Raw genomic sequence first — 57,666 nt, forward strand, 5'->3', positions numbered from 1 at the left:
TGGCTCGGCCGGCGACACCCACGGGAAATCAACCACGCCGGCACAGCCAAACTTGGGGAGACTGCTAACCCTTTGAAGCGGGATTCAGGCCTGGCAGCCAGGTGACGTCACAGCGTTTCAGACTTCAAGAGAACCTCGCCGTGTAGATAGCATGCACTACGGATATGGCAACATGGTGTCGTTTGGAAGCACTTACGGCTTCTTGATCTCTGAGAAACAGCATTCACCTTAACCCATATAGGCTTAAATCCATGACGTGCGAAAGGAGCTGCGGCACGAATCGCATTTGGTCCCAATTGTTTGTCAGCTAAAACTCCTAACTCAACCTTCCCTGACCGTTCATTCAGCCCTCAACTCACTTCGTGCCGTCAGAGAATGCCCCAAGGCTGAGCATGGCAGCCACAAACTGAGAGTCGTTGCAAGACGGACTACTCTAATAGTTCATCGGTGCCGACGTCGTCAGACATCAAGGCGCCCGTACGTCAGAAGCGTACCGTTCCATCGCACGTTGCCGTAGAAGGGGATGCCATCCTGTGACGGGTTGCAAAAACAATCCGTGACGCGGGCATTTGTTCACACACTTATCGGACCTACCCGAAGACCGATGTCATCCCCCCCCTCCCCCCCCCAAGCGGCGCACCGGCCTGTCCCGGTGCCGTCCTAGGTCCCAAGAGGTCCCGTGGCGGCCGCTAACCGGACGGCGCCGTGTTTCAGGGTGCTGCCGGAGTCGACGGGCGCGGCGCCGCGCAGTCCCGTGTCGCCGAGGTGCGCGCCCACATGCCCGCCGTCAGTGCTAGTCACGCACCCGTCGTCGGCTCACAGGCCGCGGCGGTGCCGCCCGCGCCCCGTCGCTGCCGCCGCTGGTGACGCCGCGCCAGACGCGCGCCAACGGCAGCGGCCTGTCGTGGCGAAAACTGTAACTCCATGTGGCCGATAACATGAATTAAACACAGGCGGATATACGGGCCTGTGGTGTACAGGAGCGATACCTTGTGGTTTGATCATCACGGCACTAAGTGGTCACCGACATTGGGCCTTGTCGCCATTAGTAATGTTCGTTTTTATTTCTTATCACACGTGTCCATTTCAAATGACGCAGATCAGCTGCGAGAGAATTGCCCACAGCACATGAACACTTCAGCATTCACCCGAATAAAGGGCCGACTCGTGGGCAGGCTTAAGTCGTGCATTGGCTCGTTTTGCATGTGACATACAACTTAGGAATTAACTGGCCCTAGCGTGAGAAGCCAGGGTTACCAACTGACAACAGCATTCATAGCCTACGAATAATGACTTCATCTGAGCGCACGATGCTGCCCAGTGTTTTAACCGGTTTAATCACCGACAGGGTCAAAAGCTGGATCCTCTGGGGAGGTGCAAGCAGGCATCTGGCTCCGGCCTGGGCAAGTAAGCTGACCCGGAGTTCACCGTCACGCGCTGCCAGAGCAAATCAGCGCACGCGGACAAAACGCCGAGAGCTTCACGGAAGCACGGGCCGACGCCCGCGATACGCCGGGGAATCGTGATTGACCAGACGGAGAACATGCGTCGGGCACTCTTGAGAGTGAGCCAACGTGGACCACACGCTGGGCACTCCACGGGCAGTGAGCCGACGTGGACTGGACCTTGGGCACCGCTGGTAGAGTGAGTCAACGTGAACTGCGCGCTGGGCAACTCGCTCAGCAACCTTAGTGAAGTGGATAGTGCGCGAACTATTGATTACCGAGACGGGCCACAGGTGTCGGGACAACGCCCACCAGCAGCGGTCAGAGGACGCGCCATCGCGATCCTGCCGAGTGCGTGGCGTACCTAGCAGGGTATTGAGTGACGGCACCTCTCGCGCCTGGCCAGTTGGATTAGCCGTGTGTGTTGTGGTTACGCCCAGCTGCCGCCGCCGTGGGTGGCGCCAGTCTGTGAGCGACTCTGCCGCCGCCGTGGGCAGCCCAGCTTGTGAGCCGAGTCTGCCGCCGCCGTGGGCAGCCCCAGCTTGTGAGCCGAGTCTGCCGCCGCCGTGGGCAGCCCCAGCTAGTGAGCCGAGTCTGCCGCCGCCGTGGGCAGCCCCAGCTTGTGAGCCGAGTCTGCCGCCGCCGTGGGCAGCCCCAGCTTGTGAGCTGAGTCTGCCGCCGCCGTGGGCAGCCCCAGCTTGTGAGCCGAGTCTGCCGCCGCCGTGGGCAGCCCCAGCTTGTGAGCCGAGTCTGCCGCCGCCGTGGGCAGCCCCAGCTTGTGAGCTGAGTCTGCCGCCGCCGTGGGCAGCCCCAGCTTGTGAGCCGAGTCTGCCCCAGGCTCAGCCCGCCCAACACATGTGACCTCGAATACACTCTCTGACGCTGCGTCGCCGCCAGCCTGCCATGTCTGGTGACCCACGTCCGGGCCCGGCGCGGGTGCCGCGCCACCGCGGCGTGGTGGTGTATGTGGAGCGTCTCCTGATCAGGACCTGACAGCCCAGGTATACGCGCGCTACGATGGCCGCTGCCATGCCTCCCACGAACAAAATAACACAGGAGGCAGGATAGCGATAGGGGAAGACGTGTACGACAGACACCAGCGATGCTCGGCGAGATGTCCGACATTTGGGAGAGCAAAAGGACGCTGACACGGTCGCTGCCGCCTCAGTGAGCTAAAATGGCCAAAGACACGCCGCGGCGCGCACACCATTTGCAACGAAGCAATCCAGGGGAACAGGCGAGACGTTCTGTCCATGTTTGCGCTCTTGAGACTGTACAAATTAATTCCTCAATCCACCGACATTTAGTTTAGGAAGCGAGCACAGCACCTCCGACGCTCGACACGAGGACACCCCAGACAAGCGATGGACTCGCGTCGCTGGACCGGCGGCACGGTACTCACCCCTTGATGAGTATCAGCTCGTCGTCGGAGACGCGCTCCTGGACCACCTCAGCCGCGTCGCCAAGCGCCGACGCGTCGAAGCTCTCCTCGCCTGGCCAGCAGACCGTCTGTCAGGTCTCACTAGAGTCCCCCTCCCCCGCCCCACACCCCAGCACGGCATCCAGCCACGTCTGGCCAGCAGACCGTCCGCCAGGTCTCACTAGTGTCCCCCTCCCCCCGCCCCACACCCCAGCACATTATCCAGCCACGTCTGGCCAGCAGACCGTACGCCAGGTCTCACCGGTGTCTCCACCTTCCTGCAGTGACCCTCACCGAGTGATCAGCGCCGCAGTGATCATCACCAAGACAGGCCGAGGCATCGGACTGAACTGCACACAGGCTGGCCAGTGTTCCCGCACTGCACTGCACGCATCACCTCGTCCCCCGCGCGGCCTCGGCTGAGACGAGTGCTGCCGCCGGCTGCGGACGGCGTCCCCGGCAGCGAGCCTCACGCGGCGGCCGCCCACCCACCTTCCATGTTGGCCAACGACGTGACGAACTGGGCGCCGGTGGCCTTGGCGATCCGCTTCAGGTCCTGCTTCTTGCAGCGACGCACCGCCATCGCGCCCGCCTCCACGAAGTACTGAAACGGCGCGCGTCGGACGTCAGCGTGGCGGCGGGCGGCGGGGCGCGACCCTCTGGCACCCGAGCGGCCGACCGCGAGCACCAGAGGGGGTTGGCAGAGCGCGCGGCACCGGCCGCGACCCTCTGGCACCCGAGTGGCCGACCGCGAGCACCAGAGGGGGTTGGTAGAGCGCGCGGTACCGGCCGCGACCCTCTGGCACCCGAGTGGCCGACCGCGAGCACCAGAGGGGGTTGGTAGAGCGCGCGGTACCGGCCGCGACCCTCTGGCACCCGAGTGGCCGACCGCGAGCGCCAGAGGGGGTTGGCAGAGCGCGCGGTACCGGCCGCGACCCTCTGGCACCCGAGTGGCCGACCGCGAGCGCCAGAGGGGGTTGGTAGAGCGCGCGGTACCGGCCGCGACCCTCTGGCACCCGAGTGGCCGACCGCGCGGCACCGGCCGCGACCCTCTGGCACCCGAGTGGCCGACCGCGAGCACCAGAGGGGGTTGGTAGAGCGCGCGGTACCGACCGCGGCGCTCAGGCACCCGAGTGGCCGACCATGGCAGCCAGACACGGCGCGCGGGAGACAGAACAGCAACCGCTGGTAGCACAAGTCATAGCAGCCATGGACCCCGAACACAGCACATGACTGCCACCACTGCACAACACCTCAAGAGCAGCATGCCGTCACTCGCACACAAACAGCGCAGACCCTAAATCCAACGGACACAACACGGACTCCGTCCGTTCCCTGTCGATCAAGGACTGGCGGCAGATGAGAACTCGGCGCATGCGCCGCTCCAGACTTGGCAGCATTCCTTCTCGTACGCGAGAGTTCTTTTGTCACCCCCTTCCCCCCCCCCCCCCCGATTTATGTTCCGCTGCAGACAGCACGTCCACAAATTGCGCAGTTTTCCCGACACATCCCAATCCCCTCCCCACACACACCCCCACACACACTCTCACCCTCACATCACAACAGCACGAGCTCCGGTAGCGAAACGCCGCCCGGCCCGACGGCCAACACGGCGCGTCACGAGCCGACACCGCGCGTCTGCGAGACGCGTGACCTCCAACATTACGACAGCTCCACACACCGCACACAGCACGTGGGGCCAGCCAGACTTAAAGCAGGCGCTGCGGCGACCGTGACGGCCCCCGACAGCCAGCCGGCCTGCAGACCACCAAGTGTGGCGGCACGAGGCGCCGGCGCGCGTACCTTCAGGCAGAGATCGTCGATGCCTCCCGTGGTGAGCACCACGTTGGCGCCGGCCGACACGATCTTCTGGATGCGCTCCTTGGTGATGTCCGACTCCCTCAGCCGAATGCGCTCCAGCTCCTCCGGGTCGGTGACCAGCACCTGGCGGCGGCCGGCCGACGTTACAGGCGCCAGGCAGACGCTCACGCCAGCATAGCGTTCTTTCTGTCCACGGGCGTTCGTTTAACGCCCTTAATTGGGAGGCGAGCAGAGGGAACAAAAGCGCCGTTGATTCACGCCATCAGCTGATGGAGATCCAGTCGGCTGTTGGAGCCAGTTTTGACGACGCAGGTGATAACCAGCCCCATCAGGACGTGTTCAGTGCGTTTAAGTGCATTTCAGACGCCGGACTGGGGAACAGGCTGTGTGAGTGTTGGCTGATAACCGCTTGTGTGACGAAAATACTGTTTAAAAGCGTCGGCTGAATCTTCGGTGAGAACTCGATAGCCCCTAACACATTGGCGCCATTGGAATCCCTAACTAAAGCTGACTGGCAACAACACGGCGCTAAAGCTGAACTCCTTTCGGACAGCACGCAACACCTCTAAACAGCAGGCATGAACATGATAGCATGCTAGCGTATGTCAGACTCATATTCTATGAGACTGAGCCCCCCCCCCCCCCCCTCCCCCCCGTCCGACCATTCCGGGCTCGCTGCCTGCCGGTCCCCCTTCTCCCCCCAGGTTCAGTGTCATTACAGCCCACGGCGTCAAAGCATCGCCCAGCGAGCACGACTCCGCGCGCTCTCACTGCCTGTCACTGTCCCGCTCTCTGCCGCTGGACTGTCCACGGCGACAGCGCCCGACGTGGCACCGCGCGCGCGCGCGGCCCATACTCCGCCAACCGTCCTCCGTCGCCCTGCCAGGAACTGCCGTCTCGCGCCAGCGTCCCACCGGCGGGGCCCGCACTCACCTGCACGCCCATCTTCATCTTGGTCTTCTGCAGCGAGAAGTCGAGACAGGCGATCTTGGCGTTGACCACCCGCTTCACCATCGCCTGCGAGGCCACCGTGCAGTTGAGGGCGTAGCCGGACACGAGCACCGACTCGCGCGCCGACTTGCCGTGCGCCTTCAGCACGTTCACCGCCTTGATGGGGTAGCGGTGGCCGCCTTTGCCATCGCTGATGCGCACCGCCTGCGCCGCATCCACCACCATGCGCGAGAAGAACTCTGAGTCGGCGCCGATGATCTTGCTCGACATGGACGTCTGTGCGGCGTTGACGATGCTCTGGCTGTCCAGCTGGGCGATCGGCATGGCCAGCTGGCTGGTAATGTACTTGCACGCCTCCCTGCGGACCAGAGGGGGGGGGGGGGGGGCGTCAGGAGACGGTGACGTCACGGCCGCCCCGACCGGGGCATCTGTGGGCCTCAAGCAGCCGGCACAGACGGCTCGCTGCCGGCTGGCTGGCAGTCGTCATCAGCCAGCTGTGCTCTGAGTCCAGCTAGTACGCTACCCAGGCGGTGACGAAGGACGTCCGGGTGGACACCAGTCTCTACACACGTCACGCTGAGAACTCTCGCCGCATAACGGAGAACGACGGCTCGGCTGCGCGGGAGCCGGGACCGCGGTCATCCTGACCGACGCGTCTCCCCCGCCCCGGCACACGTACTTGCAGGCGAGCCGGTAGCCGGCGATGACGGAGGTGGGGTGGATCTTCTGCTGGACCAGCTCGTCGGCGTTCTTCAGCAGCTCCGCGGCCAGGATCACCTGCGGCGGGGTGATCGTGACGTCACAGACCCGGGTGCCGTCAGACACCCGTCACCGTCACGGCGATCCCGAGTTCGGCGCGGCGGCAGGAGGCTGCAGACGTCCCACGGGTGCGGTATTGGCAGCGCCTGGACATTTGACGCGCAGTAAACACTCTCCACCAGGGGTCAGATACAAGGTCATCATGCGAGACCTGAAAGGCTTTGCGCACGATTGGTATTCGGTGACGCTTGCATGCCGATGGTATTAAGCACCGCGTCTGCCAACAAGCCAAGCATCAATGGCGCGGTAGCGTCCAACAGCTGATAGTACACGAGGCCCAATTTAACGAGTATTAACTGTGAGCGGCAAGTCACGAGTGGGCACTAAATTCCCCGACCACGTGACACTGAGCACATTGGTCCAATGAACGGGTCACAGTTCTTCTGCGCTTGGAAAATGTAGCCACTCTACGGCTAGTAATCTGCGTTTTCATGCTGTCTTGCATGCTGAATTTCTAGCTAAATGCATGCACCAGAACAAAATCATAGACAATATGTCAAAATTGTTCAAATGACATCCATGCCACACGGCCCAGCGCAGTCAACCGCGGCACATCATAAACCATCAGAAACATCTTTACAGGATCTCCACAGGTTGCTGCTAGGGGCTATAATTACTCGTACATATTTAAACCACTCAGATGTTAGTACACACACACGCCTGTATCGCCGACGACACCTCCCTCCTCGACCACAGCATTACTGACGCCATAAACCACGGCATCTCAACCGCTGACACAAACCCGACTTCCCCGAAATCGCAGCAGCTGACGCCATAAACCACGACACCTCAACCCCTGACACAAACTCGACTTCCCCGTAATCGCAGCAGCTGCAAAACCACGGCCGAACCGGTTCGTCAGCTGTCAGCTTGCATCCTCGCGCATGGTGACATGACACGCGGTTAACCCGCACCGAGACAAAGCGAAAAACAAGCAGGGAAACACGTTCACCAATCTCCGCCGACATCGCCGGCCGGCGCGACGGGGAACGTACCACGCTGGTGGTGCCGTCGCCGACCTCCTCGTCCTGGAGCTGGGCCAGCTCGACTAGCACCTTGGCAGCCGGGTGCTCCACCTCCAGCAGCTGTAGGATCGTGGCGCCGTCGTTGGTGATGGTGACGTCGCCGATGTCGTCCACCAGCATCTTGTCCAGGCCGACGGGGCCCAGCGAAGACTTGACGATGTTGGCGATCGACTGGGCGGCCATCACTGTCGGGCGGGGTCGGCCGCGGCCGGTCAGAGGCGCGCCGCCCAGGCCGGCGCCGCGCCCTCACGCGCCCCGCGCGGGCGGCGGCAGTTCGCCGTCCGGCCGGTCAGCGGCGCGCCGCCCAGGCCGGCGCCGCACCCTCACGCGCCCGCGCGGGCGGCGGCAGTCCGCCGTCCCGGCCAGTCCGGTGACCGAGCTCGGGTGGGCGTCAGGCGTGACACCGCCGGCCAGCGGCTGGTCGTTACAACAGACGGGTGAGCCACGAGTAGCAACAGGTGTGGTAGGACTGTGCTTGGTGCGGCCAACTCAAACACACGACCAGGTTCGGGCCAGCCGACAATGCAACACCGACACGTGGGCCAGGTGAAGCGATGTTAGAAACGTGGCCTGAGCTCAACCTTGACAAATTTCTCCGCGGGTGTTTTACGTGATCTTGTAGTAATGCATGCCAACGAGATCCTATGTCATGCGCCCGTTGACTGGACCGATTATAGGCTGAAGACTCGCAACATTCCCGTAAGGTGTGCTATTTTAGTTTACCTTTCTTTGCCCGCTTGCGGAATTCTGAGAATTTCTGTTGGCTACGGCAAGACACCCAGACCCACGACGTAAGCGTTAAGGTACGTCCACGAGCACGGGACAGGTCACTCGCGGCGCAACTCTGGCAATGACCGCTCCACAAGCCCCAGCAAGAATTCAGCCGGGTCCACCACCAGCCCCGGACCCACCCGTCTGGATCACTCCTCCCCGTCCGCGCCGCGTCCCAGGTTTGTGGCCTCACCGTTCTGTGTGCGCACAGTCTGGCCGGTGGTCCGTTCTCCGGGCAGACTGAGCAGGCTCTGTACGCTGGCCATGGCGACTGTGTTCAGCTACTGGACCTGCGGGCGCATCGGTAGACGCCGGTCGGTGGCGGCCCGGCGGCGGATCCGCTCCCGCCGATGCAGCAGCGGGGCAGAGCAGCGCGTCAACCCTCCGTGTTACACACATGGGCACGGCGCGAGGCGAGCTTCTAGCTACAACCGAGACTGCAGGCAGGGTGGGACTGGATCGAACGATGAGGATGTTTGCAACGTATACGACCCGACCAGGACCGACCGGCCCGTCATCTGAAGCTATCATCTTTGAAGATCTGATATGATGTATCATCTGAAGATCTGAAGCTAATTGCACGATGGACGCGAGCTGAATGTTTACAGCTCACTAACAAATGGCCGGTAGTCAAACAGACAGCGACCACGTCGTCTTTCCGAAGGCGATCTCCAATAGACTATTCAGTGGTCGAAGCCGGGGTAGAGGGGCCATAACTACACGGGCGTTGTCCTTTTAATGGCAACCAGCATGCACCCCGAACACTTCTCTGCCTAACAACAAATATGTTCCTTGCAACCAACAAACAATTACGATAATAAAGTAGCTATATAATGAAGGGTGTCACAAAGATAATTATCTGATTAATGTACATGATCATGCAGAAAACAATATAACTTGCGTATTCTTTTTGTTGTCGTTCATTTGTGTTTTCGGGCGCGTCAACTGCAATGGTAATTTTGCGCCCAAAATTTGCGTATTCTCTTGTAGTGTTATTTGTGAGTTTGCGCGAATAATCCTACAAACGTAAACCAACGCCTGCTAATCTCGCGCGGCGGGCGGACTTTTAACGCACTGACCAAACCAAACGGCATGATTGCCAGACGGTTCAGGCTCCATCACCTTAGTTAATGGCATCATCTGCATGATCACGGCTGGCAATTCTCCGGTCTGCCATCGTCCCGCGCGCGACGTGTCGTGTGAGGTGGTTCCGATCGGCTATTTTGAGGGCGCGCGTGGAGGAGGGAGGGCTAGTTAGTGGTGAGCGTTTGCGATGGGCTAACGAAAAAGAATGAGACCGAGAAAAAAGAGGCAAAGCGGGCGATGGAGGAAGGGGAAGCGGTAGAGAGAGGGCGCGGGGAAGCGGTAGAGAGAGGGCGCGGGGAAGCGGTAGAGAGAGGGCGCGGGGAAGTGGCGGTCAAACAAACAAAGGCCCGCGTGGCCTTCAACACACCCATGAGTCACCAGCGCGCTGCGCAGAACGCCACGAACTCACGGACGACAACGTCAGTTGGATTTTCCGGAGCAGACGCGTCGGCGGTCTCCCGCCGCGCCGCCAATCGTGACGCAACGCGGCGCCGATAAGCGGAGCAGCTCGGCCGCCGGTGCGCGAGGCGGCGCCAGTCGTGCGGCGCCAGTTGTGACGGCGCGAGGAATGCGAACCCGCTGCCGGGCGAGTGAGCGTGGCGCAGAACCTCACCTCGGTGACGATGCGCGGCCTACAAAATCTCCCGGAAGAGTCGCAGTTCACCCCCGTCATGTACACGGAGGCGAGTCTAGCGCGCGTGCCGCTGGGCCGCTTCCTGGCCGAGACGCGGCGGGACGCCGTCAGCGGCCTGGCGCTGGGTCCGTCCTCGCTGGCCCTGCGCTACCTGCTGCCCGTCTACGACCTGGAGAAAAACGTGCCCACCCACACCGGGCTGCTGCAGGAGCGCCTGGACAAGCTGCCCGACATTCAGGAGCAGTACGGCTGCCACGTGACCGGCTCGTCCATCGAGCGGCTGGCCGTGCCGCCGTACACGGAGCGCGCGGCCGCCGGGACCGCGCCCTTCTACCAGGTGTCTGACGTGGACATGATGGTGGAGATGAAGAAGCTCGCCGTGGCGCCGCGGCGCGGGGCCGGTCTGTTCTACATGGACACGTCAAAGGCCAGTCACGAGGGATACACACGCGTCGTGGTCGACGCCCCGTCGCAGGTGTCCGACCACATCACCGACCTGACGCAGTGCTGCAAGTCTGTGGACGAGGACGACCGGGTGGTGAGCTACCTGTCCATCGATGGTTTTCAACGACTGGGTGGTGGCGGAGTTGAAGGAAAAGGTCCCTGACATCCTCGTGCATCGACAGGGGCCGGCCGTCAACGTGCAGCAGGAGCAGCACGAAGACAAGCGCAGCGAGTACAGCTTCATCGAAGACCAGGACCTGGTGCCGGCCCTGCCGCTGACCGAGCAGCTGCCAGCGCTGCGTGCGTGTCTGGAGCGACTACACGGCCGGGTCTGGCCACCGCCCGATGTCTGGGAGGACATCGACAAGAACGGTCGGTGCCTGCTGGTGGGCGCCGGGCACGCCAGCAGCCAGCGGCGCGATCTCGAGTGGCGTATCTCCTTCTCAGACCCCGAGAAGAGACTGGCCCGGTCGCTCACCGCCAACCAAAGAAAGGTGTACGTGCTCATCAAGATGATGCAGAAAGCGTATATGAAGGAGCCCAAGGTGCTGGTCACGTATCACCTCAAGATGCTCATGTTCTGGGAACTGGAGGCAGCGAACGTCACCGAGTGGGAGGAGCACGACATCTTCCAGCACACGTTGAACATGCTCGACCGCATCCAAGGCTGTCTGGAGCGACACTGCATCCCCAGCTTCTTCATACCCGCCAACAACTTGCTCAGTCAAGCCAGCGAGGCCGATGTGACCCGGGCGCTGGCCGTGGTGCGTCAGATCCGGCAGCAGCCTCTGCAAGCACATCTACGGCATCGACGACCGGTTCCGGTTCGACTTCTCATCGACGGAGCCGCTCTCGGAGCTGCACGCGCCGCTGCGCGAGCTGCTGCTGGCAGGCGGCGCCGAGGGTGCCGCCGAGGCGCTCGCCGTAAGCCTCATCCGCCAGGCGGGCAGCGACATCCGCCGGGGCGTGGTCGTCATGCCGCGCTGCGTCGACCTGCTGCGCGACGCCTGGCAGGCGCTGGCGCCCGAGCGCGGCCCGCACCCCGTGCACGACGACTGGATTATGTTCGCCGCGGCCGCCTCCCTCACCACCAATGAGCCGGACGCCAGCGCCTGGATCATGGAGGCGCTGCGGATGGCGCTCGCACAGGAGAACAGGCCGCCGCCACCGACCAAGCAGCTGACCGCCGCCGAGCAGGAGGTGCTGCAGGGCATGCTGGGCTCGATGGTCCAGGGGGAGGGCGCGGCGCAGCAGCAGAGCCTGATGACGCAGATAATGGATGCGACGCAGGCGACGGGGACGCTGGAGCAGGTCTCGCCGGCCCTTTCGGCGCTTACCATTTACCACGCGCAGCTTGAGCTGCTCAGGGACGTGAAGAACAAGGGAGCGGAGGGCATTCCCGGCAGTCCGCCCATGCTCAGTGCCGTCACAATGGCCCGACTTAACATCGGTCTCATTGACGCCACGCTCAGGTTCGAGCTGAGTCGAGGTGACCCGCCACAGGTGGCTCTGATGGCCGCCGCCCAAAAGGTGTTGGCGATGGGACAAAGCATGACGTCTCTGTTAGGTAGTGCGGGGCCCGCGCTGCAGTCAGCCGACAGCGCCAAGGCGGGCATAGTGCAACTGATACAGGATGTCGGCCTGCAGGGGCACCCGCTCACCGGCGAACTGATGCAGACGTTCGACCAGCTCTCCACGTCCATGGCGGCGGCTCGCGCCAACCCGGCCAGTCTCCCGTTCGAAACCGACCCTCGGATCGTCAACATTCTTCCGGCGCACCTGGTGGCCACGTACGCGCAGACGCTCGGCCAGGGCGTCAGCCAGCAGGACATAGACCACCGCTATACGCCGTTCTTCAACATGATCGGCTTCTTCCTCCGGCACAAGCTGTATCTCTTTGCATTCCGGATGACGGGCCGGATGACGTGCCTAGGACTGACGCTCTCCGATGCCGAGTCTGAGCGCGTGGTCTACGACCTCAGCAGCGCGCCGCTCTACCTGCGCGAGGCGCCACCGCCCGTGCGCCGGCTGCTGCGGTTGACGTCGTGTCGGGCGGCGCTCGGCGCCATCTACCTCTTCATCAACCACGTACACTTGATGTTCGACCGGGAGCTGATGAGCGACTTCATATATGACGGGGAACTGACCAAGCTGGAGCAGCTGACGGAGAACGTGGCGGGCCGGCTGCCCGAGGACACGGTGCTGACCCATCTGGTGATGCAACTGTGCGCCCTGCGGATCCAGGGCCAGGACACGGGCCAGTGTTTGAGCCGGATCGCGGCCGTCGCCGGTGAGGACGTCGCCCACCGGGCTGGACACATCCTGCAACACTGGGAGGCGCCGGACCAGATCCCCGACACGTCCCAGTCGCCGGAGGAGATTCAGTCACCCAGCGGACCTCAGACGCCTTCCAAGCCGCGCGCGTCCGAGACGCAGTCGCATGGCAAGGTTCAAAGCCGCGAGCGCGGGGGAACCTGGTGCTGTTGTCAGTAGGGCTGGCTTCAGGTGTATGTGAACTATAATAAGGTATTGCTGTGATGATCAAATGTGCCATATCAAGCTGTTTGCATAGTTTCCTTTGTCAGGCTGTATTGTGTTACCTGCTGTCAACTGAGCTTCAAATTGACCAGCAATGAGTCTATGAAGATTGAACAATGTTGTAACATAGTACCAATCATACTTGTGTATGCAAGCTTAGATCATGGTGAGACAAACTGGCTGGTTGGCTGACAATATGAGCTTGAATGCGGCATAAAATTGTTTTGCTTTCAGATATGTGTGCATTTCAGATGAGGACCAAGTGCTGGTTATCAAATCCTAATAATGTTAGAAAAGATGACAATAAGTAAAAGAACACGCAACACATGTGTGTATAGAGAAAAAAGTGTACAACTTGCAAAACACTACTTGAGAAGCCGCATTCTGTTGCCTTGTTATTCCTCCCTTTAAAGAACACTCCCTTTAAGGGGAGTGTCCCAACTTTGGGGCATATTTCAAAAGCACAACCTAGTGAAACTGCAGAACTGGTCTCATCTACTAATAGCACCAGGTAGTGCCACTACAGCACCATGACAACATGACAAATATATCAATTCTATTTTTTGAGTCAAAATTATGTTATGAATCCTTTATAATACCACTACCCTTTTTACCCACAGTCCCAACTGCTGTAATCATGACAACAGCAGAATCCGCTTGGAAGTCACTGTCAGTTGTTACTGGATGACATCAGCACAAAAACATTTTTGTGATTAACAGCATTGGTGGTTTGAGGGCCAGTTACTTATAAGTACATTGACTGAAGTTTAAACCAATGTGTTACTATAGACCATGTGATGCTCTGTTTCCCAAAAGCCAAATTCTGCTGTTCCCATGAAATTGTGTGATCAGATAGTAGGGGTCAGGACTCGCACTAAAAGCACCATTTGGCTGAGCTCTGATCCCAGTGATCCATCTATTCCAAGGGTTCAGATAAAATCTTGAAAAAGCCCTGAGAATGACTGGCTGTTTTGAGCTTTCAGTCATATACTGTCTCAACCTTAATATGGTGGAATGTTAGGGTGATAGGTTGTGCAGAACTGTTGTTTAAGGCAACACAAATTTACAAATACAGCAAATATTACCACTGTGACAAAGCTGAAGCCTGCAATTCAAGAGAGCATGGAGCTGAAGCTGGGCTATAATTCAAGCCTCCCTTGAACTTGAAGCTGAAGCAATGACCAGCTAGTAAAAATATCAGTGGAAGAAGCCATACACAAAACCATGAATTCCAGTTATGCCCAACCTATACCTTGACTCAGTACCTGCTCTGAGGACATACTGTAAAAAAGGCCAGACTGTAAAAAAAACAAGCTACCCTCAACATGTCAAATGTAGTACATGTCCAACTCAGCCCAGGACCTTCTCAGCATATGCAAGTCATAAATCTAAGACCCCAGAGTTTGGTGCATGGTCAACATCAATTTCAGAACAAAAGAGAGATAATTTTTGAAGGGATTTATAATGTTGCAAAGGAAATTTCAAGCAAAAATTTTCCCACACAAATTTTGAGCTCAGAACACAGAATCTATTTCAATGTCTTGCAGTGAATAGATTTTTGCATGCTGACTTCATGACAGACTGCAAAACGTACCCTGTATTGAACATTTATGGTACAGCACCAGCATCTCAGTAATATGAGCACACACAAATGTAAAACTGAGCACATAAGTTGTTTATGATCATAACTTTGCAAATTTGTCCAGTCAAAATTACTCTTGAGGCCTTTACAAATAAAAATTATTCAAAAACTGGCACATGTTGCCCCCACCTAAGCACTGCACATGAGGTGTAGGTGTACTTTCCTACCTAATGTTAGAAAAAATCATTGCACACCATTCGTCGTGTTCAAGGCGGCACATATCGTAAATCATCTCAAAACAGGTAGAATCATGCTCCTACCTTCGAATCTCAATAACTTCGATGGCGAGCTCCCGAGCGCCGCGCGCACCGCACCGCCTGGACTCCCCAGCGCCGTTTCTGCTTCGCCGTTGCGTAAATACAATATTTCTGCTTACCAAGAACTCTACAAAATGTACAGGACCAAGGTAAACCATTCGTCGTGTTTAAGGCGGAACATATCGTAAATAATTTCAAAACAGATAGAATCATGCTCCTACCCTCGAATTTTAATAAATACGATAGCGAGCTCCCGAGCGCCGCATGCCCCGCACCGCCCCGACTTCCAAGCGCCGTTTCTACGTTGTTGCGAAAGCACAATATTTCTGCTTATCAAGAACCATAAAACATGTATGGGACCAAGGTAACAATAATAAAGCAACCAAAATCGTTTCTTATCGAGTTTAGGTACATTTATGAAATATGCAGGCCAAAATAGTCCAGAACATATCCTAACCTAACCTAACCTAGCCTAACCTAACCTAACCTAACCTAACCTAACCTAACCTAACCTAACCTAACCTAACCTAACCTAACCTAACCTAACCTAACCTAACCTAACCTAACCTAACCTAACCTAACCTAACCTAACCTAACCTTACCTCCCCACCCTAAATCCCCTTCAACCCAGCATCTCATTGGCATCCATGTTCCATGCCATATATAGGTGCCATATAGTGAGCTTTTATTTAGCTGCCATGTTCTCATTTTGCTTTACATTCCCCACCCAATCCCCCTGTTCTCATTTTGCTTTACATTCCCCACCCAATCCCCCTGCAACCCATGGTCCCGTTGGCGTCGAGGATCAAATTTCATGGATTCTTTTTCATGGATTCTTGCTACCTTGTCCCTGTACATTTTTATGGTTCGCAGTAGATATGGTTTATAGTTATAGTATGATTTATATAGTATAGTTTATAGTTATAGTTTATAGTATGGTTCGCAGTTAATATGGTTTATATGATAAATATGGCTATGGTAAATATGGTTTATGTTAAGTAAATATTTTTATGGTTCACAGTTAGGTTATGGTTGTCCTGCCTTAAACATGACGAATGGTTTACTTTGGTCTGGTACATTTTGTACAGTTCTTGGTACTGGTACGCAGAAATATTGTATTTACGCAACGGCAACGCGGAAACGGCACTGGGGAGTCCAGGCGGTGCGGTGCTCGCGGCGCTCGGGGGCCCGCCATCAAAGTTATTGAAATTCGAAGGTAGGAGCATGATTCTACCTGTTTTGAGATTATTTACGATATGTCATGCCTTAAACACGACGAATGGTGTACAATGATTTTTTCTAACGTTAGGTAGGAAAGTACACCCTGACCGCACGTGACCGTGCTAGGTTCACAGGAAGGATTTTGTGTAAACATCAGGCACAAAGGGTGGATTTTTTGCAGACTGGACCCAAAATACAACAAGAAATATGAGCTACCCCAGATCTGGACTCCAAAGATTACACACTATTGCAAAGATGCCCTGCACATAAGCAATACCTCCCAAAAACCACACATGTAACACAATACATCACAGCACTCAAAAGGTTGGTGCCCAGCTATCACAAATTTCAGCACACAGATGAAGTCTGCAAGCCATGGCAGATATCAACAATAAGTTATGGGGGCTGTGGTAGGTCACAGCTTTCAATTTGGGACAGATTATCACAACTATCTATCTCCAAAAATACCAAATTAAAGTAGGTATTGAAGACATCACAATGTACTCTATGTACAAAATGACTATGAGACCACTCACCAAATCTGACATGAGGTACTGTTTCTGGGTGTAAAAGGTTAACAAAATGTTGCCCAAATAGGACAGCTTATTACCCAAATATGCACAATACTCTGCCAACCCCAATGAAATTGTTGGCATCAGGAGTATCAGGGAAATTGCAAATAACCAAGCTAAAAAATCAACACAACTAACTTCAGAAATTCGGCAGAACTTGGTCCTGACCTGGGCTCACTGCTCATAAGAACCAGGCTGCACTCACAAATGTAGCTTACCTGACCAGCTCAGCACATGTGTTACATGTTAATTGATCCCAGTTCAAAAACTGCTGACCACAAATTTCCAAAACCTGCCTAGTCATCATGTTTTTCCTAGTCTTCTCACCAACTCATCACTGTCTGCCACGGGTTATGGGCTGGGAAACCAGAATAGCATTTAAGGTATCGTGGCCAAATTTCAGTCCTCCCATGTTAGGACTTGGAGCGAGCGGGGGTGGGGGATGAGGGGGTAGGGGCTGATTCATTCACCTCGCTCTTGCCAGTCCCCATAAGGCCGATATTAATGTTACTGACCACCTTGCGTCTCACCCCCCACCCGTTCCCTCGCCCGTAGGGTGTGCCATACTTAAACGCAGGCAAATACGAATTACGGGACCTGCCACGGAACACGAAACACCAGAAGTAAAAAACGTGGCAACACTCAAACAAAAATTGGCCTTACCTTAGATGAGACAATGAATCAATCCTAACAGGTGCGCTCGAGATCACGCCGACACAACGCCCGGCTTCGGCAATCATACAATAGGGAGCGGCACGGGGATGGTCACGAGAGCGCGGGGACGGGAGTGGTTTGCTATGGTTGAGCCAAATCTGCCCGAGAGGAAACAAACAGCTGAGTCAGGGAGATTACGCATGTTTTTTTGTTGACAAAACGAGTAACAAAACAAAATCAGTTTTAAAACTTCAAATAAGCCCTAAAAAATTATTTATAAAATTATTTAATAATTTTAAGCCAACCTATGATTATTATTTCATGGAATATACTAAGATGATGTAAAAAAATGGTTCTGCATTCATAGTCAGCTGTTTGCAAAAGGAACATGGGACTCTCATCTCAGTTTACGAAACGAGCCACCTACATGCAAGCACATGTGCTACGGCACTCATGTTAGGTGTAATGATTTCAAGCAACGTCGGCTGGTGGGGCGATTCCGGCGTGGAAAGAAAAGTCTTATTTTTTATATAGCTTTTGCTTCTTTTTGGAGACTTTTGAATTTCTTTTTCACTTAAAATTTATATATTTAACCAAAGCTTCAAAGTAAACAAAATCAACTTCAGATTTAGGTAAATCACCAAGCAAGTGTATAGGTGTCAGCACTAGTCAGAAGCCTACGCATTCTGGAATGTTCATCAAACACTGCTTCACTTTTGTCATCAATACGCCATGATCGAACATATTTCGTGCCTCGAATGCTCAGGAAATTTGCAAGCAATTTGTGAAAGAGCGCTCAAAGGGACCATTCCACCTGGTTTCATCCAAAGATCCCTCGGGAGGTGTTTCACGGGAGGCGCTTCGTTGCCTTTGTTATTGGCTCGATGAATTTACGATATATAAGTGTGTTCAAGCCCAATGATTTTTGACGGATGTGGCTCCTGTGCCCAGCAATTTCCAAGTCAGGCCAGTTCAGAGCTATGAGGCACATACCGCGGAAGATGCCACACAGGGACCCTGTACACAGGGAGCACGTCGCCCAGTTTCTGCCGTCCAATCGTGCTCCTAGACCGATAAAGGGAAGAAATGACTTCGTGACATATGAACGCTGATGCCACGTTCTGAACACACCCGATCCTGTTGGCCAAGTAGACTGAATTTTGCTTTGCGCCCACAGCTTTGCTTGCGGCGCTTCAACGCAGATTCTCCGACCTCAGTGGTCTAAAGTAATAGGCTCCATTCAGCTCCGATAGCATCGCAGCTCCAACAACAACTGTCAACCCTCAACAGCTTCCACCAACGAAGGCTCTCTTCAGTTCAGACAAAACCGCAGCGTCACCATAATTGTGTGTATTCCGTAACAGCCCGCACGTGCGAGCACCAACAGCATGTAGGCCTTTGGCCGGAGGCCGGCAGTGTTGCGGGCGCGCCTGCAGCGCTAGTAGCTCCTGCCGAACATCGTATAGTGTTTTGGCTTGTTGGTGCAGCTGGGATAGATGCAGCGGGCATCGGCTGCCAGCTCTCGCGGCTGCGTGAACGGAGTGCAGAGGCCCTTGGCACCCATGGCGGGCGCGCCAGGCTCGACAGCCTCCTCCCTGAAACACGAGACGAGCACACGTCAGGGCGAGCTGGCGCGGCTCGGCTGGGGCGTGCAGAGCAGACATCGTACGTCCAAACGGTGCGGCACGGGTCATCCGAGGTCGTATCCGCCCACTTAAGAATGGTACAGAATGGCATAGCTGTGGCACACCACTGGACACAATATATTTATTATTTCTCACCTGGATCTCGTGACATTTCACATAAATAGACAAGTTGTTTCAGGTGTTGTCGGAAAACCAAAGCTATTTGGCTTGGACCAGCTCAGCTGCGTTATTTCGTGCCTGTGGTGCATTTTGTCAGTGCCCATCAAACAGCATTGTACAGAAGGCAATTTTGTCAGTTCCCTCTCCCGCCTCTTCAGCCTCAGCACACCAGTCTGCCCAGAGGCGCACTAACCTGGCCGAGTCCTTCTTGATCCTCTCCTCACAGCTGATCTCGCCGCAGTAAGGCGCCTGGATGAGGCACTTGCTGTCCAGCTTGCTGCAGAACTCGGTGAAGTCGTGGCATACCACCACATGCTCGTCCTGCTCGCGCTTGGCGCGCTCGAACATGGCCGCCTGGATGACCTCCAAGTGGGCGGGCACCTCCTTGGAGAGCGCCTCGCGCTTGTGCGTCTGCTTGGCGCCCGTGTCGCGGCGCACGAGCACGTACTCGCCTTGACGCAGGTCGCGCGGCCCCAGCTCGAGCCGCAGCGGCACGCCTTTCAGTTCCCAGTGGTTGAACTTCCAGCCAGGTGAGTAGTTGAGCCGCAGGTCGGCGCGGCACCGCACGCCCGCCGCCTTCAGCTGGGTCTCGTACTCGCCGCAGGCCGCCAGCAGCCGGTCGCGGTCCGCGTCCTTCATGCTGGCTGTGATGCCGCACGGAACGACCACCACCTGGCGGCAGCGGCGTGAAGCTGAGCGCGCGAGCGGCGACGGCCTCGCGAGCGCGGCACGGACGGCGGGAACGAAACAAACGACATCGAAGCAGTGCAGTGGAAAGAGACGGAAACAAGTCAAACAAGGTTTGAAGAATAACAAATTCGCCTCACTTCTCATCGCAAACAAGATATGCCATTCGATCAGCATGCAAGTCGGTCTGTGCGAGAGCAGCATGTGTAATAGCCTTCATCCAGGAATGGGTACAGCACTATGATGTAAACACAAAGCAAAATCTTCCGACGAGTGGCATGCAACGTTTAACGATTTAGACCTGATCTCGACTAAACGTCACTTTGGAGACGGCAAGCGACCATTCGGGCTGTTGTGGACGAAATTTCGGGCTAAGATCTCTGCGGGCTGCGTGAGTACGGGGAGGGTACGAAGGATAGGCGTGATGGGGAGAGGAGGGCAGTCAATGAGCAAGCTCTTCGACAGCATTGACCCGATGGTGCCCAGTTCGAATCTCTCTCAATTTGATCGCGCGGCCGGCTGGTCGTCGTGGAGACCACAGTCACCGGCGGGCGGAGCGCCAGGTCCTCGGGTGCTACAGTGGGTGGGGCGCCAGGTTCTCTCGTACGGTACGGTTGCTGGGGTGCCAGGTGCTCATACGGTACAGTGGGTGGGGTGCCAGGTCGTCAGGCGGTACGGTGGCGCTAGGTCCTCAGACGGTGCGGTGGGTTGGGCGCCAGGTGCTCGTGCGGTGCGGTGGGTGGGGCGCCAGGTATTCGTGCGGCACGGCGAGTTGGGCACCAGGTTGTATGGTACGGCGGGTGGGGCGCTAGGTCGTCAGGCAGTACGGTGGGTGGGGCGTCAGGTCATCAGATGGCATTCATATTCATGAAGCATTGATAGTTAGCCATGCACAGTTCGTGCAATAACCATTTCGGCAGCATTTTCGATGGCAGGGAGTGAGATTTTGTGGCCGCCTCCGCCTGCACAAACATGCCGCATGTCGATGTAAAAAAAAAACAGGTGTCAGCTAGTGAGCCCGAAGGACATAGCCTTTTCCGGCCGTTTTCGCCGGCGTCCCCCGCGACCCACCTGTACGCTGGCCACCCGCGGCGGCAGCACCAGGCCCTGGTCGTCGCCGTGCACCATCACCATGACGCCCAGCGTGCGCGTGGTCAGGCCCCACGAGTTCTGGAACACGTGCTGCTTCTCCTGCGTCTCAGGGTGCTCGAACACGATGTCGAACATCTTGCTGAAGTTCTGGCCCAGGTGGTGCGAGGTGCCGCCCTGGATGGCCCGGCCGCTCGCGCCCACGTACGCCTCCACCGTGGTGGTGTAGTCTCCGCCTGCGGTGGGGCGCGCAGCGTTCACAGCGGACACCCACCTGAGAACACGCACTAGCCGGCGGACCACCGGCACCACAGCCGCATGACATCAAACTACTCAGCTGAACGTCGACAACGCCGTCGACCAGACTGCGGCTATAAACGCGGCTTTTTCGTAGGCCCTCCACTAACCGAAAGGCGTTTGAACTAGCACGCCGCGCCAGCAGTGTGGCGAGATCCGGATCACAACACCTGACGCTGACGCCCAAACAGCATCCTTCTTCATGTCCCGGTGACTTAAGACTACCGGCCACGGATGCGCGAAAGACGGACGCGGCGCAGCTCAGCGGACCGGCTGCGGTCGGTCACTGACCGGCAAACTTCTCCTTCTCCGTCTTCCGTCCGGGGATGACGGGGATGGCGAGCAGGTGCTCGTAGATCTGGCGGTACAGGTCGAGGATCTGCAGCACCTCGGTGGCCGCCTCCTCCTGCGTGGCGAACGCCGTGTGTCCCTCTTGCCAGAGGAACTCGCGCGTGCGCAGGAACGGCTGCGGGTGCTTGAACTCCCAGCGCTGCAACGGCACAACATCGAGCTCGCTCAGTCTCGGCGGTGGGCCGCGCGTGGATGGCGGCCGCCTTCCAAGTGCCACGGGTACTTTTACAGGGACCATAACCATAATTTGTGGCGACTGACGCGTGCACAGAAAAGCTAACCAGCACTGTGGATCCGCGTTGGCCACACTGTCCACCTACGCGGTGGACAGCATGGTCGCGCAAGGTCCGCAATGTGAGTGGGAGCACGCCACATGGCGGCAGTCCAATACGGAGACGCCACCGGACCGGGTCAGACCACGGCAGCACCACTCACCACCGGACCGGGTCAGGCCAGGGCAACACCCCTCAACACCGGACCGGGTCAGGCCACGGCAGCACCCCTCACCACCGGACTGTGTCAGGCCACGGCAGCACCACTCACCACCGGACCGGGTCAGGCCACGGCAGCACCACTCAACACCGGACTGTCAGGCCGCGGACGCACCCCTCACCGCCGGACCAGGTCAGGCCGCGGCAGCACCACTCACCCCGGACTGTGTCAGGCCGCGGACGCACCACTCACCACCGGACCGGGTCAGGCCGCGGCAGCACCACTCACCACCACGTTGCACCACTGGTTGAGCCGCAGCGGCAGGTCGCGGTGCGACTGGATCCAGCGTGCGTACGACGGGTACATGACGGTCTCGCTGGTCGGCCGGATGGCGATCGGCTCGGCCAGCTCTGTGTCGCCCGACTTGGTGACCCAGGCCACCTGCGGCCGGGTGCGTCCGGTCAGGACGGCCGCAATCGGACGGGCGCACGACGGCGTGGTCAAGCGCATCGGAGAGACCGGTGACAGTCGATTGTCGGTCAAAGTAGAAGGCGGCGATGGCGAGTCAGCTAGGCACACGCAGATGAGACGGGTTTAGATTACGGTGCTCGTCAAGGCTCGCGACTGCTGTGGCCGTTGGCGTTGATATTCGTTCGGTGAAAAAGCGGCATAAGTCTCTTCCTAAATCCAGTCCTCTGGCAACAACGCCGGTGGCATGCCAACACGGCCTCAAATGCCTTCGATGGGACGGCTGACCTCCCACTCCAGGACACGGTACCTTAAAAAAATCCCACGATACACTACCGCAACAGGGTACTCAGGCTACGTGTGTGGTTAAAGGACTGAGGATTAAAGAACCATTTGCAAATGTATGCTACGTGAATTGGCATATCCAAAAAGATGTCAGTGCGCCCAATATCACGGTTGGGCCAGAAATCCATGTTCCTCAGCCGGCGGTGCGGGCCAGGGAAAGGCCCATGGGTTCCGAACCACTGACCTCCGGAGCGAAGTCGGCGATGTGCGTCTTCTCCTTCTCCAGGGCAGCGTGCGAGACGAAGATCGGGAAGTAGCAGTTCTCAACACCGAGTTTCTTAATCTCGCCGTCGAAGAAGTCCTTGATGGCCTCCCAGATAGCGTAAGCCCAGGGTCGCAGGATGTAGCAGCCGCTAACGTCGTAGTACTCGATCATCTCAGACTTGGTGATCACCTGCGAATACCAGTCCGACAGAGCCTCGTTCTTCTTCGCCTCCATGCCGAGGCGGGTCTGCTTCTTGGCAGTAGCGTCATCGACAGCCGGCTCGGCGGGTTTGGCCGCCTGCTTGGCCGGCTTCTTCTCCGCCGGCTTCTTGCCGCCAGAGGCGCGCGCGCCGCCTGCCTCCTGGCCGGTTAGCTCCTTGTAATCCTGCTTCAACTTCAGCAGCACCTTCACCTCCGCGTCCACCAGCTCCTTGGCCGCCTTCTTAGCCTTGAGCTCGCGCACCTTACCGCCCTGCTCCTCCACCTGTTTCTGGAGCGCCTCGGCGGCGGCGGACGGCGGCGTGGAGGCAGCGGGGGCCGCGGTCACGGCCGCGGCCGGTGCGGTGGTCGCGCCCGGCTTCCAGTCCTGGCCGGTGGCCGCCTTAAACTCGGCCTTCAACGCCAGCAGCGTCTTCACCTCAGCGTCAATGGCAGCCTTCTCGGCCTTGGCCGTCTTGAGCTGACGCACCTTGTCGCCCTGGGCGGCGATCTTCTGGCCGAGGTCGGCCGCGTCGCCGGCCCCAACGGCGGCGGCGGCGGCGGTGGCGGCCGGTGGCAGGGCCATGCCCGGCTTCCAGTCCAGTCCGCAAGACGACTTGAACTCGGCCTTCAGCGCCAACAGCTCCTTGACGGCTGCCTCGATCGCGCTCTTGTCCGCCTTGTCGCCCTTGAGCTTCCGCACCTGAAACACAGATTCAGTCGATCAGTCCCAGCGGCCGCCTCACAGCGCGTTCAGTCAGCCTTCGCATCCCGGCGCCGGCCGCCCGCGCCGCACCGGGCGGTCGTCACCCGCCCGCGCTGACCCCGGCACCGGGGAGTCCCGGGAAACTGAGCCACAGCCCCAGCGTGACAGCCGAACCGTAGGTGCTGACGGCAGCTCCAGTAGTCAGGCGTGCGGCCGCCCGGCGAGTCTATAGCTGGACCAGGCCATGCCGAGGCATCGCTGGTCGGTCGGGGCACACGTGCGGCCCTCCGGAGCGCCGTCGCGGTAGAGCGTCGGTTTATGTCCTCCCGGCAGGGCCAGGGCTCAGTACCACACTCCACTAACGCTGTCAGTGGCAAGCTGCCTCTCCACTCCGTCCGTCTCAGCGCACAGGTCCCCAGCTGTAGACGGCCGTTAGTCTCGACGGTCGGGTCAGTCCCGGAGCGAGTCACATCGTGCCATGGCTAGCTTCGACGGTCGGGTCAGTCCCGGAGCGAGTCACAGCGTGCCATGGCTAGCTTCGACGGTCGGGTTAGTCTCGGAGCGAGTCACATCGTGCCATGGGCGACGATGTGACTTCGACGGTCGAGTCAGTCCCGAAGCGAGTCACAGCGAGCCATGGCTAGCTTCGACGGTCGGGTCAGTCCCGGAGCGAGTCACAGCGAGCCATGGCTAGCTTCGACGGTCGGGTCAGTCCCGGAGCGAGTCACAGCGTGCCATGGCTAGCTTCGACGGTCGGGTCAGTCCCGGAGCGAGTCACATCGTGCCATGACTAGCTTCGACGGTCGAGTTAGTCCCGGATCGTTCCACGTATCACACGACGTCGTACAGGCCAGCCTTTGTCTTGACAATCAGTCTCACAGCGCGTCAAGCCGTGCTGCAGCCAACTTTGTCTCAATCAGCATGGCTCTCCAGCTTCAATACACCGTTTTGAGTGACGCTTTTCAAAATCATGTCCAAAGCATGCTGACATTAAGCGGCCGCAAACAACACACACACACACACACACACACAAATGGAGCAAGCAGCCAAATTGAACGCGCATGCAGATGACGTACGCATGAAGGAAGGGTGCGTTTGAGGCATGGTTACGCAAGTAAGAGCAAGACCGAAAAACTAGAAAAGCCAGTGACGTGCAGTTGGTCCCACAGATACTGAGAACCATGCCAAACACAGCCCGTTCACACCGCGATCGCGCCATATCAAGCCAAGGTCGAGCACAAACAAATAACGTGCAAATTTGGAGACCATGTGTTATGTATGCGACAAGCAGCAGCAGGACAGTGAAAACATGCTAAGAAGGGACCGTACATGTACCGTATACCGTAAGTTTGACATTCTTCTCAAACATTTTGGTATATATATATATATATATATATATATATATATATATATATATACATATATATATATATATATATATATATATACATACATATATATATACACATATATATATATATATATATATATATATATATATATATATATATTCCATGCATTTGGGGCTGGGACAACGGGGACTACACGCAGCACTGCACTACAAGCTGCGATGATTCCAACCTTGTCGCCTTGTTCGATGATGCGCTGATTCAGCTGAGCGGTGGCAGCGGCGCCGGCGGAGGCGGAAGGAGCGGCGGCAGGAGCCGCAGACGGTAACTGGACGCCCGGTTTCCAGTCCTGGCCAGTAGCCGCTTTAAACTCGACCTTCAACGCCAGCAGAGTCTTCACTTCGTCGGCATCCACAGTAGCCTTGTCAGCCTTGGCCGTCTTCAGTTGGCGTACCTTGTCGCCCTGGGCGCCGATTTTCTGGTTCAGGTCGGCCGCCGCGTTCGCACCAGCCGGCGTCGCCGCAGCCGCCTCTGGTATTTTCATCCCCGGCTTCCAGTCCTGGCCTGTGGCCGCCTTAAACTCGGCCTTCAACGCCAGCAGTGTCTTTACCTCGGCTTCGACTGCGACCTTGTCCGCCTTGTCAGTCTTGAGCTGACGCACCTTGTCGCCCTGGGCGGCGATCTTCTGCGCCAGGTTGGACGCAGCGTTGGCGTCAGCTGGCACCGTCGCCGCAGCCGCGTCGGGTATCTTCATCCCTGGTTTCCAGTCCTGGCCAGCGGCCGCCTTGAACTCGGCCTTCAACGCCAGCAGCGTCTTCACCTCGGCGTCGACTGCGACCTTGTCCGCCTTGTCGGTCTTAAGCTGACGCACCTTGTCGCCCTGGGCGGCGATCCGTTCGTGCAGCTGACTGGCGCTGGCCGGCGCGGTTGCCGGCGGGCTCGCACCCGTCTTCTGGGCCGGGGCCGCCTTCGCCGCCTTCGCGGAGGACGTCGGCTCCTTAGAGTGACCATCCGGGATGTAGATGAGCACGCACGGGCTCTCGCGACCCGAGTGCACGCTGGCAGGCCGGTACGGCGAGTCGCAGATGAAGAAGCCGAGCCGCTGCAGCTGAATGATCTCCGACTGCTTCACGTGCGCCAGCTCCGGGTCGCCCAGCATCAGCACCTCGGAGCGCGTCTGGCGCGCGATATACTGCTTGAAGTCCTCGTCCTTCCCGAGCACCGGCTTGGAAATGATGTGCTCGTAGTAGACGCAGACGGCCGGCACGAGCGGCGCGCGCGGCGTGTCGGCCAACCACGTCAGCTTGGGCGTCTTCTTGAAGTCCTTGTTGTCCAGCTGCGGTGTGGCGTCCACCGAGACGCCGTCGGCGCCGCGCACCACCCGGTCGATGCGGATGTTGCCCCAGTTGATGAACGTGGCGTTCTGGCCCTCCCGCAGCACGTCCACGTCGGCGGCGTCGATCAGCACGCGCGGCGCCGTCCACACGGTCTTGGTGCCGACGTCGGCGTTCTTGGGGTGCTTGGCCGCCTGCGTGGCCTGCTCGGCGACGCCACGCACAGTCACCGCCACGGCGCCGTCGGCCGGCACGGCCGTGTAGCGCGGCGCCACCGGGTCGATCACCTTCTTGTTGAACGCCCAGATCTTGTCCCACTCCATGAAGACGACGGCGCGCGACGAGCCCTGCGCCACGATGAACTGGCGCAGGCCCTCCACCGTCATACCGCGGCGCAGCACGCCGCGTACGGTGGGGAAGCGCGGGTCGTCCCAGCCGGTCACCAGGCCCGAGTCGACGAACCAGGTCAGCTTGCGCTTGGACAGCACCGTGTTGGTCATGTTCAGGCGGCTGTACTCGTAGATGTGCGGCTTGCGCAGGCCGAGCGCATCGATGAACCAGAAGTACTGGTCGTCGCGGTCGTGGTACTCCGTGGTACGCAGCGCGTGCGTCACGCCCTCCAGACTATCCACGATCGGGCAACAGAAGTCGTACGTCGGGTACGCCTTGTACTTGGTGCCGGTGCGCACGTGCGGCTCCGGCTTGCACCGGTAGATGGTGGGGTCGCGCATGCAGCCGTTGAACGACTTCATGTCGATCTTGGCGCGCACGCAGCAGCGCTGCCCCACCTCCGAGCCGGCCAGCATCTCGCGCCACAGCTGCAGGTTGCGCTCAGGCGTGCTGCCGCGGTTGACGCTCTCCACCATCTGCTCGCGCTCTGTCTTCATCTGCTCCGGCCCCGTGTCGTCAACGTAAGCGCGACCCTCTTTGATCAGCCGCTCGCACATGCCCAGCATGGTGTCGAAGTGGTCGGACGAGTGGGTGAAGCGGTCCGGGTGGATGTCCAGCAGCTGCAGGTCCTCCAGGATCACCTTCTCGAAGTCAGCCTTCTCCTTCTGCGGGTTCGTGTCGTCGAAGCGCATGATAAGCTGCCCCTTGAACATCTTCTGGTAGTGTTGGTTGAGCAGCGCCGCCTTGGCGTGGCCGATGTGCAGGAAGCCGCTCGCCTCCGGCGGGAAGCGCACCACCACCTTGCCCATCTCGGCGCCGGGCAGCTCGACGAACTTGCCCTCCTCCTTGCGCGCGGTGGCGGCGGCCGGCGGCGGCGCGGCGGCAGGCAGGGGGCGCAGCTCGCTGGGCAGCGCAGCCAGCGCCGCCTTGGTGACGGCCTGATCGGCGATGAGCCGGTACCAGCGCAGCACGTTGGCCGGCACGGCGCCGTCGGCTAGCAGCGCCTGGAAGTGGCCGCTGCCGTGCAGCACGCCCCACACGGCGTAGTCGGCGACCGTGACGGCCTCGCCGACCAGGAACGACAGCGTCAGCAGCACCGCGTCGAACTCGGCCAGCGCCGCCACCAGCTGCGGCCGCGCGCCGGCGCCGGCCGCCAGCCGCGCGCCGAACGCCAGCCAGTGGTCGGCCGTGGTGCGCGCCAGCGGCGTGGCGCCGTACAGGCGATCGGCGTCGGCGGCCTGGCGCGCTAGATGGCGGCACACCGTGGCAGGGGCCGTCAGCGTCAGGTCGGCAGACACGACCACACTCGTCTGGCCAGCCCACTCCAGCGTGACGGCGCCGCCGCGCGCGCGCACGTGCTCGGCCGTCAGCAGCACGCCAAACGGCGGGCACTGTCGACTCAGCTGCACCTTCATTGTCGCCATCCTGAAAAGGCAGTGTGGGTGGTATGCAACAGAATGGGTGCCCATAGAGTCGGCGGGTGCCCCACAACACAGAGCTGCTGATATACTAGTGTTGTCTCATGTCAGATGACCTGCAATGATGACCGCTGGCACAGTAAGCCCAGATGTTCCTTTGTGAAAATTCTACACTTTGCAGCACATGCTCATGTCAGGCAGAAGCATCCCATGGAATAAATCTGCACTAGACCAGGAAACCTGCACACTCAGATACCAGCCCCTGCAAATCCATGCATCTGTGTGGAATGGTATAGGACAACAAGCTTTCCCACCTTCAACCAGGTCACCTGGCCCAAACCAAGCCAATAGCTGAATGACACTCTCACAGTCTATCTTGTGTGCCATAAAATCAATAGATATAGGCTAATAAAAGAAAAAAATAGATCAATCATGGTTTGTTACACTTATGATTAATCAGGTTAGGTATGCAAATCTAAAAGTACAACTGCCAGTACCTACCCTGATTGCCTTGCTTTTAAAGGGATCAAGACCAACAATTAATAACTTAAAGCTATATATAACATAAAGCATGCAAAAGGGTAGCAACTTGTAAGAGGCCAGTACTAATGATTCATATGATGTTTTTCTTTTGGCTTGTTTCTTATCCATTCCATTGCAAGCTGTTTTCCCAGCCAAATCTTGACTTCAACATGGATTAAAACATAAATATGTCTAAAAGTACTGCAGTGTGCAAAACAAAGGCATGGCTAGCTGGCTAGCTAAGCATGACCAATGACATAGATAATGAGCAAATATCACAATTTTCATCTATTTGAGTAGTTTATAGCTGAGATGATGTTTAACATAACACCTTATACCATTCAACCACACATTAAACAGAAATGCACACAGTAGCTGCTTGGGCTACCTTTATCACACCAGCATAACAATTTGATAACTGACATGCTTTTACCATACCACCAAATTTGAACAAGGTAGGCACTTGAATGTCATGTAAGTGACACAACCATCAACTGTCATGTACATGACCCATGCCAGCTGTTATGGCATGGGATAGACAGACAATGGTATTGGATCACTTGATCACTAAAAAATGGCAAGATCAGTGTGCTTCAGTAATAATCTGCAGGAAACATGGGTGAGAGGCCTTTTACTCAGCCAGTGTGCTGCACTGCACTAAGTGAGATAGCCATGCAACCAAAAAGAATGGAACATAAATTCCTGACGGATTTAAAAATGCTGCCAAAACGTTTAGCACAAAAATACTCAAGCTTCTTGCTGACCTTGAGTTTTCTTAAAACAACATACTTAGCTTGGCAATGGCCATTCCACCAAGCTTTAAAAAGCAAGCTCACAAACTTCAACACTCTAGCCTGTATTTCGTTCAAACGTTACCATGCACTACCACGGGCTTTCGACTGTGAACGGCGGAAAAAGACAGGAATGCGCTACACACGGTAGCAGACACATGCTCTCGCCATATGTTGCTAATCACCCACACGCTACGAGTTTGCACGTCAGCTTCTACAAACCCATCGGGGGAAAACGCATCAAAAATATACCCACAGCGAGAAAATGAGAGGTGAGAACGGCCACGAACAGCGTCAATCACCGCGCCCAGACAGCCGGCCGGGATCAACACGTACGGATTGGGCACTTGGCGGTGGCAAAACCTAGGCGAAACTCGTACAACGTGAAAGCGGCATGCGTCAACGCCCTAAGCGTTACATACGTAAGCATACGCCGCTGGTGGGCCATGTTTGTCGTAGCCGTGCTTTAGTAGTGGCAAAAAGACTGCATCATCTTAAATCGTTGGAAGAACGGAGCTAAGTCGCTATTCCTGATAAGGACTTCTTGCATGCCATTATTGTGCCATCATTTGAAACCATTTTTTTAGTCAAACGTTATGGCTAAGGGAAAGTATTCGAGAACATGCGGGTAATTTTGGTGGAATTCGTTTGTAATGCTGGTTCACTATTTCGTCATACGAAGTACTCGGAGAACAGGGCGCCAGCTTTGGTGTTCATTTGTAATGCTGCTTTTCTATTTCATCAGAATAAGGGCCAGGGCCAGTGTCTCTCTTATGGTTGTCGAAGCACGTTTGAAATGAGTTACCGGTGCTCAGAGCAACACGGAGCCGACTTTTTGGTGTTGGTGGAAGGGGCGGATCCAAGATTTTGTCAAGGAGGAGCCACGCAACATTGTGGGCCCCCCGGAGTTTGGGGCCCCTCCAAAAAGTATCAAAAGTTATTTCTCTTGTTCGTGACATTTTAGAACAGGTTGTATGTAATAAATAAACATATATGTATATATATATATATATATATATATATATATATATATATATATATATATATATATGTGTGTGTGTGTGTGTGTGTGTGTGTGTGTGTGTTTGTGTGTGTATGTGTGTGTGTATGTATACATGTATTTACTTATTCACTTATTTAACGAGGTCGGAAACCCATTTTACTGTGCACAGGCCTATATAGCTGGGCGTGCTATGCATACATACACATAAAGCTCACTCATTTTCTACAGATAATGTTACATGATTTGATTTTCAGGTTAAGTGTTTCGAAACAACAGGCAAAATAAACTTGAGTTGGCTGCAACGACCATCAAAACCAAGCACGGACTTGATTCCTAACGTATGCATTGATGGCTGGCCGGCTGGGCGGCGTAATCAGCTGATGGCTGGTGACCAGTGCATAATTTTTCCTTTGTGATAAGGGAGTGCAGCATATTCTAGCATTTAAAGTATGTTTAGAACGTCACACGCTAGTATGATGTCACATACTCAATGGCCAATGGAAATGACACATGCGACGTCGGCGACATGTAGGATTACGTTCGGCAATTGCGTATACAAATTTATCGGCGCGTATTAGACAACTGCTCTAAGGCGAAGGCACCAAGGGCAATTGGGACGGAATCTGAGCGATTATGGGTGCCGCAGGAGGCCAACAAAGTGGCTCTCATCAACAAATATACTATCCTCAGAGCAAGCAAAAAGAACCCAATACCAGCATCGTGGGCCCCTAAACGATCGGTAGTGCCCCGGTTGGCTGACGTGTGTTGCCCCACCCAAGGTACAAGACCCTCTGGGCAAGGGTGCATTATCCAAGACCATGAATCGATACCCCTGTGCGATCAAGAGTGTACGAGCATGTCAACAGAAAGAGCCTCGATAGGATTGAATAGTCCTCCGCAAATGAGATCAAAGGGAAAGATCCTTCGATCAAAGCAGAGGGCCTCTGAGCATGGAGTATCTCAATGTCTTACTTTATCAGGGCCACAGTAACAGCACAATGCCCTCAAAGAAATGGAAAGAACCGGAGACTTATATGAATGGGCCCTGAGCAGCTGAGTGTACCCTGGCATATGGGGCCCCGGAAAAGCGCACAGAGCATTTCGGGCGAATGGGAAAAGTCCGTGGAAGAAAACCTGATCGATCAAGAGTGCCCAGGCATGGAAGCAGATAGCGTCCCAACAGCAGCGTTAGGTCCTACGAGGAAATGCAGAGATCAAAGGCAACATGGAAAGCTCCTTAGGGATCAGATTGACAGATTGCAAGTGGGCATGTAGGACCCGGGCGGCAGCGTAAGGCCTTTGGACAGCGTGATGAGCCTCAAATCCCCCCCCCCCCCCCCCCCCAGCAGTACCTTTTCAACGAGGAATGAAGTAACTTCGCTGCTCATGAACTCTTTACTTTTGCCAGCAATCGTTCTCAGTCGTCTGTAGGTTCAAAGGTGTCCAATTTTGTTGCAAGAAAACTGCGCCTGTTCGGCCGGTTATGGGCCTCTTCGAACTTTAGGTCCTCCCTGCATGGTCCATAGAGACGTGGCCCCGTGCCGCTCCCCCCCCCCCCCCTCTTGCATCCGCCACCGGCCCGAGCAGTTTAGTAGATGGGGCCCGCCAAGAACACAGGACCACCCATCAAAATAAGAAATACTTACGACAAAATATGTAGGGCTCCCAAGGATTGAGTGTGCTCGGGCAGATTAAAATATAGGGCCCCTGTCAAGAGCGTATGGCCCTCCATTTAAATAAGAAGTACCCAGGATCCAACATGGAGAGACCCCAAATGATCGGGTGTGCCAGAGCAGGTTAACTGATACGGCTCCCAACAAGAGCGCAGGGCCCTTCATTCAAACGGAAAGCACCTTAGCGCAGTAAGCGGGAAACTCAGCGATCGCTGGCGGCCAAACGTGACGCAGAGTGACAGAGATGAATACCAGGCTGCCAGGAGAGGCCAGCTCAGCGCAGACGGGTGCTCAGCAGCACGCAGCAGAGGACCAGCATTTCAGAGACTAGTGAAGCATTTCCGACTATCTAGGTTAGCGCCAAAGGCCGGAGAGCCCTGACTGACATATCGCTGCGCAGTCTCAGATGGTGGCTTTAGGTGCTTCCCTCCCTCTACAAACCCAAAGTGGAACTCTCTTGGCGCAAAGGACGACTTAAGCTCATTAAGGAGCAGTATTCTGCTAGTTTAAAAATCACCGAGACGAATGAAATCGACCAATAATTATCTAAGACATCAGGACTAGACTCACGTTTTTTGACGAGGGGCACAATTGTCCTGCAGGAAAAGCTGGACGATACCCGCAGTTCATAAAAGCAGGCGACCAGGAGCCGTGCCAAAGTCTGTGAAAGGGCTGGAGAAGCTCCATACAGAAATCCCGCCCGCACGCTGCATCGCGTCCCAGACGCGCAATAAGACTAGCAATCTCATCAGGAGAGAAGTGTGAGTGAGAAGGCCCCTCTTAAAATGTCTTAAAAATGTAGAAAATGGCCCCTCATCATGTGTGAAGGACCAAGACCGGTCTCAGCAGCGGCTCTGAGCATGGCAACATGCTGCTTTACCACAAACTATTCTATCGTAAACGCTCGCAACTGCCTGAAGCTAATGTGAGACGTGGAATCATCGGCTGTGAACGATGACCGCGAGCGCTGCATGCCACATACAACTGCTCCACGCGCGCCCAGAAGGCACGGAGCCGCCCGCCGCGACGCATTATGGCAAGAAGCCGTACCTCTCGGTCCGGCCGGGCTCAGGCAGCCCTCTTATGTGCGCGTCGGTATGCCCTCCGTTTATCTCTAAAACAGTTGTGCAGCGACGATCCGTGAGGCCGGCCATCTAGCGTCCAGAGAAGAAACCAGACCCGCTCTCCGTTACGAGCAGCTGCGCGGGACAGAGTCCACCAAAGTTTCGGCGATCGCTAGGGTCTAGACCAGCCGGCCTCGGAGGCTGCTGCATGGATCACCGATGTCAGCCCAAAAGCCCTCTGATCAGCGCTGAACCAAGAGGGCAAGCCGCAAACCGAGGACAAGAGGGCAAGGCAAGTTGCCAAGCCGCTCGGCCAGGCCACTGCGGAATGCATCATCACGGGCAGCACGTTACTAATTGACCATGACGCGCTGCGGACCGGCTCCAAGGCGTGTACCTTCACTGTTCTCCGTTTGCCCCTCCTCACCTTTCTGACGCCTAGAAAGCAGGGCATTACAAATGCGAGGGCTGTATTGCATCAATGGAAAGAATGTTTCTTCTAACTGATTCAAAAGTAAAAGGAACAAAGAAAATGAAAACTTGAATGTCACGTCCAGTTGAGTGCAGCAGGCTGAGCTAGTCATACCTTTAAAGCTCCGCATTCGTGCCGCGTTTACTTAGGCCTTTTCTGTTATTTTCGCATGATGCGAATATCTAATTACACGGTTAATACCTATGCGGTGTCAATTTTGGTCTAGTTTTGCGTTATTGTCCGAGTGTTTTGACATTAATCAGCGACATCCAAGTTCTACAGACTGCAGCACGTTGTGTTATTTCGCCACATCTTATCGGACAAACTGGTCGAATGTTATTGCTCCAATTCTCCCCGTCTTGACTGGAGACAGATGTCTGGAGAGCTGACAGTCCTGCGCTAGCCCATGAGATGCGTGTGTGTCCACGAACCGAGGCACTCCGCACCGTGGTCTTCCCCGGACAGGGCAAAAGGGTGAGGCGGCCTTTACGAGGTGGATGGTGATGTGCGCATCTGTGTGCAGTCTCACCTTGGCGTGCCCTTTATTGGCCAGATTTGATTTCCAGTGAAGGTGTGCGTTGGATGTGGCATTGAGTTAGATGGATTAACGTACATTTAGTGCATATCGCGTGAGCACGAGATTTTCCATTTGTTCGTGCGAAGAGCCGGGCCTGTTCGACGGTGTACACGGATCCTCCCTTTTTTACCGGCCTGCAATTACCGTGTGGCAACCGAAGCAATAGTTGCAATGAGATAATTCTTAGATAGTAGAACGCCTGACCACCGAGTTGCTGATGTTGATTCACGTGCGAGAGAGCTTGATGTTGAGAAAATCACTGCCACAACCCGTTGATGGAGTCCATTGTGCATTGCGTTGACTGGTGGCCCACCCAGAGGAATACAAATCGACACCAATAATTCCTGAAGAATGACCTTTCTATAAGTTGCGATGAATCCAATGCAGGGTTAACCCGCGCCCGGCCGGAGGTCTGAGAAAACTGCGCCCCCACCGGAGGGGGGGTAGGTGGGGGGGGGGGGCGGACTTTTCCCTGGGATCTCCAACTTCCAGACGTCGTGTGAGAAAAATAAAGGTACCGTTTTGAATATCTCGTCAAATCACGAAGAATGCACACCAAATTCTTTGTTGATATACGCGGTAAATTTTACGTCCGCATCAGCGACAAAGTCGTTTGGCTGACACTTGATCTCAGCCATTTGTGCTTGATCGGGTTGGCTACTTTCGTATTGAAGTACTTTTGTTTTTGACAAAGACGAAATGAGTAGAAAGATTTAGTGAAAACTTGATTTTTCTCTAAACCTGGGATGGTCTCAGGGTGAACGGATTCCAGCATCTTTGCTGCGGTTTGTCCCCTGGAATCATGCTATTATAGTTTTATGCTCAAGCGTCCACCTCGGCTTATCCATGCCGCAGCAGCACGAGTCCATTCAATGGTTTTATACATGACGATGCAAAGAAAATCTGCACATTGAAATGAAGTTGCGTCTTATCTGCCGATCATTTCTGGGCAGTCCGTGGTGAACCGTCGGTCTGGTCTGGATGAACACCACTACGGGAAGCTGCAAAGCTTCGCTCGGGCTGCGGCTTCGCTCGCAACGCCATCGTCCCCTTATCTCTGCGCTGCGAAAATGTGAAAAAATTCGCGTTGCATTTTTAGCCCTGTGTTCGCCAGATCCTCTCGTGTAGTGTTTCTGAATGTGTGAAGCGGACACCCATATCATGCACGTTGTCACTGCTTCTGAACTTTGAGCAGTGGTCAGGTCAAACATGGCAAAATATATAGAATTCGATCTTAAAACTGTGATGTCATAAGCCACGGTAAGGCGATGACAGTGGAGGCGTCAGGATCATTCAGGGTCGCGGCCAGATCAGGCCAAGTCTTCAAAACTGCCCATAGTGTCGTTGAAAGACTTACAAGTGCCAGGCGTCCGAGGTATGTGCCGTCCAGGGCTGCGGCTGTTAACGACCAGGACTGCAACTGCGACCGCAGCAGAGCGCTTCAGCAGCGCAGCAGAAAGCTTTAACAGCGCATCTCGCAGACTACCGCTGCGTGGCGACACACTTCACATGGCAGTGAGGCACATGCTCCTACATCTTTGGAAGTACCAGATGTATTGCCAGCAATGCAGGCGGCATTTGATCGCGACATGTTTTCAATGACTTGCTCCGCGTAATTCAAATAATCTTGATTAACGACGAGGCAAAAGAGGCGACGAGGAGGTGGCAATATGAACAACGGCGATCAGAACACATGTGAAGACGACTGTTTCAAATTAGGATAGGCAATAAACACTACGTGTATGTAACCTGCTTTGGAAAATAAGTCAAGCCAGCAGCATGAAAAGCTAGCCCGTCCAAAATCATAGAGCATATATCATGGACTCTAACGACCGTGGCAGCTTGAACGGTCCAAGTTAGAATTCAACATCAATCACTGGCGCTAGCTGTGAACCTCAGCCCTACAAGCTACCATGACGCCCATAAACAGCTCGTCAGCTAAAAGCTATCCAAGAAACAACACTGCTCTGCAGCACGCAGAGTATGGCAGCAGTGTGACAGCCGTTAGCAGCGCGGCAGCCATCAAGCCGACTTCTCACCATTCCTACTGCCCAGGGCCACGACCATTCCGCTTCTTCAGCTCGTGCAGCAGGCGGACCAAAAAACGTGCTGCTGGGGTCGGCCGTGGGCGCGGGCGTGGTGGCGGTCAGCTGCTGGCGCTGCCCCCGGCGCTGCTCCTCCAGCTGGCCGGCAATGCCGCGCAGCTGCTCGCCGGCGCTCTCCAGTTGTCCGCCCAGCGCCCGCTCCGCCGCCGTCGTCAGCTCCTGCGTGCGCTCGGCGCTGGTCTGCAGGCCGGCCAGCGGCTGCGTCAGGCTGCTGACACTATCCTGGCAGGCGGCGCGCGTGCGCTCGTGCTCGCCGGTCCGTCCAGCAGCCAGCTGCGCCACGGCCTCCGCCACGCCGGTTACGCTGGCGCGCAGCGAGCTCAGGCCCGAGCCAACCGCGCCCTCCAGCGTCTGCAGGCGCACCTCCAACGAGTCGACACCGACCTTGGCCGTGTTCAGCTGCTTCACATGTGCCTCGAGCGAGGTCAACATGTCGGTCACGGCGAACAGCTTCTCTGTGAGCACGTCGGTGACGGGCCGGCGCGATCCGGCGCTGACGAACGCCGCCGCCGGTGCGACCAGGCAGGCGGCCGCGAGCAGCAGCAGCAGCGGGGCTGACATTCTGGAGACCGACAGCAACAAGCCCGGCGCGGCGAGGGCGACTGGTCCCACTGAGATGGCGGCGCTGGCGCCAGCGCGCCTCTGGCCAGCCGACTGTTTACCGTGCTGCTCCGGGAGTCAGAGCGTGCAGGGGCGCATCGGTGACGTGCGAGAACATCCAGACGCCACGAGGGGACATGGCTGGACGAAAAACCGGGCGGGGAAGTCCGTCAGATTATGGGAAATCTTTGTACTGTCTGGGGTTGGGCTATCTATCGTTGCGTCGGACAACCGGGCTCAGACCCTGCTACAAGAACCGTGGGTCGGCATTCTTGCACATGATATTCCTATTACGCGGGCGGACACAGCATTGGTCTACAGCCAAATTTGTCTTGCCTGCCCATCTGATACGCGGGCACTTTGAGATGCCGCGTTGTCCCTTGACCAGCGTCATGTGGCTAGATATCTGTGTTATTTCTGGCCTCGTGGCCTGGTGTCATCGACCTCGTCAGTCGAAGCCAGGGTAATATCTGGGTTGCCCCCACCGGTCAGCCATTCACTGCTCACATTCAAACTAGAAACTCTCACTTATCGGGTTTCTTTCTTACCTCTCAGTTAGGCTTGTTTGCCGACCGACGTTATACTCACGACACGACGTTGTACACGCTCGTCTTGTATCTGCTCAAGAAAGGGCAACGGGCTGCAACGAAAATCAACACGTCTGGCAGGGAATGACACCACTCGCAGGGTATTTATCTTATCGAAGTGAGTGTAACCCGTTTTCTGCTTAGTCTATTTTCGAGTTTTTAGTGTCAGTATGTGGTATAAAACCAAGTAAGCATAACTGCCGCCCATCCATCAACCACCGCAACATGATGCAATTTGCCATCGCTCGCTGCCTCAAACGCAGGTCCCCGTTTGCGACAGCCAACAAATGCGACGCCACGCTTTCCCATCGATCGAGCTTAAAGCTTACTATAGTTTAAACGCCAACGAATACTAAAGATGAGCGAACTGACCGATATCGATCTTACTACGAATACAAACTACACAGTTTTAGGCCGCGCATTGTGTGAGCCTGGTGCAAATCATGCGCGTCGTGACCAGAACGCACGGTAAGATTCTCGCCTTTCTTCCGACCAAAGCAGGAAATCTGACTTCACAGGGCAGTTGCTTTCACAGCGCTGTCGAGGGGGTTGAGCGGAACGTCAGCACCCCAGCCGCAGCGCGCCGCCAGGGTCGCCGGCACTGCGACGTCGCCGGGGGGGGGGGGGAGAATGTCCAGCCGCACCAGTGCCGTGACCGGGACCGCCCGCGTTACGTCCGGCCGAGGTCTAGGCACACGTCCACGTCGCCCCACGTCACATCTGGCCGCGGGTTCACACGTCCACAGCCCGTCACGTCCGCCACAAGTCTACACAGCGTCACGTCCGGCCGAGTCGTACAGGTCTACGACGCCCAGCGTCACGTCCGGCCGAGGTCTAGGTACGTCTACGACGCCCAGCGTCACGTCCGGCCGAGGTCTAGGTACAGTCTACGACGCCCAGCGTCACGTCCGGCCGAGGTTAGGCAAGTCCACGTCGCCCCACGTCACATCCGGCCACGGGTTAGGCACCGGTCCACGTCGCCCAGCGTCACGTCCGGCCGAGGTCTAGGTACAAGTCTACGACGCCCAGCGTCACGTCCGGCCGAGTTAATTCGAATCTGAATGTACGGCGGATATTGTCATTGACCCAGCACCACTCGGGTCCTTACTATTCCCAGCAGCGACCGCCTGCGGGAGGGGGGGGGGGGGGGGCCAAAAGGTTCCTCCCTTAAAAAAAGCTGCAGTTTTTACGACCAAAGTCGCGGGACAGGCGTACCAGCGCCACCTGATTGGACAATTTGCAGCTTCACCGGTCTGGCCCGTCCCGGCCCGTCGCAATTTTGGCGGGCTTATATCGTTGCAACTACTGCTCCTGGTCTTATCAACTGGAAGTTTTGCAGCACCACATGGGGGAACGTTGCAGACGTTTTCCTGCAATCTTTAATTAAGACATTGAATGATCAGGTGACATATTTTTGCGACGCCGCAATGTCACAGCATTTCACCTCCTCCATCCGATAACATGACGCCCGTCAAACTGCAGGCCATGACGCGACATCTTGCGGAAGTGGCTGTGTGCAGACCATGCCGCGGCATCTTGCGGAAGTCATGGATTAGCACGCGTCTAGGCTTTTCATGGATGAATGCCAACTCTCAGCAAACAGGGGAGATGGGGAAAGTGAAACAAACTGCATGCCGTAGGTAAACATGCCACCTACAACTCACCCAATATTATTATACCTAAATAGCTCTTATGCACATAGGTGAGCCGGCAGTCGACCAGGAAGCGGTCAGTAACCATTTGCATGCAGGAAGCCTCAGACTGGGGCCCTAATCCGGCACCAAATCTAAAATGAGCTTGAACTAGGATAAGCACAAACAAAGCACATCATTTGTCAGTCGAGCCTGGTAATATGTACGACTCTAGCACATTTACCAGTTCCAATTCACTGCGTCATGCGTAATATGCACACCATTGACATGATATGGGGTATTTTTCCAAACCATTTGCTCGTGTGAAAATCCGTTCGGCTCCCTGAGGCCATAACATTCACAATACACAACGTTTGCGAACCATTTCTTCACAAAAATGAGCATTTTGCTCCGTGCTGGAAGGCAGTGTTGCGATCGCACGTTGCACGCGTTTCCCTGCTCAATATTACCGTGTTTATCTACTGACGAATCTAGGGTGGAGTTCTCGAAAGTGCTTACGGTGAATAACAAACATTTATATGGGAACAGCGGCAGATGAACTGTCTGCATGGTTCAGTTTTAAAACGGCGTGGCGCAGCGTGTCAATGTCTTCAACACCATGTCTGAGCTCTCTTCTGTAATCTGAAACAAATCTTTCTCGTGGCTTCGAGCGGGCAAATCCTTGGTTTAGACCAGGCTGCAGTTAAGCTACCAGATGCGAGCACAGACCCGTGGCAGGTACGGCTGTGGGAGGGGGGGGGGGGGGGGGGTGCTTCAGGAATTTTGTGCTGTGTTTGATCTCCGAAGAATGTGGAGTGTATGTGATGTATCCATGTCAACTGCGGGAAGTACGCCTCACGTTTGTCTTAAAAATGAACAACATTTGCTAAATGTCGTGGTATGATACTGTACTAACTAGTGATTTAGTACTATAGTATAGATATTAGATACTAGATAGATACTGTTCTAACTAGATTCCCAGAAAGATAAGCGTTCGGTGAATTAGGCCTCCAGGGAAGATTAAGCTCAACATCACGCGTCCTCTCTATGACACAGTCGAATGGTAAGTCACAACGAGTGTAAAATCTGCCATACTGTCCTAAGGCAAACACTCTTACTTTGACAATGGAAGGAAGAAGCTAGATTGCACGTTTTTGTCTGAACGCTAGCTTGAAATTCAAATTGAACGCTAGCTTGAATGCTGCTGATGCCGGTGGTCCCGGCCAATTCCTCGAATTTGGAGCCCTCCACCAGTTCCAGTCGCATCAGCAAGCCGCCACACGCGCGGACCAACTTTCACACGGATGTCGCTGCATGAGTGGCGCATGCACTGCAAACTGACTTAAAATCAATGTGCATACAGGTCTGAACTGGTGCAAAGCAAGTCAGCCCTCCAGCTTTCGCCGGCCCTAATTGACGCATTTCCAAAAAATTACCGGCAATAACACGCACGCACAGGTAAAGAACGTAAAAGTAAGGCGCATTTCGTGGTGCTATATGCTGTTTTTCTGCCAATGTTCAATGCATACATACACACATAATAAATATATATATATATATATATATATATATATATATATATAATATATATATATGCATATGTATAGGGGGTGCCGCTAGTGTAGTGGTTAAGGCGTCTGCGTTAACCACTGCGCGTCTGGGAAACCAGAGGTACGGGGTTCGATTCCCCGCGGTGCCCGTCCTTCCTGCCAGGGAGAGGCAGGCGACGCCATATAGCCTCAGTAGCTGGGTGCGTCGTAAAGTCCCAATGGCATATATATATATATATATATATATATATATATATATATATATATATATATATGTTATGTATACCTATATAGCGGTATTTCCTGTTTACCCTCCCAGTGCGGCGAACACGTTTTCACTAACTCGCTTCTGATGCACTTCCACGCCCACGCTGCATTCAGGAAGTTCGATGGTCCCTTGCACAACGCATTTGACCCCTCGAACCGCATGCAGCACGATAGCTTTCCTGGATGCCACGCGTTCCGCAGCTGCTCATGAAGCACTTTTACGGCGAAATGTCATTCAACTTTCCGGTTAGCATGGTCGCTCAGCTGCGATATGCCGGCCAAGTAAGTCCCTCTACCTCTCGCAATTAAACACTACACGGAAATCAACATGCACGTGTAATTCACGGATTTTGATAAGTTGACACGGTGATGCACATGGAATTTGATAAGTTATCATCTTAGCTAGCACCAACTTTCTACAAACATTGCATATCCCAACATTTAACCCGGGTAGGAGCCCCTGCCGCACGAACTTACGTGGGCGTGGCCGCACTGGGAACTCAAATGCCGTCAAGCGCTGTGGTCGGGATAACAGAAGCCGGCTGTGCGGCTCGTTCGTGCAGCTGGCTGATCCGAAGGCATACTGACAGCTGCAGCTGCGCTGCAAATGCCGCCTGACAACATTCTCTCCATCCCTCATTAAAGCCGACGGTTCTCGAACAGTGGTCGTCTCATGTTTCGACGAAGGAAAATGCGACTGCTGTGACAACCGTTAGCTATTGTTCAATGCATCTCCAGACTGCGTCTAGGAGCGGCAGTGAAACAGGTCGTTTAGAGATCTGCAGCAAACTTGACTGGTGTCGGCTCTGGTCCCTTTTTCCCCAGACCTCTGCCCCGCCCAAGATAAATGCGTTTAGGCAATGGCTGACGCATTGCTGGTAACCGGACTGAGTCAGGCCGCGGTACGATGGCCGAAAACCAGCATTTCTGATTGCCGCCACGTCGGCGTCCTGATCACTACTGTTCATTACGGATTGCTTAACGGTCCACAAAATACCACCATTATTTTCGCTGGCATTCAACAACGCCAAGTTATGACATTGTTTGTGTCGCCGTTACCACCTGCCAAAACTGCACAAAAACGGTTCTCTCTTCGCCCCAATGGCATGCCGCACGCGCCGGCTGCCCTTTGGACCTTTGTCCCTTCTGGCCTCTGCATGCAACGTACGTGGTATCTATGCAGAGTTGGCGGTAATGAGCGCAACAAGCCGACATTTGGTGCACATAGCTCACCACTGATTGCTGAGCGCGACCAGATACAACTTGGTAGCGAAGCTAATGTCTTTGAACTGAGTGTGTGACACTAAAATTACTAGTGTAACTTGAATGCAAGTGTGAATCCACAATACACGCAAGTGCAGGTTTTTGTGGATACCTGACTGCACTTGGCCTCATTGTGAGTTGGGCGTTTTTAATGCTGACGGTAATCGACCTTCATTATACCAGAAGGCACTGGTTAAACAAGCGCTATCAAGCAGGCAAATGATTAACATGACACAACTCCATGTTTCAAGCTGCGCTTATGGTCACGAGTGAACAAGATAAGGCACAAAGTGACATTTAAAACCAGGGCGAAGCGATGCAGAAAATGCGCTAAAATAAACACGCCTGTCATCAGCATAATAAAGCCCAAGCGCTGCGCATGTATTCCGACACGCTCGAGGCGGGCGAACCATACACTGTGTCAGCATTCAATTCACGGCACTGGCGAGTCAGATCATATACACTTTATGGCATAGCGGCGTCTATCTATTATCCAGGACGATCAGTGCGTAAACACATGGCTTTACAACACAAGTTAACCGAAGGCAGAAGAAACTGACATTGGGTTCCCGATCTTTTTTTTGTATTTGTAACGAAAAACCGGGTCTTTAAATCTCAGCATTATGGCGCCATATCACACGACAAATTTTGACATCACTCACATACACTTACGTTTGTATTCAAGCACGTTAATCCCGAGCGCAGGATTCTTTTAGTGGATTGCGAGCTCAAAAACGAAAATACATGCGTTGGTTCGATGCAAGCTGTTCACCGAGGCTTCCATTCATGCATATTCCTTGGTACTGTTTATCGGACCTTAAGCTTTATCGGGCAATTGTCCCGGAAACTGATGCAAAGATAAGCAAGCTTTTTGCAAACCTGCAAAATCTGAACAATGTTCTTGATATCTTTAAGCCCTGCAAGTCTACCTACAAATCAGACTGTTGACGTATCAGAGTGCAGCATTTCCGCCCTGAAAACGCCACAACGCTGTCTGCCGACTTAGCAGGAGTTCCCTCCCCATTCCTTCTGATCAGCTGTGGTCAGTGGGTGTCGCGTCATGCCGGTGTGGCTCGGGATGGATTGTCCGTCTGACTTTGGTCCGCCGCTATTCTCTCCTGTAGTGCATATCACGCTGCACACAACTGGAAACAGCAACTCGAAGGCTTATTGTGCTCACGATGAAGATCGACACGGCATCTGCGCTCCCCAAGCGTGTGCAGGAGGCTTAGCTGGCTACGAGCGCAGTCAACCGAAAATAAGGCACGGAACACAATTGTCAGACTGTTCTCGAACACACGTGTTAAACCTTTACTCTCACCGAAACTCAAGCACTTGGGAGCACCTACGATCGCTCGTCCGTCTAACTGTCCCGGATGGGCGGACGGACCGTGGCCGGGCCCCGACTCGGTGGCTCAGCGGCGGGGGCCGACCGGCCGGCGCCGGCACCGGGTCCGAGTGGAACTGCGTCACCTCCTGGTGCGAGACGGCCGGACCGGCGGCGCGAGCGCCGGCCGGCACCCAGCGCACCCGTGCCCGGAAGCCGTGCCGGTCGTCGGCCGTGTACGTCACGATGCGCTCCAGGCCGTTCGGCTCCAGCACGCGGTACTCGCCAACCACGCCGCCGCCGTCCCGCCGCTCGTGCATCGACTTGGAGTCGCCGGTGCGCGGGTCGGTCACGTGGAACTGGTAGCGGTAGCGCGGGTGCGGGTCCGTGTAGTCGCCGCGGTCGCCGCCGTACACGCGTGCTCGCTGTGGGCGCTGTTGGAGCTGTAGCCGTGTCGACGTTGTAGCCGTTGGTGGCGCGGTGGCCGTTGTTGTTGCTGTAGACCCTGTGGGCGCCGTGGCCGGCGTTGGTGTTGTATCTCCTGTTGAAGCCGGTTCGGTCGCCGTATCTATGGCCGAAGCCGTAGTTGTTGCCGGTGGCACGGCTGCCATCGTCGCTTAGATTTGTGCTGTCGCCCGCAGTGACGTCTGAGGCCATCAGCAAAAGCAGAGCAGACAGGATGGAAACAGCACCGGGCATCTGTTGGCAGATCGGTCACACACACATCAGGAGGGAGGACAGGATCAAAACGGCGCCTGGCATCGGTTAACAGATCGGTCAAATGCATATCAAGAGAGAAGACAGGACGAAAACGGCGCCAGGCATCTGTTAACAATCGGTCAAATATACATTGGGAGAGATGACAAGATCTGAACGGCACACGGCATCTGTTAACAGATCGGTCATATAAACATCAGGAGAGCAAGCAGGATCTGGACAACATCCGGCATCTGTTAACAAATCGGTCAGATACACATCAGGAGAGCAGGCAGGATTGGAATGTCGCTTGGCATCTGTCAACAAATCGGTTAAAAGCATGCCAGTAGGGCAAGCAGGATTTTCACTGCAGCCGGCATTCGTTCAGCATTGGGATTATGTTTAATTCCCTCCCTGATGTGTGCACGGCTATTGTTTTATTTCAATGCTAACAGTGGATGACATCTGTCAAACGTCCGAGTACACATACCTACACACACAAACAAAAATCGTTAGTGTTCCACGTTTCCATGGGGTTTTGACCCGAAATGGTCATCTTGAAGACCTTTCGGTGCAGTTCACAGCGCTACCATTCTTAATACCTGAAACCCTCAAGTTTCTGAGCTATACGCGCGCAAAAATGGGGACACTCTAAGGGGATAGTATTTCAAAGTCATCTTGGCGTTCATGACGCCATACCAACATCATTCATCATCAACATCAATTCCTGTCACTCCATAAGTTATGCAGTGATCGAGGCCGAGAAAAATATAATGGTGTAGCCGTTCAAATCTGGCGTTCGTGAGCATGCTTTCCAGATATAACGACCGCCAATGGGCTCTTAGTCTATGTTATGGCAGGTGCGATGACCCAATCACACAATGCCGTATTGAGGGACATATTTACTAAACGAATTGAGGGCACCCTGTAGAGCATTCGTTTCACTTAACAATACGCAAGTAGTTGTATGTGAGCTTGTGCCATTATACCTGATGTTTACTTCAAGATTTCCAGGTGTGGAACATTTCCTTTAAGAATTATCGGTCCGCCCCTGCGACAAGGTATAGGTGTACAAAGCACTAAGGCCACTCACCCGCAACGAGGACAGGACCACTGCGCACGGCATGAGTCACGAACATTGATGTCTTACAGTCGCAGTGTCTGAGGCATTGTGCTTGAAAGCTCCCTGGCCATCGCCCAACAAGCAAGTGAAGTCGCGCATGACATGCCGTTACGGGAATAGTTGGAAGCGAACATAAAAAGGGGGTCGGGTCGCGTTTCGCATGCTGCACTGCACTGAGATCTGGGAGCTTAGCGTACTTAAGCCTGTTTTGAACTGGTAGTGTTGCGTTGATCTCTAACATTTTTGTGGTCGGATGCCGCGCAAAGTTAACAAAAGTTACCAGGTTCAAGGCTTATAAATGCTCATTTTGTGCCTTGCTGACAATGACTCCGAAGCGTCAGAAACGGTGTAAACGTAAAACAAACCGCAAGATCAGTCGAGCGAACACACACGTTAATTAAGGAATGGGGGTTAAATCTAGACCTGTCGTTGAATCCAGCGTGCTTAAAAAGACGTCGCAACAAGTTAGCAGCATTGCTTAAATACTGTTGTACGGAGGATGATCAACCAGTGGAGCGGAACGAACGTGCGATGAACTCAGAGGAATTGTGGCATCATCATTGGAAACTAGTCTGGGCACGGGTAGCATGTGCCGCGTAATGCATGACACAGTTAACATAGAACATGATTAAACTAGGGAACAATGGCACTCAATGCATGTATGGAAAATTACACTACGCGTAAACGAATGCATTTTTTACGTTGCGTGGATAAAACCTCAGCTCTTTATCCGAAATCTCACGCACAAAATTGCGACGAATGGTAGGACGAGTCGGTTCTTTCAGTTGAAAGCCCAGAATGGCATGCCGGCACACCCCCATGATTCGTTCAGCTTCTTTGCTTTGCAGGGTCTAGCCAGTGTGGGTGATGAGTCAAGTCAACATCCGGCATATAGCATCATTGGAAAAAGCACGTTAAATTCCTGATTTAAAGAGAGACATGCTTTTTTGCCCTCCAGTCTTGAAGAGATTAGGTAACCATAAGCGAACTTCAGCAATGTCTGTTTGATGGGGAGGGGGGGGGGGGGAACATCACATTCTTCTTCTAACGCCAAACAGCCCAGTAGAACGTTATACCTAAAAAAAGGATTGCCGGAAACGACTTCAGGACTTTCCGACTTAAACGGCATGTCAGACCACGCCTTGTAGTAGCGACGCAAGGGTCTTTTCATTGTCAATGTCATGCCAGGCTACGCCCTGCACCCCGTTGAAAAAAACATATATAGACCCTGCGCAATGTGCGATATGGACGCAATGCATGCGGACCGCAAGCGCAAGGTCGTTCAAGGTTATGTTTGGGGAGTCACAGAATGACCTCAGATTTCAGTTCCATTCTAAGTTGCTGATGATCCTACTGCGGTGTCCCCGATATTCTGTCAAAAAAGGAAACATCTACGTTACATGAAAAGTTTTATTTTAGGTACTGACCTTCCTTCAACATTTAAAAGTGTTATAGTAGGCGGCGTATCCCATAGTTTCCGAGGCTTTTTGTTTGAAACCATATCCTGAGCCGCCCGCTGCGATACTTTTCCATGCTTTAAGAGCACAAGAGTTTATAAACATTCAACGTCCAACGTTCGAAACATTGGGCTTCGTAACAAACAGCCGAATGGCCCGCATACAATTAAGCAAAGCGTCACTTCTTAACAGACATCGCAAGCAGAGGATCAAGCGCTTACTCGGCCCACGTCCTGCAACACAGGAACGCTTTCTGGCAATCGTTAGCGCATCATAGACGACCAGCGAACAACGCCGCTAAGAACTTAATGTCCGTTTCATTTACAACCAACACCGAGAGCCTGCAACATGACAAGATCGTAATGGTGCTGGTTTTTACCTTACCTTGTCGCGCTCCATGTCGAAGGGTTCCTCTCCGTGCACGCCACTTACGTGACTGAGCGCCTGCGACGGCGCACCATTGTTCTCATATCACCGGTGCGCGCCGACGGATGGCCTCACATTGGCGAGCTGTACCCGCGTCATAGGGCTGCCGAATGACCGATGTGGTTTGTATTCTCTGCAGGCCATTCGCCGCGGTATGAGTTTATGACAAGGACCCAGCTTGCCAAGCGAATCAGGTTTTAACGGCGATTTGCAAATGAAGGCATTACGAAGTCACATATGATTTGTGCTACCTTGTGCATATTGTTAAGCTGGATGCTCAGCAAGATTTCGACCAAACACATCGTGCACGTATTTTTTCCGGAGGGAAGACCGGACCGGACTGGAGGGAAGGCAGCGTGCGTAAAGAATCTGTTCACACCAAATGTAGGGGCCCGTGGTTTCCTTGTTTTAAGCTGACTACTAGGGTGCTCGAGAACAAGTCAAGAACTCATATGCTTGCGAACAAATTATCGGATAGCAAAAGAGCTGGGGAAAAGAAAATCACTTACGCAGGCATGTATACACAGGATGGTATGGGATGGCAGTCAGAAGGCACCATTTGGAAACACCTGCCGCTGGATGCGGTACAAAAACGGTTGGACAGACGTTTCCAGAACAGTAATTCGTGGCGATGCTGCAGTCGTCTAATTGTCTTGTAACACTGATGGGTTACACATTGGATAACACGTTCATGAATTTTATGGATTCACCCCATGGGTCATTCTATCCCGGCTTTTAATAGCTGATTGGGAACGCAAGGTTTACAACGTGAAACCGTGACATCGCTGATATTATCATCTCCTGCATGTCTGTGAATAACCCATACAGACGATGAAATTGCACTGGAGATGTCCGTGTAGTGGGCCACGTGTTGCTATTGGGATTCATATTCGTACGCGCTGAGACCACGGTCACACATACCTTAGGCATTCATGCATGCAATTTGAATATGAAGATAGGGACTAGTTCGCCATGTCGTCGGGTACAATGCGTGACTTACACCTTAAGGAACCTGATTTTTAAAGGTCACCGCACACACCTCAAGAAATTAGGGATACAAGACGATCACGTATTACTCCGTCATAACGCATCGAATTCTAACCTGACAGCGGTCCTATGCTCACCACGACCCCAGATGTATCAACTTTGGTAAGCTGTCTTTAAAAATTATCGCATAACCTCCATAGCCTTATCGTTATGCGACGGAAAAAACCATGTAGTTGACGCGTTTATAGCTACAAATATGCACATGTCAATAAAGCGCCCACGGCTTAAAAAGCGGCCACACATTATTGCGTCATGAGCTATTCAAATCCAAATATGAAAAGGTCCACCTGCTTGCCATGTCGTCAGATGCATGTATCTTCACCAGCCTAACCTCTAAATGTCACAGTACAGCCCCCAAGAAATCAAAGGTAAAATCACAGGGTCACGTATCACTGCATCAGTGGTGCATCAGATCCAATGCGCAAAGCTACGAACTAGCCATGCCGCGCAGTACACCACGTTGAGGAATCTGGCTTTGAGGGTCACGGGAAAGCCTCCAAGCCATCAAGATTAAAAAAAGAACGCAGTTACGCATTGCACCATCGATCATACATCGAAACTAAATCCACATGCTGCACGTGCTCGTTACGAGAGCAGGTACATCCACTTTTGGGAACCCGGGCTCTGAAGATCGCTGCATTGCCTCCCGGCAGTTTGGGGCCCCATACGTAGTCACGCATCATTGCTTCATCATTGGAGCATCACATCCAAATATAACAGCACCCACGTACTCGGCATGGCGTCAGGCATATGTATTTTTGGTGACCAGACCTCGGAAGGACACCGTATACCCCACAGCCATTCAGGTTACCCCTGATTGGCTGTATTATATATATATATATATATATATAGATATATATATATATATATATAAGTATTATAGCGGTCACGCATTATTCTGTCAATGATGCATCTACATTTGCAAGTGATCACGCACGCGCCACGCCGTGAGGTATGTACAACATTGCTAACATGATATCTGATGGTCACCGTTAGGGTCTCTAGGCAAGTTGGGGCAATAAACGCAGTCACGCATTTCCCCGTGACTTACGCATCGAATCTTAAATATGAAGACGCTCAACATCCTCGCCACGACACCGGGTATATGCGCAACCGGCAACCAGACCTCCGAAGACCATTGTCCGTTCCGGTGGCTCAGTCATTAGAGCGTCTGCGTTCCGATCCGCCCATCCGTGACAGGGTAGGTTTGAGTCGCTTTAGGGTGCTCACTATTTGTCCTTGACAGGTATGGCCTGCGGCCGGTGGCAGCGGTCGCGCTAAAGGTCAACTGACGTCAGAGGGCAGCACTGCGGCCGACCGCGCCGAGCATTGCGGCACGTTAAGCTCTCGCCACTAAATTCTGCCGCTGCCTAGAATTGCGCGATCGGATGGTGGGGGTCAGGGCTCACACAACAAGCACTGCTTAGCATGAGCGCTGATCCAGATATCCATCCATTAAAAGGGTCTGAATCAAATCTATAAAACAATATTTAAAAAAATTGTGTAGCCTCCAAGTAACTGGGAGCAAAACACGCGGTCACGCGCTGCTTCTCTCAATCACGCATCAAAACCACATCTGTAGACGGCCACGTGCTTGCCACGACGTCAAGCATAGGCACCTTTGGCAACATCAGCCTTTAAAGGCCACCATAAAACCTGCAGAAAATTGGGGTGGGGTCAGAAGTAATACGGGTAAAAACGCGATAATGCGCCACCCCGTCGGCAACGCATGGAATCCATGTCTGGAAACGGTCGTGTGCCCTCCATCTCGTCCAGTATGTGGACGTTTAGCAGCCTACCCTCTCAATTCCACCGTGTCGCCCCGGACAATTAGGGGTAAAAACGAGTTGCGGCCCCCCCCCCCCTTCCCGTCAATGTCAGACAGGATCCTAATCTGGAAGCTGCCACGTGCTGACCATGACGTCAGCTATGCGCATACTTGGCAACCTGCCCTGTAAAGGTCTCCTTATAATCTCCAGATAATAAGCGGAAAACACATGGTCACACACTTACTCCGACAATGATGCATCGAATCAAAGTCTAAACAACCACCACTGTTCACCACGACGTCGGATTTTTGCAATGAAATTTTTGAAAATCAGCGTATAGACTCCAGGCAATTGAGGGGGGAGGGACGGGTAAATTGTGGTCACAGATTATTCCATTTGCAATGCACCTAAATACAACTTGTAGACCAACCACAGGCTGGCCATGGCGTAAAGGCATATGCAACTTTGGCAACGCTTCTTTTTAAGGTCACTGAAGAGCTTCCGCGCAATTAGGGGTCAAACATGCAGTCAGGTATACTCAGTCAATAAGGCCTCGAATCCTAAAGTTGCATATACCTGACGCCATGGTGAGCACGTAGCCGTTTTCGTATTGGGATTCGGTGCATCGAGTAATGCGTGACCGCGTTTTTTATTTGAAATTCCTGGAGGCTATACGATGGTTCCTACGGGTCAGGCTGCTAAGGATGCATATATCTAACAGCGGGGTGAGCGCGCGGCTATCTACAGATTTGATTGCATGCATTGATGACTGAGTTATGCGTGACCGCGTTTTTTGGTGCATTTGAACATGAATTCGAATATGGAGGCGTCGCTAACTAACCCGAGGAAGTTCGTTACTTTTTGTCCTGTGGAGGCTCCTCCCGGTGGAGACAACCCCACCCCACGCACGGACAATCGCTGGAATGTCATGAATCATTTGACAGTCGTGTGTATCACCTGGCTTCCTTTTTCTTTACTTATGGTTGTACCAGGTAGAGGAACACGTAGTTTGACAAAGGGCTCCGTGATGACAGCTTCCCCCCTCCCTGAAGACAAAATCGCTGAATTTGGCCTTCTTGATTTCGAGGGTGCATAATGTTCTTCTTTTTTCTTTTTTTAATGGAGCCAGAAAATACCTGAAGATGCGGGCGTTAAATGACTACATAAAATAAACCACCGGCGTCTTCATTTAACATGGACTCTTTCTAAGCCGATAGAGCTCAGAGTCCTCGCCATTATTTTTTTTCTGGGTTCTACGGAGACACCGTGAACACAGACTGTAGATAGAGATGGGGGCCACACCTTTTGCTAACGTGGTCGACCCATGCTCGTGTGGAGAATGATCAATCCCCGTCAGGATCAGATGAGTGATGAAAATCATAAGATAATTCTGGATATGTGCACTCGCAAGTACTAGGCAAGCACTAGACGGAGGTCAACGAGCGAACGACAATGATGGCGAAACTGAAATACGTATCTTCGAAAGCTGTAGGACATCAACTCGTGCGTTTCAACTCGTACGTTTTAACTCGTACGGCTCGCCACTTTCGTCAACTTGTACGGCAGTTCGATGGCATGTTTCACCTGTGCGATTATCTGATCTATAATAGGATCGGAAATCTTCACAGCGCGGCAAACTAGTGCTGAAATCTAGTGGTAGGGGCTGGAAAGGGTAGTGGTAAAACATGCATTTTTCGTGTTGTGGCTGTCAATCTGTTCAGAGGACAGCCTCACAACTTGAATGATGAAATACGCGCCCTAGTGCAATCTTGAACGGCATGAATTGACTTTAAAGAGTTCCGGAAGCACAATTTAAACGACAGTCGTTCTCGCACACCCGGCCCCCAGTACCTGGCGTGATCTGCAGCGGTCAACACAGTTCAGTTTTTATGGAACCTGTAACCCCGACCATCGCCCATTTTTGCTCCGGATATTGCGAGCGTGCAGGCTCAAAAAGTTCTATGCCATTCGTTTCACAAGTCGATGCTGCAAAGTCGTAAATGTTCTCAGGCAGACATGAGTAAACCTTTTCATTTTGACCTCATTTTGATCCACTCATTGGGCACTGGTGATATCCATTGCCACTTTCCGGACAAGGGTACTGCGGGTTGAGCCCTAGGGGGTACATTATCGTTCGCGGCCAAGGGCGTAAGAGACTACTTTCGTTCTTGAAGATATTGAAGCAAACATGAGATATGATTTACAAGTTAGCTTGTAACTGTGGTATGCTTTTAAGTGGAAAAGATTGCTCTAGGCAAAAACAATTTCTCTATGGAGTAAATACCCCTCGGTATGTCATTGTTTGATTACGTCATCGTACCTTATACAACATTGATTCGGAGCCAACTGATGACCGTTCTATCTGGAAATCGTGTTGATGAAAGCCAGCCATAAAAGATTCGATAATTATATTTTCATTGGCCTTGATCACCACTTTAATCTTCGGAATAACAGGATGTCAAGTGATATTATTGTGAAGCCATGAATGCCAACGTGACCTCGGGAATGCTCCCCCCTCCCCATAACTGTCTTCTCGTCTTCATGGGTGTGTAGCTCAGAAACTAGGGGGGTTTAGGTCTTAAGGACAGAGCTGTGAACGGCTCCGACTGATCTTCAGGATGGCTACTTCAGTTCAAAACCCCATAGAAATGTGGAGCACTGCTTTAGGGGTCACAAACGCTTGCGCGTTTTGCCTCGCTTCGCAAAGTGAAAAGTTTAGAAGTTAAAACAAATTATTGTGTGTCTTTTGCAGTCGGAATCACGGTTCTAGGTGAAATTGTTGCCGAGATATCGCGCAAAGTTTGAAAAAGTCTCAACGCAGGCCGCGCGTGGTGCTGGCGGTCTCTGGCGGCCGCTGGCAGGGGAGAGAGCCATTTGGCATGCGCTCTCTGCAACACATGCCAAACCTATCCATGGGATGAGCAAATGATCGTGGGGTTGTGGACGGCGGTTTTTGTCCCTTCTATCAACTGTCAGCCTTTTGTATGATGGCAGCACGCGCTGCCGCCGTATTAAACATTATTGCAGTGTATCGAAGAATGAAAAACGGTCGGTAGCGGCCAAATCAATATTGCTGGCTCGCGCATACGTGGCGCTACAATCTATACCACGTGATTGTTCGATTCCCCATTAAATCCATACAGCGCGTGCGACGTGACAATTCATGCAATGCCATTACCTATTCGATTTCCTATAATGCGTACCACTCTGCAGTACCCTGCGTGCCCTGGGTGTCGAGATGTAGCACAAAGCGTGTAACCCGCGGGAAGAGAGCAAACGCCATCTTCCTGGCTCTTGTGTGCCCAACGCGTGTAACGTGCCACCCCTCACTTGTGACACATGTGACCAAGGTGATTTCCCGTTCAATGGTCTATCGCAGCATGCCAGTCTCGTGTTACTACGTGCCATAAGAGCGGGAATCCCGCGTAAAAGCGTAAAAAAATAGGACGAAATCGGAAAAATATAGTTTTAGGCTAATGTGCACGTGTCACATGACACGTGCAGCGTGACATCGTACACGTTTCAGTGATTGCCCGTTAGACCACTTATCGAAGCAGTGCCAGTCGCTGTGGCACTTTATTCTCTGGTTTCTGAGATATCACGAAAACGTGCAAGCCCCTCAAAAGACCGAAGGTTGTGTAAATCCATAGTTTTACACATCGGCGCCATGACACGTGGCACGTGTCACCAAACATTATCAGCTCGCACCTTCTATTCATCATTGAAAGCGCGCCAATCGCCGGTGTGTGTTAGTGCCATAGGTGCCGAAATGTGGCACAAAAGGTGCAAATTCGGTGGCAGAGAAAAAAAATCCATCCCTGATCCCGTGCCGTGTGAATGCGTGTGAACGTACCATTTCGATTAGTAAAATTTGGCACCTTGCAAGTTATGCATTTCCAGCGCAACGGTGCGTTGCAGAAACTCGCGACGCGACTGAAAATGTACCCGCGTCAATTGTGAATGTTGGGAACAAAAGCCACGCCTGCGCGCGCAACGGCGACCGCAACGCACAGCGCGCCACCGACCGTCATGCCTGAGCCGAGAATCACCCCTCCCCCCTCCCCCCCCAACCACCGCCCACCGGCCGCAAGCCGCCAGAACAGAGAAACCCAGGCGCCGGCCCACCGCCCGGACAGGACTGAAGGCACAATAGAATGCTCGTTCTTTAATATGACACCAAGCGATGTGAACAAAAGTCGAAACCCGCCGCCCGAACGGCCATTTGAAACCCCTAACGCCTAGGGCATACGTGGGGGAGCAGTAAGCACCTCGCCGCCGCGTCGCAGCGAAAAAGCCGTCTTGCAACCCTTAAGTGTTAGGCTCATCGTGAGCGACATTTTTCAAGATGCGGTTCCAAAAAGGGCGCATCAGAGACAGCACGAATCGGCTGCTGATTGCGCTGATGCAGTTTTCAACGCTAGATCACGCAAAGTTTTGATGGAAGCGTCTTCTATTCGGCCGCCAATTTTTAAAAACTTGGCATCCTGCAATTTGTTCTGCAATTTTGCCAGCAACAACATTGGGTTGTAGAAACTCGCCGATTGCTCGCTGAGAATGTGCCGCATTATTTTTAAATGTTGAAAAACAAAATTCAGGCCTCTACCTTTTTCCGTGCCGAGATATACGGTAAACGTAAAGACGCGTCAAAAGGGCCGATTTCAACTTGTCAACACGTTTGCACGTGCCACATGTCACGTGGCGGAAAAAACTTACCAGATTACGATGGCCCATTCCGTGCCCTATCGCACTGCGCAAGTTGCATGTCGCTGCGACCCTTGGTCATCAAGGTAGGGCTCCGGAAAGCGAAGCGTGTCGGGCCGTCGGTCGGAATCGCTAATTGGCGTCGACCGCGTTAGACATATGGGGGATTTTACGCTCGTGTTCCGCTCAGTACACGCTCATTTTTGCGAAATGTAAAATCTTGACGCGGCCATGTCACGCGCCACAAGCGGGTCTTGGTCGTGTGCAAATTTCATGGAAAAATTCCTAACCGTTTAGCCTGCAGATGATCTAACTCAAGCGGCGGACACACACACCGACGCACGAGCCCTTATTGACACAATAAGATCCCTATCGTCGCAGGTGGTCCAGTAAGAGGCACTGAGACTCCAGTTCGGTTTAACGAGTCCTTGCCTGCTATGGGATGGAAAGCGTCCCATTTAGTACGAGGGGCCGCGACTGACACAGCCCTTCCATCGGCTCATAGGGGGATGATCATCACTAGTTGTCATATTCCCTTTCATAGTCAGACGGCCCCGACCATAGTCAATGGCCCCTTGGGCTCCGGCATTCGAGGTCCCTTTCCTGTCCCTATTCAACAAGTGCTCCCCTCGTTGACTCGGGACCCTTCGTCGACATAAAACCGCCTGTTACACAGTGTGGGGCCCTGCCCGTCACGGGGCCCCATTGCTGCGGGGCCCCGATCAATGCGAATTTCGGGCCCCGGCCCCGTCCCTCCTTGGGAAACCGGCCCCCAGGGCTGAGACAGATACGGAACCAACTGTTCGGTGCTGGCAGTCTCTGACTGGAATAGGATCTTGCATTGTCGCAGGGACCTTCAATCGGTGTAAGAGGCAACCTGACGGACATTAAAGGTCATGACCACTTGGACGAAGGTCCTTAATGTGCTTTGCAGCGAGACTTTCGGGCGTTTCCAGCCCTTTGGTTTTCCAATTTGGACCTTTATCTTTGGTCCCGAGGCACCCTCCGGGTCCCTTCGAACACGCCCCCTGGCCAAAACGGGGCCTCTTGCCAGCAAAGGACCCCATGTCAGGAACTGTTAACCTGTGACCGACACGGGTGACCCCTCATTAGCACTAGGGACCTGACTACAGGTAATCGCTGGTCCCGGCCTTGTCCATGCTCTGGAAAGGAGCCTTCAGGCGCAAACCGAGACGGATCCGGCTGTTCGGTACTAGTGATGCTTGACCGACCTAAACGCGCTCGTGTACTCAAGGGCTCCAAATCGGCACAATGGGCCCTATGCCGGAGTCGGGCCCTAAATGCGACCTCCAGCCAACCCTGCTGCCCATAACCATCAGTCCTGAGGGACTTGAATGGCCCCGCGAGGCCTAAGAGAGGGGCATGTTCCCCCTGGGTTAGTTAGGTAGTTATTGAGCTTTAAGGGGGCGTTGACTGCATTGGTTATTTGTGACCCCTGCACCACTAGGTTCTGGTTAGATTTCATATATATATATATATATATGTATATATGCACCTATATATGCATCTATATATATATGTACTACCATAAGTCATCCAAGGTACCATTCTGCAATTGCTTAGAGATCCGCAGAAAATCGTAAGTAGTAGCATCGTCCTCCAGCTCTTGTTCACGAAATGTGCGCAGCTGTGACTTATGCGGCTTACGCCTGTTTTTATTATGAGAGTGAAGAGAGCTCTTGGCTGTGAACACTGCGGTGCGCTAGGCAATACATTTCTATGGGAGGGAAGTGTCGAGGGTTTTGCGTTCAGTGGCAAATAACCAGAATCAAACTGGAGGCAAACCACTTCAGTGAACTGTGGATTGTAATCTTGGGGAGTGGAGCAGAAACTCTGTCACAGAACAAGAAGTAAAAGTACTGTGGAAATCGGCAAGCACCGGAAGGCTCATGCTGTCCATTAATTCGTAAACCTGCCCCAACCTGCGTAACTGCCCACTGCAGCAGAATCAGTTGCAGTGCATATTTTTAAAATAAATGGCATTTGGGCTTGCACCTATTCAATTTTAAGAACCAATGGCGTGGATATGATCCAGCAGTATGAAGATACCATGATTGTGTGCCACACATGTTGAATACAGCTTGATTCTGCCTGAGCTAAAGGTTGCAAGTATTGAGTATCACCAGATGGGATTTTTTATTGTTGATTTATTGAAATCAATCATGTTAGCTATTGCGGAGCTTCTTGGTTTGAGCCGCATTCAAGATGTTGGCACCAATGGCCTTAGAATAACTGTGAAAATGGTTAAACAAGAGGCTGATGGGTCCAGGGCCGCAGTAAATGTGGCCATTGATGTACAGCCTGAGTGGTCAATACAAAAGGCGAAGGATACCATAGCAGGAAGACTGAAATTGGGTGCTGGAGACTTGAAGATCATATTTGCAGGTCATGAACTAAGAAATGATATACTTGTAAAGTGTGGGTTTAATTATGCATTTTTTGGCTGAGTTTGTGGCCAGCACAGTGCTCAATGTGTTGCATTTGTAAGTGGTTTCAAGTGACATCATGATGAGTTATCACTAAAATGCAATGGCAATAAAAAAAACCTGCATCTAGCCTCCTTGGCCTATGTCAATTTATCTCTCCATACGCAAACCAGACTATGATGGACCTTAGCAGCT

General features: G+C 54.0%; 3 protein-coding genes across 3 annotated transcripts; all 3 read right to left on the reverse strand.

The window, feature by feature from the left end:
* Window positions 1–2,843: 2,843 nt before the first annotated feature.
* On the reverse strand, window positions 2,844–17,419 carry LOC119100855 (T-complex protein 1 subunit alpha). The gene is made up of 8 exons (XM_037224025.1): window positions 17,310–17,419; window positions 8,446–8,542; window positions 7,452–7,666; window positions 6,317–6,414; window positions 5,620–5,995; window positions 4,669–4,809; window positions 3,358–3,469; window positions 2,844–2,938 (listed from the first exon to the last, which is right to left on the reverse strand). The coding sequence occupies exons 2-8, from the start codon at window positions 8,516–8,518 to the stop codon at window positions 2,844–2,846; spliced, it is 1,110 nt and encodes a 369-aa protein (XP_037079920.1). The 5' UTR covers window positions 8,519–8,542; window positions 17,310–17,419.
* Window positions 17,420–18,635: 1,216 nt separating this feature from the next.
* LOC119100857 (bifunctional glutamate/proline--tRNA ligase) lies at window positions 18,636–30,054 on the reverse strand. Its single transcript, XM_037224026.1, has 8 exons — window positions 29,943–30,054; window positions 25,464–28,380; window positions 22,959–23,879; window positions 22,250–22,402; window positions 21,470–21,668; window positions 20,864–21,117; window positions 19,299–19,777; window positions 18,636–18,895 (listed from the first exon to the last, which is right to left on the reverse strand). The coding sequence occupies exons 2-8, from the start codon at window positions 28,377–28,379 to the stop codon at window positions 18,739–18,741; spliced, it is 5,079 nt and encodes a 1,692-aa protein (XP_037079921.1). The 5' UTR covers window position 28,380; window positions 29,943–30,054; the 3' UTR covers window positions 18,636–18,738.
* A 5,903-nt stretch (window positions 30,055–35,957) lies between these two features.
* LOC119100288 (larval cuticle protein A2B-like) lies at window positions 35,958–47,480 on the reverse strand. The gene is made up of 4 exons (XM_037223394.1): window positions 47,466–47,480; window positions 43,912–44,230; window positions 36,884–37,035; window positions 35,958–35,963 (listed from the first exon to the last, which is right to left on the reverse strand). The coding sequence occupies exons 1-4, from the start codon at window positions 47,478–47,480 to the stop codon at window positions 35,958–35,960; spliced, it is 492 nt and encodes a 163-aa protein (XP_037079289.1).
* Between the last annotated feature and the right edge of the window lie 10,186 nt (window positions 47,481–57,666).

The sequence above is a fragment of the Pollicipes pollicipes genome, unplaced genomic scaffold (assembly GCF_011947565.3).
Source record: "Pollicipes pollicipes isolate AB1234 unplaced genomic scaffold, Ppol_2.1 Scaffold_4881;HRSCAF=5763_pilon_pilon_pilon, whole genome shotgun sequence".
Taxonomy (NCBI): domain Eukaryota; kingdom Metazoa; phylum Arthropoda; class Thecostraca; order Pollicipedomorpha; family Pollicipedidae; genus Pollicipes; species Pollicipes pollicipes.

Bases quoted from the DNA above. Each gene is read 5' to 3' on its own strand.
- LOC119100855 (XM_037224025.1), bottom strand. From the start codon at position 8,518: ATGGCCAGCGTACAGAGCCTGCTCAGTCTGCCCGGAGAACGGACCACC. The intron at 7,667-8,445 runs GTGAGGCCACAA...CCCGCCCGACAG, and splicing joins GACTGTGCGCACACAGAACG to TGATGGCCGCCCAGTCGATC. The intron at 3,470-4,668 runs GTACGCGCGCCG...GCGCCGTTTCAG, and splicing joins TCGACGATCTCTGCCTGAAG to TACTTCGTGGAGGCGGGCGC.
- LOC119100857 (XM_037224026.1), bottom strand. From the start codon at position 28,379: ATGGCGACAATGAAGGTGCAGCTGAGTCGACAGTGCCCGCCGTTTGGC. The intron at 23,880-25,463 runs GTTGGAATCATC...TCTGTGTTTCAG, and splicing joins TCATCGAACAAGGCGACAAG to GTGCGGAAGCTCAAGGGCGA. The intron at 22,403-22,958 runs GTCAGTGGTTCG...ACCCGGCCGCAG, and splicing joins TCGCCGACTTCGCTCCGGAG to GTGGCCTGGGTCACCAAGTC.
- LOC119100288 (XM_037223394.1), bottom strand. The intron at 37,036-43,911 runs GTCGGCCCCCGC...ACGTGCTCACAG, and splicing joins CCCGGTGCCGGCGCCGGCCG to AGAAGCTGTTCGCCGTGACC.